This window comes from Labeo rohita, chromosome 7, assembly GCF_022985175.1.
Source record: "Labeo rohita strain BAU-BD-2019 chromosome 7, IGBB_LRoh.1.0, whole genome shotgun sequence".
In the NCBI taxonomy this organism is placed as follows: Eukaryota; Metazoa; Chordata; class Actinopteri; order Cypriniformes; family Cyprinidae; genus Labeo; species Labeo rohita.
In genome coordinates, this window is record NC_066875.1 from 10,129,993 (window position 1) to 10,202,081 (window position 72,089).

General features: G+C 35.6%; 5 protein-coding genes and 1 long non-coding RNA gene across 7 annotated transcripts in view; 2 read left to right on the plus strand and 4 right to left on the minus strand.

Annotated features, from left to right (window-relative positions):
* The window catches only part of LOC127168606 (uncharacterized), a 3,725-nt gene extending 1,877 nt beyond the window's left edge, over window positions 1–1,848 (plus strand). The window contains exons 3-4 of the long non-coding RNA XR_007828124.1: window positions 1–41; window positions 1,670–1,848. The exon at window positions 1–41 is cut by the window's left edge and continues 375 nt beyond it. This is a non-coding gene — a long non-coding RNA (uncharacterized LOC127168606). The remainder of the gene's footprint in view (window positions 42–1,669) is intronic.
* Window positions 1,849–12,416: 10,568 nt separating this feature from the next.
* Window positions 12,417–21,873, minus strand: dhodh (dihydroorotate dehydrogenase). The gene is made up of 9 exons (XM_051116126.1): window positions 21,780–21,873; window positions 20,972–21,184; window positions 20,184–20,383; window positions 17,028–17,110; window positions 16,601–16,788; window positions 14,112–14,225; window positions 13,860–14,013; window positions 13,579–13,738; window positions 12,417–12,727 (listed from the first exon to the last, which is right to left on the minus strand). Exons 1-9 carry the CDS (start codon window positions 21,795–21,797, stop codon window positions 12,607–12,609), a joined length of 1,251 nt encoding a protein of 416 aa, XP_050972083.1. The 5' UTR covers window positions 21,798–21,873; the 3' UTR covers window positions 12,417–12,606.
* A 767-nt stretch (window positions 21,874–22,640) lies between these two features.
* pkd1l3 (polycystic kidney disease 1-like 3) lies at window positions 22,641–35,880 on the plus strand. The gene is made up of 21 exons (XM_051116125.1): window positions 22,641–22,999; window positions 23,986–24,135; window positions 24,294–24,406; window positions 24,681–24,743; window positions 25,143–25,280; window positions 25,390–25,493; window positions 25,574–25,691; window positions 26,051–26,179; window positions 26,626–26,845; window positions 26,940–27,121; window positions 27,209–27,439; window positions 28,324–28,425; window positions 28,547–28,725; window positions 29,845–29,979; window positions 31,381–31,583; window positions 31,964–32,154; window positions 32,263–32,398; window positions 33,235–33,430; window positions 33,715–33,931; window positions 35,142–35,226; window positions 35,337–35,880. The coding sequence occupies exons 1-21, from the start codon at window positions 22,675–22,677 to the stop codon at window positions 35,381–35,383; spliced, it is 3,264 nt and encodes a 1,087-aa protein (XP_050972082.1). The 5' UTR covers window positions 22,641–22,674; the 3' UTR covers window positions 35,384–35,880.
* Window positions 35,881–38,109: 2,229 nt separating this feature from the next.
* ist1 (IST1 factor associated with ESCRT-III) lies at window positions 38,110–45,388 on the minus strand. The gene is made up of 10 exons (XM_051115482.1): window positions 45,262–45,388; window positions 44,367–44,463; window positions 44,091–44,271; window positions 43,922–44,009; window positions 43,746–43,829; window positions 42,015–42,125; window positions 41,749–41,934; window positions 41,563–41,673; window positions 39,682–39,730; window positions 38,110–39,601 (listed from the first exon to the last, which is right to left on the minus strand). The coding sequence occupies exons 2-10, from the start codon at window positions 44,452–44,454 to the stop codon at window positions 39,435–39,437; spliced, it is 1,065 nt and encodes a 354-aa protein (XP_050971439.1). The 5' UTR covers window positions 44,455–44,463; window positions 45,262–45,388; the 3' UTR covers window positions 38,110–39,434.
* Window positions 45,389–49,710: 4,322 nt separating this feature from the next.
* slc22a31 (solute carrier family 22 member 31) lies at window positions 49,711–66,646 on the minus strand (the record flags this gene model as incomplete). The annotated part of the gene is made up of 9 exons (XM_051115490.1): window positions 49,711–51,074; window positions 53,327–53,438; window positions 53,570–53,784; window positions 55,338–55,446; window positions 57,323–57,468; window positions 57,851–58,019; window positions 62,103–62,257; window positions 63,729–63,832; window positions 66,122–66,646. Coding segments are annotated over 9 exons (1,968 nt in total), but the record flags the coding sequence as incomplete, so codon positions are not given.
* A 1,878-nt stretch (window positions 66,647–68,524) lies between these two features.
* Window positions 68,525–72,089, minus strand: part of ankrd11 (ankyrin repeat domain 11) — a 131,006-nt gene continuing 127,441 nt past the window's right edge. For both annotated transcript variants that reach the window (XM_051115516.1, XM_051115517.1), the window contains exon 13: window positions 68,525–72,089. This exon is cut by the window's right edge and continues 425 nt beyond it. The gene's annotated coding sequence lies outside the window, so the exon portion shown is untranslated.

Sequence of the window (72,089 nt, forward strand, 5' to 3'; positions counted from 1 at the left end):
CCATTGGCAGCTCAGTCAGACAGCCGCGAGAGCGCTCCGAGGTAACGCGTTTTCTACCACTCTTGCTACAAGGAAGAATATTATTTTATGATCACTAATATATTCTTATTGGTCTAGTTTTTAATTTATCCACGTTTTATGGAGTTTTATTAAGAATAAAGTGTTTAAATGGCCGTAATTTCAACTGGCAGCTTATTGTCGCTTCCATTGGCAGCTCAGTCTGACAGCCGCGAAGAGCGCTCCGAGGTAACGCGTTTTCTACCACTCTTGCTACAAGGAAGTATGTTATTTTATGATCACTAATATATTCTTATCGGTCTAGTCTTTTAATTTATCCACGTTTTATGGAGTTTTATTAAGAATAAAGTGTTTAAATGGCCGTGATTTCAACTGGCAGCTTATTGTCGCTTCCACTGGCAGCTCAGTCAGCCGCGAGAGCGCTCCGATGTAACGCGTTTTCTACCACTCTTGCTACAAGGAAGTATATTATTTTATGATCATTAATATATTCTTATGGGTCTAGTCTTTTAATTTGTCGACCTTTTATGGAGTTTTATTATGAATAAAGTGTTTAAATGGCCGTGATGTCAACTGGCAGCTTATTGTCGCTTCCAATGGCAGTTCAGTCATTCAGCCGCGAGAGCGCTCCGCGGTTAACGCGTTTTCTACCACTCGTGCTACAAGGAAATATATTATTTCATGATCATAAATATTTTCTTATAGGTCTAGTCTTTTAATTTATCCACATTTTATGGAGTTTTATTATGAATAAAATGTTTAAATGGCCGTGATTTCAACTGGCAGCTTATTGTCGCTTCCATTGGCAGCTCAGTCAGACAGCCGCGAGAGCGCTCCGAGGTAACGCGTTTTCTACCACTCTTGCTACAAGGAAGAATATTATTTTATGATCACTAATATATTCTTATGGGTCTAGTCTTTTAATTTATCCACGTTTTATTAAGAATAAAGTGTTTAAATGGCCGTGATTTCAACTGGCAGCTTATTGTCGCTTCCATTGGCAGCTCAGTCAGACAGCCGCGAGAGCGCTCCGAGGTAACGCGTTTTCTATCACTCTTGTTACAAGAAAATATATTATTTCATGATCATTCATATATTCTTATAGGTCTAGTCTTTTAATTTATCCACATTTTATGAAGTTTTATTATGAATAAAGTATTTAAATGGCCGTGGTTTCAACTGGCAGCTTATTGTCGCTTCCACTGGCAGTTCAGTCAGTCAGCCGCGAGAGCGCTCCGCGGTTAACGCGTTTTCTACCACTCGTGCTACAAGGAAATATATTATTTCATGATCATAAATATTTTCTTATAGGTCTAGTCTTTTAATTTATCCACATTTTATGGAGTTTTATTATGAATAAAATGTTTAAATGGCCGTGATTTCAACTGGCAGCTTATTGTCGCTTCCATTGGCAGCTCAGTCAGACAGCCGCGAGAGCGCTCCGAGGTAACGCGTTTTCTACCACTCGTGCTACAAGGAAATATATTATTTCATGATCATAAATATTTTCTTATAGGTCTAGTCTTTTAATTTATCCACATTTTATGGAGTTTTATTATGAATAAAATGTTTAAATGGCCGTGATTTCAACTGGCAGCTTATTGTCGCTTCCATTGGCAGCTCAGTCAGTCAGCCGCGAGAGCGCTCCGAGGTAACGCGTTTTCTACCACTCGTGCTACAAGGAAATATATTATTTCATGATCATAAATATTTTCTTATAGGTCTAGTCTTTTAATTTATCCACATTTTATGAAGTTTTATTATGAATAAAGTATTTAAATGGCCGTGGTTTCAACTGGCAGCTTACTGTCGCTTCCACTACTAGTTCAGTCAGTCAGACAGCCGCGAGAGCGCTCCGAGGTTAACGCGTTTTCCTTGCAGCGAGAGTGACAGAGAACGCGTGATACTCACAGATCTAAAGCGGTTGAGACTGCCAGCCACCAGCCCGCCACTGGCAGGTCAGAATCAGACTGGCAGCTGCCACCAGCCACTGACAGACAGACTGGCAGCTGCCACCAGCCACTGACAGGCAGACTGGCAGCTGCCACCAGCCACTGACAGGTCACATGACCTGTCAGTGGCGGCTCCTGCCAGCCAGTTGAAGATCGAACCCCTACTGCAATAATCATGTATTTAGTGCTTCTAATACTTCTTTGGCATCAATAAACTGCCTTCTTTTACTCATATTGACTTTATTTGTGAAACTGATAACCACTAATTCAGTGAGTAAAAGGCGCTGTCTAGCAATGTACACGGTAAAAACATAACCGGCAAGATTATGACAGTGCGAAAATACAAGCATTATATAGTGGGTAAATTTGACCCGCGATGGTGCTTTTAGGTATAAATGCTCCGTTTTTCGATCTGGTATTATCTAAACACTTTTTAACACCAGGGGATTTTAAATTACACAATTTTAGTAAAAGTCAATGACTGGGAGGGTTGAGTGTTTTATGGAAATTAAGGTATGTACATTTGAATAACAGGTAGGGTATTGACCCCGTGGCGGTTCTAGTGTTAAGACAGATGCCAACGTTGCTAATTTTCTCCTGGACAGGTAATGTTTGTTGGTATAGGCTAAAAGCCCCGTGCTTCCGTACACAGTGGATTTTCCACGGTCGCCCGGGCTAAATGCGTTCATAAAAAGCTTTATATCGCACCACTAGCACGGTATGAAAACAATCTATGTTCCGACTGAAATGTGGTATTACAGTACATCTTTACGAAATATTTGGCTAATCGCCTTTAGTAAATTTTTGCGACACATAATTACTTCGCAAAACATCTCTCGTGAAGCATAAACATAAGTAACAGAAAAAAAAAAAAAAAAAAACTTATTGTGTAGGACTCGTCACTTGCCATTGGAAGCTCCTTGTAGCAGCCTACGTTCCTGCGGAATCCTGCAGCTTAGCTGGCAACCTCGAGTCAGGGGGGAGGGGGAGGGGATACGCCGTTCTACAGTATTTTGAAAGTGATTGCAGTACCAGTTTTGGCCACAATCCTACATACGGTTCCTTTAACAATAGGAGTGAAACATCTTTGTGTATCAGTGTGATTTGCAATGATCTTTTAGGATCGCTAAAATTGTGCAGTCTGTAGTAAGCTTTCATTGTTTATAGTGCAGAGCTTTTTTATATTCCACATTATAGTATTTACTGCTGGTGTTAATGAATATTTAAACTGTGTTTCTCTTTCTAGGATTAGTTTACATTTTTTCAATTAATATTATAAACCACTGCAAAACATTTATTATATGCAATAAGAAGCTACTCATTTCATGCCTTAATAGACTGCATGGTTTCATAAAAAGGTGCTTTACATACAACTTTATCAGAACTAAATATTTGATATTAATAATGACCTGCAGTGTTATACATTTCATAGGCCTATGGTCTTGATGTGGGTGTGTGCCATGGTTATTTAAGCGTTGTAAATCTAGCTCAGGTAAATTTTAGCATGCCATAGTCAACTTTATTTACATAAAACATAATTTACTAACAACAAAATTGCAGCCAGTGAAAATGATGAGTGGCTAGTAACTTCGGAAGATCATTAGCCAGTGGTTGGTGAAACAAACAAAAAAGCGTACAGTCATCTTTAGAATTTTGGCTTTGAGCTTCCATTTTTGAAGTAGCTCTGTATATTTCTATGGCATTGCTGTCAAAGAGTAATTAGCTGGTGAAGTGGATTTGCTTATTGTAGAACAAACTGAGTTGCTGGAGGGCCACAACCCAAGTTTCTAGTAATCCTGGAGGTCTTGGTGAGGTTGCTGAGGTATGTTTAGTTAGGGTTGGAGCTAAACTCTGTAGGGCTGTGGCTGGTTATTAGCTCTTCAGGAACGAGAAGGGTCTGGCTGCAGACATGCGCCTGCACTCTCAGACACCTGCACTTTTAGACAACTGCACTTCTGGAAGTGACGTCACTTGCAGTCGATTTTAATTTTACTTTATTTTATTTATTTATTATTTTTTTAATTGAATCTCTCAACATTTTACAACAGTAGCCAGGTGGTGAAGACAAGAAAAAATAAACGGAATTGCAGTGCCACTCGCAATCGCCACCTGCACTCTCAGCTACCTGCGACGTCACTTGCAATCCACACAAATGGTGTGTGTTGCCAATGGAGACAAGACACTGTGGTTGTTAAACGATTAAAACTAATTTAATAGCATAACGTACAGGGTCCTGCAAGTCATCTGTAGGAGATAAAAACAAGACCCACAAATCCGTGGCCACAGAATAGCAGAATATGAACGCAATGCGCAAAGTCTCTCGTTAAGCTTTCTCCTCCCGTAGAAAACCATTAACACTTGATATGGCTTAATGTATTAAGATACATTAAGTGCCATTAAACGATCAAATTTGTAATATAGTTTATTAATTTAATGTACTTCAGGGCAATCATATGGTCATGAAAGCGCAAACTTTCACTTTTATACTTGCCCAGCAAACGCTTAATGTGGCAAAACGGACTAAGATGATAAAGACCAAATTTAGTATAAACCTTACTGTTGTAAAATGATATACCAGCAGATATGAATGCGCCATAAGAAAGGGATTATGTGATATTAAAAGGACCAACTCTGTATAGGCAAGCAGACGTGCCCAGAACACAGTGCGTTAAATAGACGTTTTCCTCCCATAGAAAATCAATATAAACAAAAGACAATGATATAAAAGAGCTGTAGAGATTACTCTTTATGGGAAAACGCGAAAGTACACGGCGTTGCATTTATTCTGGGCTCACCTGCTTGTGTGTAGTTGTTTTAATAATGAATAGGAGCATATTGAGTTTAGTCTTTATCATCTTAATCTGTTATGCCACATTATGCCACGTTTTGCGAAGGAAAACACTATATAGCCTACATATACATGATATTAATAAACTGTATATCGAATTTGATCTTTTAATTGCATCTTAATACATTGAGCCATTTTAGTGTTAATTGTTTTCTACAGGAGAAAGACGCTTAACGAGAGACTTCATATTCTCTCGTTCATATTCTGCTTCGTATTCATATTAGTTCATATTCTGCTGTTCTGTGGCCACGGATTGCGGGTCTTGTTTTTATCTCCTACAGATGACTTGCAGGACACTTTATGTTATGCTAAATTAGTTTTAATCGTTTAACCAACACAGCGTCTTGTCTCCACTGGCAACATGCACGATTTTTGTGGATTGCAAGTGACGTGGCAGGTAGCTGAGAGTGCAGGTGGCGGTTGCGAGTGACATTGTAATTTAGTTTCTTTTTTCTTGTCTTCACCACCTGGCTACTGTTGTAAAATGTTGAGAGATTCGATAAAAAAAAATATATATATATATATAAAATAAAGTAAAAAATAAAATAGACTGCAAATTATGTCACTTGTGGAAGTGCAGGCGTCTGAGAGTGCAGGCATCTGAGAGTGCAGGTGCATGTCTGCAGCCAGACCCTATTGTCAGGAACAGGGTTGGAGATGTCTGGTCTATATGTTGAGTTGGAAAGAGATTGACAGATCTGAGCACTACACAACAATGTTTTGATGGTGCCTGGGAGGCTCAATGTTTACACTTGTAGAGGAGATAAGCCCATGAATAGCATACCTATAGTAGTCAATGAACAGTAAACAGGGTTTATATATTGACATAGTTCCCCAAGTTCACCATTAATCTGCAGCTTTATGTGCATTCATTTTGGAATGGAGCAGAATATGGACAAGTGAAGTATACTTTGGCCTTTGGATAGGTAGCTAAATGGTCAAATAGACACCAAAATAGGTCAACATGCCAGTCTTGGCAAGTAATCAAATAAACACAGCCAGTTATCCAACATAAAAGTGAAGACTATGCAGTGTTTTATTTTTACATTTGATGACTTTATTTAGTTTATTTAGTAGATGACCATTAGCTGATATCTATTGGATAGAATTACATTGTCCTATTGTTTTTGTGTTTATTATAATACTATATGTATACTTGTTACACATATATATACACATTAGTAGCCTATTTAGTTACTGCTGTGGTATTGAAATTGGTATAGAGAATTGTGAAACTTAACTGGTAAAAAAATTGTCATAATCTTATTTACAGCAAAATATACTTGAGAAATTTTTTTCATAACATCACTATATAAATTTTGGTCGTATCACCCATTTCTAATCATATTGAGCCTGATCTTGAGCCTGGAGCAAATTCCCCTTTTTTAATTGCCCCAAAATATGGTTTTCCTCTTAGATCTAGGGCATATTGGTTTTCGTTCTTGCTTTTTGAAGGTTCTTCCTCCCAAATTTCCCTGAAGAATTTAAACACGTTATGTGCATCATTGGAGGCTTTTCAAATGATGAAAAGCCTGGGGAGCCTTGCTGGACCTCTTGAATGGGGATTAAGAAATGTTTAGGCCTCTATCATAATTGTCAACATCCTCATTCTTCTCTGCCACAACATTTACCACAACACAAAAGAAAAACATTAAAGCAGGGCTCTGTAGAATTTCTATTTATGTCCATACTGTGACATTTATTTCCAAGTTAAACATCTTATCAAACAGGAAAAAATAGGGTGGGACTGGTTTTTATTCATCGGTTGCTGACTGAAAAATGCAAGAATTGTGTACTAGAATGGTGGCATGCATTTGTGAATGCGAATGGATTTTTAGGGGTTACTTTGGTCAGTGTAGGTCATATGGGTTGCTTTTAGTGTGTGTGTGTGTGTTTTCTAAAACGTTTGCAATCCCTGTGCTAATTTCAGTCTGTGGACATGAGTTGATGGCCTGGAGAATAATCCATGTGGCAGCTGTAGGAGGAAGAAATGTTCTGCTGTTCTCTCAGAGAACATTCAGTTCCTGTGTACTCATCCCTGATCACACTCTCATAAGAACACACATCTGCTCTTCTAACTGTAAATCGTGAAAAATTAAATGTGTCGTTGAGTAATATTAAATTTCTACAGTGGCCATATCTATAAACAGATGGTGGGTGGGGGACATACTGAATATATAGAATAAATACAGTCTATTCAATGTGTCAAAGCATTGGCATAAAAAATTAACCTGCAGAAAGAGTTTAAAAGTAGCCCAATTCTGTGGGAAAACCACATATTTATCAACACTGCTCACATTTTTTGTAGATGCTATTAATCTTTATCCGCATCATATCACAATGCGTTTTAATGCAATTTATTAATGCAAAACTTCATATCTCATTTTCTTTGCTTTTGATGTTTGGGTCATATTTGACTAGATTCACCTAAATCCAGCTTGATCCACCCTTCACATAACAGCATAGCAGACAAAAAAATCATATCTTAATTTTCCCTGAAAATGATTCTTTGATAAATATAACACACTTTAAATCCTGCCCTCTTAGACTATGTTAAAGAAGTACTAATTCAAGGCCACAGGTGATTTGTACATAATTATTTTGACATAATATATCTCCATGTAATCTAGGCCAAAAAAGGTAAAGCAAGAGGGAAAACACTATTTTTAAAGCACTTCTGGCTGCATCTCACACTGTCCTTCGCTGTCTCCTTGCCAACAGCAGTCCTTCCAATGAACTGATTTACATATTTGTAGTTGGGAGGGAGTAAACACACACATAAGAGCCTAAACCATGTTCCTGTCGGCTTCACAGAACTTCAGGGCCACCATGTGACCTTAGTGACAAGAGTAAACAGCACTTCTGCATTCACAGCAGACAGAATGTCAGGTGACTCAGTTATTGTTAAATGATTCTCTCTCTCGCTCTTTCTAGACATTAAAAAAAATAGATTTTAAAAAGAAAACATCCTTTCCTGTGTGAATGAACTTACCACTATTTATATGCTAGGATGTTTATTTGGGGTAGATATGCTGCTTTAAAACCCTATTCCTAATCAGACAGTAAGTACATTTTGTTAATTAATATTACTCAGTACTGTATTTAATTGCACTGTAATAAGGGCACCATATAATAAAATGTAACCACTTCTTCTTTCATGCAATTTTTGGCATCCAACTAGTCTCACATTAATTATTGTACATCCATAACAGAGGTGTAAAATCATTCAGCATCTTCTATGACTTTTTGAGTGATCTGGTTGGTAAACATTTTGTGAAAAAATCCTATTACAAAGGTTTAAAAGGATAAAATCTGCATATCAGAATGTCATACAAAATTGGAATTAAAAAAAAAATCTCAGCATCAGAACATTGTAGCAACGTGGTACTGAGCTCTTTTGACTTAGGCAATTTTACCTATCACCATGGTAATTGCCTAGCCCAATCAACAATCATCAAGGGCCACCTAGCAAGGAACATCAACCAGTTATATCTTTGCACCACAGCATTGTAGAAATATGGAGTCTGGCTTTACTGATCTGGAAAAGTGTACTGATACCAACCTATAACACCTAGCAAATGCCTAGCAACCATTTAGAACACGTAGCAAATGTCTAGCAACCACTGCGTGGCAGCGGCTCAACGACTCAGGCAACCACATAGTGGCTATCCATAGCAACCAATACTCACAATTTCCTCTTGGGAAATTCAACCTGGGAAGGTGCTAGGGTGGGGGGATGGCAGAACTAGGACATGAACCATGCTAGAGGAGGTTTGAGTAAATAACGACTTAAATTTACATGTGCTCATGGCACAATATAACAAATGGCTCCAGAAGACAAAATATAGCGCACTAGTCATATGGGCCACTTTGTTGTGGTCTTATGCTTTATCTTCCATGTTAATCTCTCATGTAAGATCATGTGTATGCCAGAGGGAAATGGGAATTGCTGTCATGCCCTTAAGGTTGTACCTTTCAGGATCAACAGCTGCCATCTGAGACAGGAACTGTGCTCTGTATCCCCAATAAAGTTGTTGGTTGTCAATGTGACATTTAAATATGGCACAATTAATCATTGAAAATGCAATAAAAATACATTAAAGCTAATAAACATTTAATGCCCCTCTGACCTGCATGTAAATTCTCTAATATGGCATTTTCCTACTACTGAATATCATAAAAAAGTAATATGGAGTGCAACAGAATGAAGAATTTATTCATTATACTGTGCATCATGGTGGGCATACATTTGCATTTCACCCTGTTTCAGTTCATGCATCTATATAGCTTTAAAGAAAGAATGAAATTGACATGGACTTTGTTTAAAAGCCTCAATAAATCATAAGATGGGGAGTTGTCTGAAACCTCAGGCTTCCATCTTCTCCTTGACCCCCTCAGACCTGTTTGTGGACTCTGGGCTTTGTGTCATACAGTCTAGCGGGTCCAGGTCCATGTGCATCACACATTTCACCCATGAGAGAGCAGGCCTGCCCAGTGCCTCCGGCAAAGTACAGGCCCCAATGAATAACTCAGACCTAGGTAACAGGTCTGGTCACTCTCTTTTATATCTCTGAAGTTTAGTTGCACTTATCAAATAACCTGACAGCATAGGCCATGGAAGAATGATGAGGTCATGTGTTATAGGCTATATTTTATCACAGTGGATCTATAAATACAAATGTTAACAAGTGAATACCTTATATTTAAGGTAGTGGCTTTTTTGGACCACTTGGTTAATTTTATATATGCTGTCTTGTGAAGCTCAATAGTTCAACTCTGTTTACACAACTGTGCTTCAGCTTCAGATCTGACTACAGTGGTTTCTTAATGTTTATGATCTGGTACTGAGCTGGGAAGACCTTTGTGTCTCAATACAGTATGTGAAAAAAAGTATGCCAAAAAAGAAGAATATTCTAGAGTACACAGAATATATTCTATATACTATTATACATAGTATATTCTAAAGAAGTATATTCTAAAAACAGTCTGATGGTGACAAATGACTTACTACCTTCTGCCAAAATGGAAATTCAATGGAAACTTTACCATCCCATAAAACCACGAGAAAGGAGTTGTGAATGACAGTAAAGCAACGCAAGTGAAACCATAGATCATGTGACAAAGCCAACATGGCACACGTAGTACATCATACTACACACATTCATACTATAGTAAACATACTGTACTTTTTAAATAGTCGCAAATGGCGTTTTTCATCAATTTTTTTTTTTTTAAATCCACTTATAAATGGTATCTTTCCTGAAAATGTTTCTAATGTACCCGCTGAGCTTTGAGAGATGATGACAGAAATGAGGGTGGAGGTACTGTGTGTCCTCCAATCCGACCAAAAAAAAAAAAAAAAAAAAAAAAAAAACACGTCTGACACATACACGATTACTAAGAGGTGCTGATATAACATACTAAGTGGGAACAATAGTTGCAGTGAATAGGATCATCAAAAATAACTCTTTTTTAATATATATATATATATATATATTTAGCATTTTCACACTTCTCTTGCTTTCAGTAGCTGAAGATGTTTTGTTTACAAGCTTTGCATATTTATTTGTGTATGTGTGTGTGAGTGAGTGAGAGAGAGAGTGAGCAACATGAGGGTGAGTAAATGTGGACAAAACTATAAATTTTGGTAAAGCTATTGCTCTAAATACTCTAAATAATTTAGTGCACTATTTGTGAACACTACCAGTGTCCTGTTTTCTTTTTTTTTTTTGTATGTCTGATTAATACTGAGGAGGGAGGCAGCAATAAACATTATAGCAATGCAACAGTATTGAGAGTAATTTTGAGGAAAGTTTCTAGTTTAACTTCCTTTACTTGATTCACTAATTTGTGAGAGGTTTTCGTGCTAAACCGAGAGAAGATAATAAAATCAAGTCAAATTAAGGAAGGTTATAGCCAGAACACTTGACGTGGTTTAAACGTTTTTAAATCCCCCTTAAATTTTGTTACAAACAAGGATTAGCTAGGTTGATTTGGAAATGTTAACACAACAGAGAGACCACACCTATCCAACCAAGGATCATAAAATGGTTTTGGTTGCCTCATGGAAACAATGTCTTTGTTTCCATGAGGTAAAGGTTATGGTGATTTGTTTAGCTGGAGATGTAGTAGCAGTGTGTATTTGCAAGGTGTAACATTTAGGCACAGCCAATTTTATGGTCTTGTTTCCATAAAGCTTTGGCTCCAGCCTCTTTAAGATTTAGTACTTTACAATTTAAAGTACTAAAGACATGTATCTTACAGTTTCATTTTATTAGACTGAGATATATTTGCATTGTTTTTTTTTTTTTTTTTTTTTTGATGTAATATAACATCCTATGAAAAAAAATAAATAAAAACAATTACTCCTTTAATAAGCCAATAAAGGGTTGCACCTCCATTAGCAGCAATAACTGCAGCCAATTGCCCACAATGGTTTCAAGAACATTTTTGTCCCACTCCTGACCCACTGCATTCTTTCGCATAGTGACATTTGTACTTTCATTTCATTGTAGACTTTCAGACTGCTCATTTCAGGCCTGCCACAGGATTTAAGTCTGGAAGCTTACATTTGTGTTACACTAGCCATTATCTTGAATAACCCAACTGCACTTTAGCTTCAGTGCATGGACAGATGTCATGAAGAAATTTGATACAGCTCCCTCTGTGCATTTCAAATCCTTCAGGTCATGCTGCAGCAAAATGTTGTCAGAAGAATCCTGATGTCTTTTACAGAGTACAACTTTTTAAGTACACTGCTTTAAAAACTAAGATTTTATATATACGTGTGTGTGTGTGTGTGTATACATAGTTGAAGTACACCTTGCCGATTCTGCAAAATGTTAATTATTTTACCAGATTAAGAGGGATCGTACAAAATGCATGTTATTCTTGATTTAGTACTGACCTGAATAAGATATTTCACATAAAAGACATTTACATATAGTCCACAAGAGAAAATAATAGTTGAATTTATAAAAATGACCCTGTTCAAAAGTTTACATACACTTGATTCTTAAAACTCTGTTGTTACCTGAATAATCCACAGCAGTGTTTTTTTGATTAGTGAAAGTTGTTCATGAGTCCTTTGTTTGTCCTGAACAATTAAACTGTTCGTTGTTCTTTGGAAAAATCCATTAGGTCCCACAAATTCTTTGGTTTTCCAGAATTCCAGTGTATTTTAACCTTTTCCGACAATGACTGTATGATTTTGAGATCCATCTTTTCACACTGAGGACAACTGAGGGACTCATATGCAACTATTACAGAAGGTTCACTGCTCACTGCTCACCATTCAATGCTCACTGATGCTTTAGAAGAAAAAACAATGTATTAAGAACTGAATTTAAAGATCAGGGTAAATAAAACTTTTTTTGTTCTGGGAAACATGCAAGTATATTCTGTAGCTTCTGAAGGGCAGTACTACATGAAAAAATGTGATATTTAGGCAAAATAATAAGAATGTACACATCATTCCGTTCAAAAGTTTTCACCCCCACCCCCCTGCTCTTAATGCATTGTTTCCTTCCAAATCGTTTTGGAAATCATGTACATGAAAAGTTCAGAAATGTAATGAAATCAAATGCATTACCACTGTGATTGGTTAACATTTTATAAACAAATCTTAAGTGTACCAAGAACTCATTTACAACACCAATAAGGCATGAGTCATGTCACCATAGCACAACATATTTTTCTAGAAGAGGTTCCAGTCTTGTAAATGAATGACTCCAAAATGATGCTTAAAAGAAAATGTAGAATGATACCATTAATGCCCAACAGTAAATGTTATGCATTATGAGGGGCCAAACTCGATGACAACACATCACATTTGGAGTGTTTAACAAGTTTTTCTGTTGCTCTATGATCAGCACCTACTGCCTCTGCGACAGATGTAAAACCTTGTGCCCTAAAAAAAGGAAACAAAACAGGAACAAATGTTTAATACTAGGGATGTCACAATTCTCAATATAATATCGAACCACTCAGTACGACATCCACAGTTCAATACGCATTTGTGAATTGCGTTTTTTCGGTTTTGCATTTAAATAACTTCCTTGTTTTATCTCTCTCGGAATTTGCTGTATGTGTGCCTGCGATTTCACGTGCTGAAATGAGGAAACGCTTCCCCCTTATATTTGAAAAAGCAACACACACAGAGCATCTTCCATTCTAATGACATGCAATGATAAGCCTTTCTAAACCTGTTGTCCAACAAAAGAGTTATAAAAAACATTACAACTTGTTTTTAATTCACAACATCAGTCGAGGGTTTGAAATAACTTCCATATGTGATCTGATGTGGATTCTCATCACAGAATGAGGCAGACAATAAATTCTATACTCGTATTATACGTATGTGGATTAGCAATAAATACACGAGATTGCTTGAAGAACACAGATAAACCATATGTTATTGCAGACGAGTGTTTATTGTCCTTACATTTCATCATTCAAAATGCTTAACGTTACATCTTGTTTTTATTCGGATACAGCAATAGCGATGCCTTTATCCATATTAGAGAAGCTGGAACGTAATGTCATCAGTGATACTTCTTTGACACATATGTGGATTTTCTGCACGAGGCCGCCCTAAACACACCGAAGTGGCAAAATATCAAAACTGAACCGCAAACCGTGGTTAAAAACTGAGGTACGTATTGAACCATGGACTGAGTGTATTGTTGCATGCCGATTTAATACCTTTATGTTTCTTAATACCTAGAAAAAAAATGGAAAACAAAGCATTGGTATACTTGCTTTAAAAGATCATCCAGTTCTCTTTTGATTTTTTTGACTACAGGCGGACCCTGGTATACTAGAGCCGTGTAAAGCTGCACCAGAGAAGCTCCTGCACGAATTTTATCTAGGGCATCCTGTCCGCTGGCCACTCCACCAACTCCAACAATGGGTATCTTCCCTACAAACTCACACAAAAGCTTATTTTCTTATTAACCAAATTCACTTTACACATTTCAATCTATCAGTCCAAATACCAAATACAAATGTAATGCTTAAAGACAAAAAACATTTAAGGGTACCTTGCGTCAATGTGTACATCTCTCGCACTGTTTGAGTGGACAGCTCTTTCAGAGGTTGACCACTGAGACCCCCTATTTCATGCTTTTTAGGGTCTTTTAGAGAGTCCGGCCTGGAAACAGTAGTATTGGAAACCATTAAACCATCAACACCAACCTGAAAAAGGCACAAAAAAAAAAAAGGTCATTTCCTGTAGCTTTCCTATCTTTAAAATGAATCGCCACAAATTTTTCACATAATCTGTTTAACCTGACCTTTATGATGACCTCAGCAATGTCTTGCTTGTCCTGTGTAGAAAGATCTGGAGCAATCTTCACCAGCACAGGTGGTCGGTTCTCACTCCGCAAAGAATCCCGCTCTTTAATCACCTGAATTTCCACACCAAGACCAAATTATATGATTAAAAGTTGGCCACTGAAAACATTGGGGTTTTTTTTCTTTGTACTTTAGTCAATTAAATAAAGGTTAAAAAGAATGAACAGATAACATATTCTTGATTTTATGGCATTTCAAGAAACATCCCAACTTTCCTGGAATTGGGGTTGTACAATAGCAGATTATTTCATATATAATATATGAACTAGGGCTGTCAGTCGATTAAAATTTTATTTTAAGATTAAGATTTGAATCTAATTTATTACATGATGTTTCAATTAATTAATTGCAAATTAATCGCACATCAAATTTGGCTGAGAAATTACTCCCAAAAGTCATTGTTGTGTAAAGTATCAAACAGACATTACAAAAAGTAGCTTCAGCAAGAAATAATTTGTTTAATAAAGCTTATTTTATTTGATTCAAAACAGAATTTATTACATAAACATATAAACAATGTAAACTATGGAAAAGAAGATAGCTTAAGAAATATCTCAGTGTTTTTTGTTCACACGATGCAAGTCACTGGTAACCAAAACAGCTTTGTTACCAACAGTCTTCAAAATACCTTCTATGTTCCACAAAAGAAAGGTTTGAAACGACATGAAGGTGAGCAAATGATGACAGAATTACATTTCTTTGCTGAACTATCCATTTAATGTTCTTATTTTTATTATTATTATTATTTATTATTTATTTTTTGTTGTTTAAATGAAATGATACTCTAGATAAGAAACTAAATCTGCCAGCAGGTGATGGCAGGTAAATGTCTTTGATTCGTTCAAACGGCTGATTGATTCAGGAATGAAGTAAATGGCTCTCTGAATCATTGGTTTAAATGGTTCATTCAAAACGCAGATTCATTCAGAAACTAAACACCGCTGTGTTGCTTGGCTTCAAAGGTAGTATGTTCTCTGCAAAACTGAGCAAAAACACATAATATTGTGTTTAAAATATAACACAATATCAACTTCTTATTTACTGAACTGTTGTATAAAAATCACATTTAAGCTTGTCATAGATTGGGACAAAAGCAACACTTGTGTCATACTGTTCTTGCTGCCTGTGTGATATCCTGTGATTTGTGATATACAGAAATCTGAAACAAAACACATATGGGGCATTTTTTGCACCAGTATCTTGAATTTTAGTTCACAACTGCATTTGTGGAGTTGTTGTCCTGCGTAATATTTGTAAAGTCAATTATATGAAATATAAGATGACGTACAGGTCTGGAGGCGGGGCCAGCGCGTTAACTGCGTTAAAATATTTTATGCGTTATGCGTTAACTAATTAACGGAGAAGTCCACGTCCAAAAAGATTCACATATAATGTACTCACCCCCTTGTCATCCAAGATGTTTATGTTTTTCTTTCTTTAGTCAAAGAAATTATGTTTTTTGAGAAAAAAAATTTCTGCATTTTTCTCCATATACTATGATATGGTGCCCCGATTTTTAACTTATAAATGGCAGTTTAAATGCGACTACAAACGATCCCAAATGCGGTTGTAAACAATCCCAGCCGAGAAAGAAGTGTCTTTGCGATTGTTTAAAGCCGCATTTTTTTTGGAAGTGTATTTTGGAAGTTCAAAATCGGGGCGCCATATCAGTCCATTATATGGAGAAAAACGCTGAAATGTTTACCTCAAAAAACATAATTTCTTTACGACTGAAGAAAGAAAGACATGAACATCATGGATGACAAGGGGGTGAGTACATTATTTGTAAATTGTTGTTCTGGAAGCGGAGTTCTCCTTTAAGTTAGCACGTTAAACTGACAGCCCTAGTATGAACAGAAAGAGAGTTTTGTAGTTGTTACATGTATGTAAACATTATACTAGGTTATACTATATATTATACTATAGAAGAAAGATGGACAAAATGGCAGAAAGTAAATGTAGTTTGGTGTGATGCTACTTTTCACTTGTAGAAGAGTATGCAGCAAGATGCAATGATATATGATACATGGTATTTTAGTTTATTTTATTCATATTGATGTTAAAATATATTACTTTACTATTATTTAATCACAACATTTCTGTAAATTACAAGATTATTTTTACACCTATTGGTACAGAGATTTTCTTTTTTAAATTATGCCCATATTTGCTTTTGTGCTACATTTGTTATTAATGGCTAGTATGTGTCATGTAAATGTGATTTGTCCTTAAACGGAATGTTTTTTTTTTTTTATTGAACATTATTTTAATAAATCACATAGCCATTTAGCAAAAATAATCAGTATTGGTAAGGTATCCTGAAAATTGTATCAAAAAGCATCAGCACTGTACCTGTATTGGGGGAAAAAAGTTGTGTCATTGCCCATCCCAGTTAAAATATGCATTCAGAACTGGAAGGATGAACTACCTTGGCCAGAAGGTGGTGCAGTTCTTCCTTGCCCTGTAGGTCTCTAAGGCCAGGAGTGTTGGGGCTGCTAACATTTACAACTAGGTAGTCGGCGAGAGGGCCCAGCGTCCGCACTCCCTCCACATAATCTGACACCGCATCTGTAGAAAGCTTGTTCTTCCCCAGATTGATGCCAAGAGGTTTACCTGCTGATATTGGAAATTTATACTGTTAAAGGGCAGCAGGACTTCTCCTGGAACAGCTGAACAGATATATTCAAAATAAGTATGAAAAAGCACAGAATGTCTTTATTTACAAAGCATTGAGGGAAATTATGTTATGTAAAGTTCAAAGTCTTGAGAAAAATAAAACAACATATGGAAACTTATCCACAGTTCCCCACATAAACCTGTTGCCTTAATAGTAAAACGTTTTGTCTATTATTTACCTTTTGTTAGTTTGGACTGTACATGCTTTCTGGCTTTCAACCTTTCATGCACTGCAGAAAGGCCACAGCTGTTGAACCCATATCTGGAATAGACAATCCACAATTAAGCATGAATTATTAGTGAAATACTTACACTGTACAAAAGTATTTGACATTTACAAAAGTAGTACCACGGTACTACCACAGTTTGTGGACACACTGGCAGATGGTATTCATTTCAGTATCATGTAAATACCATACTTCCGTATGATAATCATGACAAAACCATGGCATTTCCATCTGACCACTTTACTGTACCATGGTACGACTACAGCAAATTAACAAAACAGAAGAAAGAAAGACTTTTACATTTTCTGAAGAGTCACTAAGGTTTTCTGGATGGTTGCCAAAGTGTGACTAGTTTTCTAGGCAGTTTCTATGGGTCTTTTTACCACTGATTACAAAAATAACACAAATGAAGCTATCATTCACGTCCATAGCATAAACAGTAGTAAGGCTACAGTTTAATACGTAGGTTGGGGTTTGTTCAAATCACAAGAATTTTGAAAGAGAAAGTCCAAACTTCAACTTTCAAATGGCAAGCAGCATTTGGCATTCAAAACCTGTAACATGGACAAACGCCATTCATTTACTCCATCCAGAGGGACTCCACCCTTGTTTGAATGCCTGTGAAGAATCTGAACACAACACTGGCTGATAATATTGGTGTAATATCAATTATATTTTTATTTTAATAATATTTACATCAGCAAATTCTACAGACCAAAGACATTCAGTTCGTTATTCACTTACAAAATAGAAAACCATGTCGAGCCATAAATTCAGATTAGGTTCAAGCATATTCATGGAAAAAAAAAACAATATGCTTATTCAAATATTTTCCATTTGGAACAAAATTCACTTTTACAGAGTATTAACGAAAAAGCACATGTATAACATGCATCAGTGTGTAATAGAGTTTCATAAATGTTTAAAAACAGAGAGCAGAAGTTAAAAACATAAACCTGTATTTAGTGGACTGACATAACAGCTATACTAAACCTATACTGAAGCAAAATGCATGACTAAATGCTAAACTGGAAGCTCCCTTCAGGAGAAGCTGGCTTGTCTGCACTTCATTTGCATATTCTCCATGGAGAAAATAAACACTGTTTGTGTGACTGAGAGATGCTAATACCATCTAATTCAAAATTATGCAATCTTTCACCAACTGGTCTGTACATCTTGACAATTTAAGCTGCAATAATAAATATATAACTAATAAAAACAATGAAAAATGTCAATAATACCTGAAAAAGTAAATTAGCCAATTTTGCATGAATGGCCACCGAAATTAGTTCACCCCTTAATTAAATTCAAGAAACGTGTAATATTTTATTACTTAGTATGTCCTTAGTATGCCATTTTGGATGCTGTTAGATCCAAACTGATTCACTTGGTCTCATGAGACCAGAGTAATATGGGTTTTGAAAAAGACTAAATGAGATTATTGTGCTTTTGCTAAGGCAGGTAGTTCCATTATGGACAACAACCATGTTTTTCCTTTCTGAACAGTCACTCTTTTTTATACCTTTTGCCAGCTCTGAAAGACTTGTTTGATATTTTTCCTGCTCTTTTTCAAGCTAAATCACTCTTCTTGAAATGAAAGCTTACAATGAAGACCTCATTATTTCAGGGAACTTATCACAAGTCCATTGTTTTTTAATTTCTGTGTTACTTTTGTTCACAGAAATAAGTCTCCTGACAGTTCTCTCTCAACTGGTTCCATTGCTGATGGCATTAAAGGAGAAGTTCACTTCCAGAACAACAATTTACAAATAATTTACTCACCCCCTTGTCATCAAAGATGTTCATGTCTTTCTGTCTTTAGTCATGAAGAAATTATGTTTTTTGAGGAAAACATTTCAGGATTTTTCTCCATATAATGGACTTCATTGGTGCACTGATTTTGAACTTCCAAAATGTAGTTTAAATGCAGCTTCAAAGGGCTCTAAACAGGGTCTTATCTAGCAAAACAATCTGTCGTTTTTTTTCAGAAAATATTTTTTTTATACTTTAAGCACAAAAGCTTGTGTAGCACAGGCTCTGGCATGCGCGTCCACAACGCTACCTACTAATGAATCACGTCGAAAGGTCATGTGGAACGCAGGCGGAACTACAGACCCAGTGTTTACAAAGCAAACGCGCAAAGACTAAGGAAGTGCAAGTAAGTCAAACGCTGTTTACAAACAAAAAGGTATAATGATATCGGACGATTCTGAAGCTGTAGGAGAAAATGAGATGGAGTTTTTCACCATGCTCTACCTTTTTGAGCCGGAGAACACAGACGATGAACTTAGATGTGATTTGTAGCATCGTGGACGTTTCAAACACTCTCGTTGTGTTTATATGTGAGCGCTCGGTGAGGAGCGTGAAGCGCTTATCATTGTAGCCAATCAAAGTCTTGTCTGTTGAGCGTGTGAACACTATGGCCAATCAGTGATGTTTAAAAATCGGCTCAACAGCAATCAAATGTGAGCAGGAAATTGACGTTTTTAAAAATTTCAGTACCGAAAGTACTGAACCCGATACCAACTCTACAAGGGGGTGGGTAAATTATTTGTAAATTGTTGTTCTGGAAGTGGACTTCTTCTTTAAATCTGAGAATGATTCAGTGGGTTACACAGCTGTCAAGAAATTACTTATCTCTTGGTTGAAAATTGCCTTTAAACTGCACCATATTTTTTTCTGTTTACATAAAGAAATAATATTATACAAAACATAAAATGAAAATAAAATTGTGTTAGTTTTATGATGTAACTTTCCGGAGGGTGTACTTATTTTTGAAACAACATTTTATCACTTTTATAAGAAAATCTTATTTTCCTGAATAATTCTGAAATGCTTTTTTTGGTAATTGATCAAGCAGACTTATTTGAATATTATATTTCCAAATAATCCTAATGTGTCTTTTAAGTAAAGAATAATTGATCAATTAAGAGGGTGTGTACTCATTTATGAACTATTCTGAGGTGGCTGAAGACAACCCAAAGATACCCAAGACAAAGGTTGGAAAACTCTGCTTTAAATTATAAAGGGCAAAAACGGATATCAAAATTCTGTTCTGAGAGCCTGGAGACATATTACAGTAGGTTTGTCTTTGAAATGTAGCCATACCTGTTAATGACGGCTTGGTCTGACTCCAGTCTAAACACACGTGGCTTTGGGTTTCCATCCTGTGCCTTTGGGGTTACAGTTCCCACCTCCACGAAGCCAAAGCCCAATCTATAGAGGCCATCCACTGCCTCACCATGCTTGTCAAAGCCTGCTGCTAACCCAACTGGGTTCTGGAACTTTCGACCCATCACATGCACTTCCTGATGGAAATAAATGTGAAAAACTTTACTTCAACTTTCTCTTAAAAAAACAAACAAACAAACAAAGAAAAACACTGAAAACAATGCTCTGACCAACCAATATTGGCAAACCAAATACAGGTTTTTCAATTAATTATGTCAATATCAAGAGTGGCCAATATAAGCTCATACAAGCAGGCCAAGTATGTGGACAACCACACTGCAATTGAAGCACAAAAATATATCTTAATGCTTACTGGCAAATCTTACAGTCTTAAAATCTTCCAGCACACAGTTACATTCTAAAGAACACAAATGGCCAGCACAAAAGAGACTTGGAGGTTAATTTAAAAAGGAAAAAAAAATTCTATGACTGTACAAAAGAGGAAAAAAATATTGAGGTTGATGGTCAAAAAAAAAAAAGAAAGGTGTTTAATGCCAAGGTGAGAAAACAAAGTATTGTGTTACAAATGTACATTCAAATTTAAAAATTAAAATAAAAAAAAAACGTTGCTAGATGTTATGATGTTAATAACTGTGGAAACGTGTCATCACAGTCTGTGAAAAGGATTCATGTAAGAGTGAATCAATCATTTTTAACAGGCTGACCAGTGAGGCTGGGTCTTTGTAGTTGTTGCGGGGCACAAGTCCAAGACCAATCAACCGGACAGCCATGACATGAGCCGTCTCTGCTCCCACAAACCTCTGCAGCACAGGCATGAGAGCATTGGCATAGAAACGCTCATCTCCAGAGGCTGTGAGGTATCCCAGGAACAGGGTGCTGCCACATCCTATGATCTTTAAGGCATCTTTCGCTTGTTTCTGCAAAGATCAAGAAAGGATACTTAAGTAACAAGATATCACACTTTTTTTGCACAAATGTGCAATAAAACTTAAATCTGAATATGTAGGCTCATCAAAGATTTTGCGTTTTGCATATATTACAGGCTATGTAAGTATCCACTAAAACAAGACTTTAAAACAAATAGTCTTACCACTATATAGCCTACCTTTACAAAAAATAATAGGTCAGCACTATGGATCAGCAGTAAAAAAAAAAATACCATGTAATACCATAGTACTGAAAGGTCACCATTTTCATATTTTGTGATATTTCGCTTGTAAACGTCCAAAATAAGGTATTATCCTGGTATTTTTGTTCGTGTAATGCATTTAAAAATAACATAGCAATCTAATAAACCTGAGACTTTTCTCTGATTTCAGGGGATTACAGAGGGTTTACTTGCGTTTTATATTGACAAACTGTGAAAATCAGGATCTGAATCAATACACGTGAGACGCAAAACAGCAAAAAAGTAATACTGAATTATCTGTAAATGCATGCTCTGCTTAAGCTGGTGACACCTTAAAAAATCACAAAACTTTGTCTAAGAACAGCGATACATCGCTCATTCACCTTTAGTCGTCCCGCCATGAGTGCTGTATGACACCATCCAAACAACGTGCATGCAGCGCTTCGCTGTTCACTTCCTGAACGAAATCTCGCGAGAATGAAGTAGGAGAGATAATTTGAGAGATAATTTGAGATATTATAGCACATATATAGCACAGCTAAATGTGTGAAATTAATTGACTTATTATTGATGTAACATTCAATATTGTTAATTGTGACAATCTTAAACACAGATAATGTTGCACTTGGCAAAACAGAGACGTGTAATATGCTTGATATTTTAATATTTTAACATAATCTTTTATTGCTTCATATATTTAGTACTAAAGTCTTATTACATTTAAAAACATAGTATGAATACGTTTTAATGTTTTAAGACCTGACAAGACTTTTTTTTTTAATGTACAATGGCCTTCTTCGAAGTACCTTGGAGTAGCACGTAAGTATCATGATTGTCACTTTGTTCTGTATTATTCAAAATTCCATGTAATACAATCAGTTGCACCATGGTATTGCCAAGTACTTTATGCAGTGAGTGCTTATCCTTATTTTTCTATTATACAGTGTTAAGTAATGAGTAATACAGAAAATGACAATTAAGTCTTTTCCAGTATCACTGCACAGGATTGTAAGTCTTAAAATCAAAATGTCTTAATTTCACAAGTCTGTGATCATGGATAACAATGTATTAGAGGCTTTTGGAATGAAGAGTCTTGGTTTAAAATCAGACTTTGCATGTATTTGAGTGCCTGCTCCCATTTCCCTAATGAAGTTAGTTCACATTCACTGTTTTCACAAAGTGAGATTTCAGATTTGCCTAAGATGTACGTAGGCTCTCTGTTTTTCAGTCCACACAGACTTTCCGAGACTGAAGGTTGCTTTTCAGCGATTATCAGTCATGGCTTTCTCAAAGAAAGCACTTGTTTATTGCTGGATTTCAATTGTTTTGATACCGCTTACAACTTGTAAGGATGAACCAGAAGAAAGTGGACAGAAGAAATATGAGTATGGAAGGAGAATTTTGGAAATTCATGGGGGAATAGTGTATGAGTTTGTTCAGGAATCCATGCCATGGGCTGAAGCCCAAAAGAGCTGTGAAAATCAAGGAGGACATCTTCTGAGGGACTTGGATGTTGAAATTAAGGAGCTCCTACTAACCCAGTCCACAGAAACTGGACCGTGGTGGGTCAGTCGGGAGTTGATGTACAAAAATTCCATCAGCGGTGAGTAAAGTTCAGAGTTTTCCACCTGTAAACTCTCAGTACTTCTATGCCCTTCCTATGTAACAAGAAAAGTCAAACCTGTGCCTGAAAATAGAAAGTGCTGATAGGTGGCATAAGTTAAATATAACAAGCTATTTCTTGTCTCACAAGAACTTTTGATTTGTTTAACACTTTATTTTAAGGACCAATTCTCACTATTAACTAGCAGCTTATTAGCATGCATATTGGATGTTTATTAGTACTTACAAAGCACACATATATATATAATGCCTTATTCAGCTTGACCATATTTTAGATCCCACACCTAAACTGAACAACTGCCTGATAACCAGCAAATTAGGAGTTTACTGAGGAAAAAGTCATAGTTGATAGTTAAGAGTGAGAATTGGTCCCCAAACTAAAGTGTGACCAAGTTTTGAATTCCAATGATTTACTAGGGTTTGTATGAAGAAATTAATTTGGTTAGGCAGAGCAAACTGATGTTACATTCATAAAAAAAAAAACTTTCAGTGAACAGTTCTTAAAAAGAACCATTTTGAAGAACATTTTAAAAATCTAAAGAACCTTTATCCACTATAAAGAACCTTTTCTACATTTGAAATGTTCCATGGATGTTCAAGGCTCTTCATGGAACCATTGATGCCAATAAAGAACCTTTGTTTTTAAGAGTGTAGTGCAATATTTTAGCTGGTATCATACTGTTTTGCCTAAAAATAAAGGTCCAGTTGGAACCAATTAGGGTTTTACAGTCTGATGCCACACAAGAACCCAGAAATCAGTGTGTTTATTTGAACAACCTTTTATTATGATGTAATCTCATATATTTAATCTTCAATGAACCATATAGTAATACTTAAAACTTAAGATCCCTATACAAATGATCACTGCTGATCAAAAATAGCTTTCACCTTAAGAGTATATAATGAAATAAAGTAAATTAAATATCATTCATACAGATTTTTGTACATGTTTGGGTGTGTTTACAGGATTTGAACCTGTCTCATATTCCCCTGGCAAAAATGCTGGCAGTGATGTCAATAAAGATCACTTGGCTTGCACCTATATGGTCAAAGATCCATTTCAGCTGGTGACCACACCCAACTGCAGTATGAGCTTTAGCTCCCTCTGCACACGAGGTACAGAAACAAATCACCTCTCCTCAACACAAACATAACATAAAACAACATTGTTGATGATGTGAATCAGAATACCTGGACAGTACGTAAAAGAGTTCGATTACTATGTTTTCTCTTTTAAATATGGAACAGAATGTAATGTAGTTATGCCGTTACAGATTTAAATAAACATCTGACATCAAGCAAAGCAAACAAAAGGAGCCGCAGAAGTCTTACTGACACTTTAACATCACTGACAACCAATATAGGAAATACTGCTGCGCTTTTGGAGGTTGGTGACGTTATTCAATTGTAAAAGAATTTGGGCCTATGTTTTATTTCAGTAAGGTGGGCTCTTCAGATCCAGATCTATTATATGAAAGCAAATAAATGAGAAAAGGAGAGGTAGAGCTAAGGATAAGGGTATGAAAAAGCTTAAAGAAAAGACCACTTGGTATATCTTGCTTAAAATGGCTCATTACATACTATTATGAACATCTTTTATTTGAACTGGTTGAGCTTGTGAACTTGTGAGATAATTTGAACTGTTCTTGTTAATGTTGCAGAATGCCAAAAACATATTGAAGGATTTGGAGACAACAACAGAAGAACTAACAAAGGACAACAAGGTGATTCATACATTATATTTACATCATATTTTTGTCGGTCCAACATATCAGATTTGTATCGCCCTGTAAGATTTTCAGTAATAGTATAGAAATATTTTTCATTAAATATTACATTACAATTATTTAAATACTTACAAAAAGTAAAAATATCCTCATTTGTGCACATCAGCAAGTCTGCTAGGCATTAATACAAGCATTGGCCCAATAGGGCAAAGAACAGTTCATTTAGCTGGCCTAAAACGCTCTTCCATTGGTCTTGGGCCAACATACCATCTTTATTGTTGATCCCTGCATAAGATCAGTGATAATGTTCTCATTGCTTCATAATCTTTAAACCATAATGTTCCATTTATTTTTGTATTGATGTAAATTATTTTCTTTCACTTCTTACTCGGATAGATCAAATATCTGCAAAACCTATATGATCACCTCCTGAAGGGCACTACAGTGGATCCAGTCCAACTTGATGAAATTATGAACAGCACTGCAGCCATGCTTTTGTACTCACAAGAGTGTGAACCTGACAACATGGATGATGTAAGTCAGGTTATCAGTGGATTAAACGGTTTTGAGGCTGGACAGATGAATGCTTTACTTTGCTATAGATTTTCATCTGTGCATTTCTTTCTTTTTTCTTATCAAACAGCTTGAGGACCTCATCACTCTTGCTGGCCTAATTTACGGGAAGGCTCTAGCTACTAATGGTGACATTGTCAAGGAACTTCCAACAGGCACCATTTATGTCACCAGGTCATAATTAGTTGAATGATTACTGGCCTATGTTATCATATGCAATGGTTTATATTTGATGTACAGCTGTGTCTCCATAGGCAAGATTCAAGTACCCTGGGTGGAAAAGCGGTTGGCTCAGTCGATGGAGGATTTTGCCAACTTCCGTCTCTTTCTGCAATGAGTAGTCAGCTGCCCACTGGGAATGTCAATGTTCAGGTTTGCTAACATGGCATTCACTAATGTATCAAAGTTTTTAAAACCAAGGCATAAAATACAGTCAATCTAGAAACTAAATTAATTCCATTTACTTCCTTAATATAGTACATATTTCTGCTCTTATTATGCTTGTTTCATAAGTGCACATTATTCCAAAAGAGACCAAAAAAGTCTCTGTTCTTCATAATAATTAATCCTGTCACTTGCTGTGCCTCTAAAATTCTCCTTCTTTTTTTTTTCTTTTTTTTTTTTTGCTGACCTGGTCAAGTGTTATTTTTAACCACTCCCCACTTTAACCATTTACAATCATTTTACAGTCATAATCATGATTTGAAGATGATAAAAACTTTATTTCACAGCTCTTCCAATTTAAAGAGAATCCACTGGAATCAAGGTCCAACGAAAGCATCACTGGAACAACTTGCAGCTTTTCTTTGCAGAATGGAAGCAATCCACTCAAATTTTCAAATCTTCCAGAGAATATTGAGGTGAAAACAAATAACTGAACTCATTTTGTTACATATTAGTTTGAGGACCATATTGAGCTTACTTCATCAATTTCAAATATGTGACCTTGGACCACAAAACCAGTCTTAAGTAGCACAAGTATATTTGTACCAGTGGCCAAAAATACCTTCATGGGTCAAAATTATTATTATATCAGATCATTAGGATATTAAGTAAAGATCATGTTCCATGAAGATATTTTGTAAATGTCTTACGGTAATATATCACAACGTAATTTTTGATTAGTACTATGCATTGTTAAGAACTTCATTTGGACAACTTTAAAGGCAATTTTCTCAATATTTTGATTTTCTTGGATTTCAGATTTTCAAATAGTTGTGTCTTGGTCAAATATTGTTCTATCATAACAAACCAATTAAATTTCTTTGTAAGCAATAAGCAGCTACTGATGCTTCTCTCTGTACAGATATATCTGCCTCGGCCTGAAGCTGATGAGCCTGAAGTTGTAGATATAGCCTGGAAACCAGGGTTTACCATCAACTCAAAATTCAACATCTCAGACGTAAATGTGACTGTGGTTGTTACAGCAACACCAAGTCAAAACGTAACTCTAGGTTTTACTTTGTACCCACCAGAGGAGGCAAACGCCACCCATTTAAATCAAAGCACTAATGTAACCTACAAAGGTAAAGTTTGAAACATAAATGAATAAAATGAATAGTTCACAAGTTACTATTATTAAGAGATAAAGACCTTTCCCCTGCATTATTTGTGCAACAGACAATTATCGCTGGCTGATCACCCCTGAAATGAGAAGGGGAATTGAGGGGGGCTGGAAGGTGGCAGTACAACCAATTGATCATTCCTCAAGTGTATCGGTGACCTTTAAAGTCTCAGTTTTTGTAACCAAGTGCCTGTTTTGGGACACCGAACTTGATGCCTGGAGTAGAGAGGGCTGCATGGTAAGCCTCTGTAATGGTTTCTCATTTAATATGTACATGTAATATACAGTCTTTTCATGATGTTTATGATATTATATCTATCCAAAGGTTGGTCAAAATACAATGCCGAACCTAACTCACTGTTTGTGCAACCACACAACGTTCTTTGGGAGCTCCTTCTTTGTGATGCCCAACAGAGTTGATTTATCCCAGACGGCAGCTTTGTTTGCCACAGTTAAAGAGAACTATATAGTGGTGGTTTTACTCAGCTGCTTCTTTGCCCTCTACCTGGTGGTTGTAATGTGGGCCTGGTATGCAGACCGCAAAGCACTCAGAACGGTACAGTATACTCACTTTAACTTTTTACTTAACACACTCATGTGGCTTGTTGAGGACAGAGGTGCTATGACCGAACATTATCATCAATAATTGATGATAAAACAGCTGACAAAATTTCAGTTACATTCAAGGAGTGGAGTGATGAAGCCATTTTTGGAGATTAGGGGCCAGATTTACAAAAAAAAAAAAAAAAAAAAAAAAACCCTAAGAGCAATTATTTTATTTGTATGTTTCTTTTGAAAAATAAATAAATAAATAAATACAAAAAAACTTATCTTAAGAAAAAAGATAAAATCATTACACATTTTTTTTAAATACTAATATTTCCTAACTTATGCTAGAAAATAAATAAAATGACAGTTCAGAAAAATACAGCTCTAAATCCAGACACAGAACATATTTTCTTTCCTAATTGAGCTAACAAGTAAAATCACATTCCCTTTTTATTTAAAACAGCTACTGAAGTGCATTTCCAAGTAAAATGTAATGGTCGTTTGATGTTGTGTAGAGATGTCTTTCCAGTCACCACAACACACCGCTTTAAGTTAAACCAGTATGCTTTACCTATGTCGTGATCATCTTTGAAGATGATGTAGACTTAATTTGACTAGATTGTAAAATCAGCTGCAGGTAAAAAGTTTTAGGGTATTGGTTTCAGTTTAATGTGGTGTGTCCTATAGCACTACATTATCAGTCATTTTCAAAAGCTAGGAGAAAAACATCACCTTTAAATAAATGCAAATGGTTTTTTACTTTCACCAGAGTATGATTTTATCAAAACACATTGGCACATAACAGAATTTCAATGCTAAACTGATTTTATTGTATCCACCAAGATCCTTGATACATATTCCTGTAATGTGGTAAAATATCTGTGTCCACAGCGTAAGATGACTCTGTTGGAGGACAGTCATCCATGTGCCCTGTACAATTACCTTGTGAATGTGCAAACAGGCCACAGAAGAGGGGCTGGCACCACTGCGAAGGTGATACACTCTGTGTTTATGTGCTTGTCCTCACTTTCTGAACTTAAGGAACTTTCAGCTTTTCAGTGATACTCATTGATATGTTAAGAAGGTTCTTAATTCAAGTGTTTTTTTTTCTCAGGTAATGGTGACCCTCCAGTTCACAGATGGGCAAAGTGAACCTTTCAATTTGTCTGACCCTGAGAAGCCAGTGTTTGAGAGGGGAGGGGTGGATGTGTTCATACTCAGTATGCCTTTCTCTCTTGGAGAACTGCAGAGCATTGACATATCGCATGACAACTCAGGTGGAAGCCCTGACTGGTAAGTGTCTGCATGTCCCGGCTTTTGCATGCTTTTTCGTATTTTTGCATAGCAAGGCAGAAACAGAGTACACTTTAAAATGAGGTGAGTATTTTGTGCTGTTTACTATTCCTTTTGTATTTCATTTAATCTTAACAATTCACACACAAACATACACATAAATAAAATATAATAAAATATACACTAAAAAAAATCTATGAACACATTAAAATCTAAAAGAGTATGATTTTTACAGAAAATTTTGGCCAGACCCTACTAAAAAAGTAATAGATTTAAAATGCATTTATTTTATACTATGTATAGTTAAAATCTATCAACATAATTACTGACATATACTGACTTACTGATTTAAAAATTGTAGTTAAACTTTATTTGGAGTACTACTTGTGCACAATGCACATTTCTTAATATTAAGTCTAAAGTATGTTTTAACGTCACTTTTGATTAGGATTGTATGATCTTTAAATGATATTTCAAGTGTACCTAAAGTATACTTGCAATAGCTCCATTTTAGCACCATCAAATATACTTAAGTATGTCTTTAGTTGGACTAGTTTTGCACAATTAAAGTGCATTAAGTACAAAATTTGTTGTTCCAATATACCAGTTTAATATACTAAAAGAACAATTGCAGGGTATTTTTAAGTACATAGTATGTAAATGTATTTGTATGAAATAAATGTATTTTAAATACATTTTAATATATTTATTCTATTTTTTAAAGATACAATCATACTTTGAATTACAGGCCAAACCATCAGAGTTTGTGGCATGTGATTGCTCCTAAAAACTATCCTTATCCCTTATCTGATAATGTCATTGAAGGAGGTCCAAAAGCTAATTTCACTTTCAAAATTCGTCCTTAATCTATGGCAGAAGTGTCCAATCCTGCTCCCGTAGAGCCACAATCTGTCAGTCTTTAGATTTAGATGCACCAACTTAGTTTTTGAAAATGGCTAGACACATGCTGGCAAGTTTGTTGAGGAAGGTTGAATAGCATTGTAACTTCAGGAACAGGACTGGACACCCCTGATCTTTGAAGTGATGGGTGAAAGCAATATGCCTATGAATGAATTACTGTAGTTTGCATGTGTTTCACATCACGAAATGTTCCATCAGGTACTTAGACAGAATCACGGTACAGGATTTACAGACACAGGAGGTCACACACTTTCTGTGCTCCACCTGGCTGAGAAGTGAAATGTGCAAGAGGACTTTCAACTCAGCCAACATGAATGAAATTGCAAGCTTTGGGTAAAAACTTTAACTTATATTCTTATAGAAACTATATCTAATTATTATTATACCTTTCAACTTATTCTATATTAGACTATTTTCCAGATTTTAGATTTGAAAGGTCATCAAAATTATGAAATAACATTAATTATGAAATAACATTAACATTATCCCCACCTGTAAGTCGCTTTGGATAAAAGCGTCTGCTAAATGAATAAATGTAAATGTAAATGTAATGGAAGGATGGGAAATAGCAGCAAGCAGCGATTAATAAATCAGATGAATTTTAGATTTTAGATTTTAACTTCTTTAGAGTAACCACTCCTTGATTATTCCTTGGTATACTCTGGACATTAAGTCCAGGCTTCATTTAGAAATATTTTCATTGTTGAAAAAATTAATTGGCCCCATTTTGTTCTGAAATGTAATTTTCTCATAATTAACTTCTTTTTAATTAAACTGTTGTATAAAAGTAATATCACACTTGCAATTGTGCTGTTGTACTGAATACTATAGTATATTATTACAGCACTATATTATATGAAGAGTTCAGATGCAAAAGCCTCTAAATCCATCTGACATATTTCTTTAAAATTATTATTTCTTTCTGGCTACTTTGTATAGGTTTCTATGTAAGTACTGGTATTTCTGATTGGGCTGAGGCTGGAATTAAGCGAGTTTGAAGTAAATATATTTGATGGACATAAACTGTGTGTCAGGAGCATTCACTCAGTATCATTATCCCATTTTTGACCGAAATGGCTCTTAGCTGGTTTTGCATCTGAACTCTTCATATATACCCTAGTAAAAAAGTAATAGATTTAAACAGCATTTATTTTATACTAAGTATAGTTCAAGTCTATTAACATAATTACTGACATATCGCTCGAGACTTATAATATAAAAATTGTAATTAAACTATATTTGGAGTACTACTTGTGCACAATGCACATTTCTTAATATTAAGCCTTAAATATGTTTTAACGTCACTATTGATTAGGATTGTATGATCTTTAAATGATATCGAAAGTGTACAATAAATGATTTAAAGTGTACCTGAAGTATACTTGCAAAAAGTTCCACAATAGTTAGCACAATCAAATATACTTAAGTATATCTTAAGTTGGATTTCTGCACAATTAAAGTGGAAAATTAGTTGTTCCAATTTAGCAGACTTTAAATATACCAGTTTAGTATAATAAAAGGACAGTTGCAGGGTATTTTATTAAGTACATAGTATGTAAATGTATCTGTAGTATACTTAGCATGAAATAAACATATTTTAAATACATTTTTTTGTATATTTATTTTTTTTTACTAGGGTAGCCTTAAAGTCTTTAGATTGTTAATGTACATTTTAAAGTATTTTCAAATAATAATTCTGGATACATGTACCTTCCCTACCAACCCTTCTCCCAGTAATATCTTCCAGACCCGAACATCTTCTGGCTTCCGGGATGAGCACATCTGGGTGTCAGTCGTCGACCCCCCACGGCGCAGTCCTTTTACACGTGTTCAGAGGGTGTCGTGCTGCATGTCTCTGCTGCTCTGCACTATGGCCATTAACATCATGTTCTGGAACCTTCCTATTGACGAAGAGTCTCCTGTCCTTTTAAAGATAGGTCAGAAAACCTCCCTGCGGCATTTCTCATTTTCTAAAATTATGTAATGCACAAATGTGATGCCACACCACTTGGGTATTTTTATGCAATGCATGTTTGAGAGAGTCATGCTTTGAGGGAGCATGAGTTGCTCATTAATTTATGTTCACTACACATGAACATCATAAATATTGTAAAATATAATGCATAATAATATTAATTAGTTAAAGCGAGAGTTAAAGCCTGACATCGTTCTACTTCTGTTCAGAATGTGGATAACCACAGAGTTACTGGTGGCCATTGACTTCCATAGTGACAGAATTTTCATTTTCGGGTGAACTATCCCTTTAATAATAGTTATTTTCGTAAATTTACACAAAATATTTTCTTGCATGTTCCAGGCTCTTTTGAACTGACATGGCAGGAGTTCATGGTAGCCATAGAGAGCGGCCTTTTTATGTTCCCCATCAACATCCTGATCATTACTATCTTCAGACACATCAAACCACGCATTCTCCCTAACAAAGACCAGGCTGCCACCTCCAAGAAAACACCAGCAGCTGCTGCTGTGTCTATGAACACTATCATAAAGGTTCTTGCAGAAGTTGTTCTGAAGCATAATAACTGTTCTCTCCAATAACACATAATTGTGAGTGCAGTGTTATATTATTATAAGTGTGTGTTCTGTTCCTACCCTTAGGAAACCATAGGACTGTTAAACCATCTGAGCAAAAGTCCGAAAAACATGCTGTCTGCAAAAGAGATACGGCCGGAGACCAGTGGTGATCTTTTCTGGGCCTTGAGTAAAGTGAATGACGTCCTTCAGATTATGCAAGGTTCATTGATCAGCATTACACACATTTCATTTCGTTGTGTTCTTAAAGGATTAGTTCACTTCCAGAATGAAGTTCATCCAGAATGTTCATGTCTTTCTTTCTTCAGTCGCAAAGAAATTAAGTTCCAGGATTTTCCTCCATATAGTGGACTTCTATGGTGGCCAACAGGTTGAAGGCCCAAATTGCAGTTTCAGTTCAGCTTTAAAGGGCTCTACTCAATCCCAGCCAAGGAATAAGGGTCTTATTTAACGAAAAAAAAATATGAATTTATATTCTTTTTAACCACAAATGCTTGTCTTGCACTAGCTCGTCCTCACTCATTATGTGATCACACACACAAGACTTAGGCGGAAGTAGCAACCGAGTGTCTATGTGATTGTGCAATGAGTGAAGACGCGCATATGCATCGCAGAGCTAGTGCAAGGCTAGTGTTTGTGGTTAAAAAGTATATCAATTAGTACTTTCTTAAGAAAATGGCCAATCGTTTCACTAGGTAAGACCCTTATTCCTCAGCTGGGATCGTGTAGAGCGTTTTGAAGCAGCAATGAAAATGCAGTTTGGACCTGCATCTTGTTGGCCACCATTTCTCCACTTTATGGAGAAAAATCCTGGAAAGTTTTCCTCAGAAGCCTTAATTTCTTTTCAACTGAAGAAAGAAAGACATGAACATCCTGGATGACACGGGGGTGAGTAAACTATCAGGAAATATTTATTCTGCAAGCGAACTAATCCTGTCTCCATAGTTAGCATTATGTCAATGTCATTTGCTCATGATGCATTTTACTCAAATCGTTATTCAGAGACTCATCATATCTCTGTTCTGTGTTTCAACTCAGTGGAAAATGTTGGTGATCCTCACTGGTCGTACTGCAGCCGCTTTGTGTTCTATTCTCTGAGCCACATTTCTAACCTACTGGAGCATGTGGGAGAAAAGGGCTATTTCCTTAATGAGGAGCTTCAGCAGGCACGGGGGACGGTCAGTGTTCTGCTGAAGAAGGCTGAAATGGCTTCTCTCCAGCACGTTTCCCAAAGGTCAGGACTGTCACCTCTGCAGCTCCTTGTACACATATCAAAAATGATTCACTTTTACACTAAACTCAGAACCCGTTAGGATCTCTGTGATGATTCTCATGTTATTTTAACCTTTTTGATCGATTACTATTCCATAATTCACTATCGGTACTGTTTAATTGTTTTTAACATTTAAGCTGGTTCTTTGAAAAATACAGTAATAAGTAGATGTGCTTGTTAGCTGAAATGCGAGAATTCTGTTTCTTCTATTAAAACAGATTTTATTGTTGTTGTTGTTGTTCCAGCCAACCATTTGTGCAAGTACAGAAGAAGAAACAGGGTTGGTGGTTGCCTTGGTGGTTTCTGTTTATTGGCTGGGTCCTGCTTTTTGCCATGAGTGGTATTTCCACCTTCTTCACCCTGCTTTATGGCTTCCAGTACGGAAGGGAGTCTTCCATCCAGTGGGTCATCACTCTTACATTATCTCTTGTCCAAAGCATCTTCATCTTGCAGCCCCTTAAGGTAGGAACCAGTGGGATCGTCTTCTCAAGAGAAAAATCTGAGAAGCAGGTGTAGCTCACCCAAAAATGACAAATGTCTGTCATTCTATTTTGCCAAAGGTTGAAGTGTCATGTTTGGCATCAAGCATTAAGCATTTATGATCAACTAAAGGATACTTTAATGTAATTTCTGTTGAAACCTGTATGTTATGTATATGCAGTTGAGGTCAAAAGTTTACATACACCTTGCAGAATCTGCAAAAAGGTAATTATTTTACCAAAAAAGGAGAGATCATATAAAATGCATGTTATTTTTTATTTAGCACTGACCTGAATAAGACATTTTACATAAATGATGTTTAAATATAGTCCACAAGAGAAAATAATAGTTGAATGTATAATAATGACCCCATTCAGAAGTTTACATACGCTTGATTCTTAATACTGTGTTGTTACCTGAATGATCTACAGTTGTTTTTTTTCCTTGAGTCCATTGTTTGTCCTGAACAGTTAAACTGCCTGCTGTTCTTCAGAAAAATCCTTCAGGTCCAACAAATTCTTTGGTGTTTCAGCATTTTTGTTTATTTAAACCCTCTTCAGCAATGACTGTATTATTTTGAGATCCATCTTTTCACACTGAGGACAACTGAGGGACTCATATGCAACTATTACAGAAGGTTCAAACACTCACTGATGCTCCAGAAGGAAACACAACGCATTAGGATCTGGAGGGGTGAAAGCTTTTTGCATAGAAGATCAGGGTAAATTTAAATTATTTTGTCTTTTGGGAAACATGTAAGTATCTTCTCTAGCTTCTGAAGGGCAGTACTAAATGAAAAAAGAAAAGATATTTAGACAAAATAAGAAGAATGTACACATCTTCATTCTGTTCAAAAATTGACACCCCCTGGCTCTTCATGCATCGTTTTTTTCCTTCTGGAGCATCAGTGAGCGTTTGAACCTTCTGTAATAGTTGCATATGACTTTTAGTAAAACTTTAAATTTGACATTACATGAAAGTGTATCTCTCTTTGCATACACTTAAATGAATAATGTGTTTTATTACATAAGTACTAAGTTATGAGTATGAGTGAATACATTTTTTATTTTTGGGTGAATTATCCTCTTTTGCAACAGTCTCAGTTTGCCCTCTATTTAATCTCACTGATGTCTAGGAGAAACAATTGTGATTTTCATGTGTGATTTCTCCTCCTAACTCTTCTGTGTGACAGGTAATATTTGTGGCTATCTTCTTTGCCATGATCCTGAGGCCAGTAGCTGTGGAGAACAATGAGGAAGTCGAACTGCTCCTGCAGGGTGAGAACATGCACATCAAAAAAACAAAACAACTTTGTCCCTGTCAGCATCAGAACAGTATTACCAGACACAAAAGCTGTTCTTATTAATGCTTTATTGCCATTTTACAGAGCAAAAGGAAAAATGTGAGGAATACGCTGGGAGGTCAATATCCTGATTACATCTCACCTCAGACTCAAATTGTAAAGGAAGACGCTTGATTGGAGAAGTCATCAAACTCACCCAGTTTTATTCTAGATTTTGGTGTCGGGAACAGAGGATGCCATTTTTATGTCTATAATCCATTTGTGTAGGCAGACTTTATTTTACATGTTAATATTTTAGTAACTAATGCTATGTGTACAGAACTTTGTATCAAAAAGTGGTTTACTCTATACTGTTACAATAACAATGGTGTATAGTTTAGCACACTCCAGTTATTTACTTTTTGTTTTTCTGATCAAATTAGAAAACAAAAGTGGGTTTTCTAATAGGCAATAATGTCACTTAACAGCCATTTCAACTGTCATATTGAGATTCAAACTACTTTATTTTAAAAATTACTGTCTGACAATACACATTTACATTTTAGTGGGCAGTGTCATTCTATACATTTTTGGTTAATTTACTACAAGAGCAAATTTTGGTAACTGTTCAGTAAATAGTACCACTGTGTGTCTGCTGTAATTTTTGAGCTTTGCTTCATGTCATCTCAGTATGTGGGGTAGTAGCTCAATGTTTAAGTTATATTTAGTAACACTGAATATTCACTATTATGTCTCAATCCATGTAATGTATAAATCTCTATAAAATGTATTTTAGTATACCTTCAATAAATAACTTATTTTCCAGCGCATTTAAGTATCAGTCAAAATATATTTGACATTCAATGCAATTATGATCAACAAAATAGTGCAATTTTGAAATATACATTACTGTAGAATATTTTTTTGATGGTTTTGAGTCTCTTACGCTTAACAAAGCTGCATTTTTCTTGTTGAAACAATTATATTGTGATATGTTATTACAGTATAAAACAACTTACATTTTAAAAAATAATTTATTCCTGTGTTGGCAAAACTTAACTTTAATTAGGCATTACTTAATATAAAAAACATGATGCATTTTTTTAAAATGTTTTTTAAAAATGTAAAAAATAAATATATAAATACATTTTAGTAAATAAAATGTAATCACTCCTTATTAAATTAAAATATTAATTTCTTTAAAAAAAAAAATCTTACCCCAATTTTTTTGTAGTGTATCACAGCAAATATAAAGCAAAAGCTGATAGATAGATGTCATTTACTCATTTTAACATGGATTTTCTATCTGTAAAATCATTATCTATAGGTGTTTATACTATAGTGTCAGTTGCTGACAAAAAACTACAAATTATAAATCAGCTAGTAAATGTTTAGTTCGTACTGGCAATGCAAGACTTTTTTTGCGAATAAAACAGTAGTTATAGCAGACGATGCTTCCCCCACTTTTACTTCAGCACATACTATTATTAGGAAGGTGTGTCATTGCCTCACTTGTACGTCCACTCATCCCAGCTGCAACCATCAATGTGCCCTTTCACTGTGCCCTGCTTCAGGCCACATTTGTTAGCAGTCACATGCAGACGCTCTCTCACTACACCTGGCCTCTGAAATGTCCTCTGGGTCTGTGTGTTTATACTTCACAGAGATGAGATCCTGAAGGAACGCTCACAGCCAGTGGGTTTGTGTCCTGTGTTCCTGTCTCTGTACACCTCATCTTCCCCTCCAAACCAGAACAGGAGAGCTGGTGCTGTCCAGACTGCTCACTGTCTAGCGTTGGAATGGATAATTCTGGCTTGATATGGGCATGTTGCACACCCAGCTGTTTTTTAAAAAGTTTATGCGCCAAAATGACCCACGTCTCTCAAAGTCCCTCAGATGAGAGTGTTTGGTAAGGCTTGTGTTAAGTAATAAAACATATATTATACACACACACACACACACAAGTACTTGCAAAAGAGTGTTTTCACAGCGCATCATCAATCAGCCATATTGGCGTAAACAATGCCACTGAACTAAATGGAACTTGCATATTTTGCTGATTATTGCTGCTGAAAATGATCAATCACTGTCATGTTTTGGGCTGTAGTAATCGGTCAGACTGGAAAAAACATTTGGAGCACTATTGTTGACTGCCAGAAATTATAACAAATCAAGGAGAAGAGTGCACAAAACTGAGGAACAAAAGGCATTTGGTTGGCATTTGGTTGGCAAAACTGAACCAGGATTTACAAGGTAAGAATCTTGACAACATTCGTGTTTGTTCTTATCATTTCCATCATAAGTTATTAACATAATATCATTATTTTATTTACTTGGTGGTTTTATAATGATTCAAATTTGGCTGGGGGGTTAATAAGACATTTTCTGTGGTGTGACAAAGAACACATTTAATATTGACTTTAATCTAAATACTTTAGAGCTTTGTCAACAGTAGGTAGACCCAAAAGTTTATTGAGAAAAGTCAATACAGTTTGCATGTGATGCCTCACATGAAACTATGTTTAGAAGTTTTGAAGAGTATGCCAGTTTCACTGAGGATTAAGTCATTAATTTTAAACTTTTAAGTTTAAGCTATGTGCATTTAGTCATCATGCAATTTGCAGAAAATTGTACTTACACATTCGTACACGTGTAAGTACACAAAAATGTGCAGTTTGCTTAAACTGAAAGGGATGTTTTTCAGAGATCTTGTTTTGAGTGGAAAAAATCTAATTTGAGAGCAGAATAAAGTGATTGAGGAAAAAACTGAATTATTATTAGTTGTATTTCTTCACCCTCTAGTGGTTACAACGTGTAAAAGCTGATCGTCACATCCCAAGTACAGCCAAACCTTTATAAAAAGTGCTGTATTCATTAATGGAAAAATTTGTTACAGCAGTTTAATATAATTCATGTTGTGCTAAGAAAACAATCTTAAGCTTCAATCAGTGAATCACTATTTGGGTGAGAAGTAGAAGGGTTATGAGCAAATATACTTTATTACATGGCATCAGATATGTTTTCAATGCAAGCTAAAATAAGTATCAAACATACCTAAACACTGCCAGATTTGTATTTGGATGATTTAAGAAAAGAAAACACAAATTAGTGTTATAAAGTCAAGTGGAAAGCATCCAAAACAAAGCTTTCAAAACATAAGACATTGACACTCACAGTCAATTCTTATAACAAACAAGTCAATGATATATGGTAAAAAAAAAACCACCAAAGAGAACAATTAGCATGTAAATACTTATTCAAATGTGGAGTTCATGGTACAAGCTGTCAGGAAAGTCATATTTCCCAGACCAAGGTGTGGAACAGCAAGGCCACAGCTTGAGATGTGGAAACTAAGGCAAATTCAGTGCAGAAACACACGGACAGGACTAGAAAGAGGAGTGTTATTAACTAGACAAAATACAAAGCCTTTCCTTAGAGTCAAATTAAGATGGCTGACAGGAGTTAACAGAAAACATAGAAAAGAAATGTGTCACTTGAGGACACAGAGATGACTCAATACATGTGAGGCTGAAATAAAGGAATCTCTCAGGCCACCAGAAACAAGCAACCTTTGGTGCTCATTTGAGAACACCAGAGCATCCGGTCTAATTCTGTCAATGACAAAAAGCTGAGTCACTTTGTATAAACATTGTGATCCACTAACAACCTATGACATCATACAATTGTTTGCAGGTTCATAGTCATTGAAGAGTGCATTGCACAACTCTGGGTGTAAATAATGGCAACAGGTTCTACCTGCTTTTTCCTAGAGGCGTCGTACAGTTTTCTGATTTGCTGCTGGGGAAAAACTTTTTGAACATGACAGAATTATAATCTAATCTATAATATAAATACTCAATAGATTTCTCCGGTGGTCATACAAAGCGCAGAGATTACACTACAGATGATTAACTAGTTTTAGCTGTCAGCAAGGCCCTCTAAGCAAAGTGCTTGTTAAAAGGGTAGGCGATTTGTCAACAGTCCACATGTTATGGAAAAGTCTAAAATGAGCGTATAAATTTCTGCCACAGCCATAAACAAGTGTCTATACAGCATCCGATCCTTCATCGTGTTAATTAACAAATATTATATTACACCTCCACCAGAAGACCTGTGAATATGTGAATATGGACAGGGTACATTGAATTACTCTTGTGTGGCAGCTGAGACAGATGTTTTGACTCCCAGATGCGCTCTCTGTAATTAGGTCTTCTTCTTGAGTTCTTCAAAGCGTCGTGACAGGTCGTCAAAGTCAATGTCGTCTGATGTGTTGGCGTTCGCGCCGAAGGAGGAGGCTGGGAGTGTGTCGGGAACAGATGGAAGTTCGGGAAGGGTAGAGTTGTCGTAGATCTGAGAAGACGGGGCTGGGCCTGGAGAGAAAACAGAGCTTTTAGAAAGAAAAATCTCACTACGGTAGCGCTAAAAAATTTTATTAGGACAGAGCACATACCTGGGACGACCTGGGAAGGATTAGAGGGTTTGACAGACAACTCATCGATCTTGACACATGAAAAACACATGAAAACATGTTGACAACTGCTCATACATATATAGCAACTCCTGCAAATAATCAACACTGCTATATTGATACTGTGAAGGATTAGAATTATGAGCCGTGCACTGTGAGTTAGAACAAACCACCCTGGTGAGTGAATGTAGTGAATATTTTGACAACTTGGGTCTCATTTATAAAGGTGTGCACAGAATGAATGAATCCGAAATGTTCAAGTACAACAATTTTTAAAATGATCCTACAAACAATTTCGGGAAAGCAAAAGCAGCTGCTAATTTGCACATATAACATAATGTTAATGCATATGTAATAAACAAATTTGGAATAAACAATGCTGAATTATTTTAATTACGATTTATACTATATATATATATATATATATATATATAGCAGCCAAAATATCCTAATAACCAGCTGCTGTGATGTCTGTTAATCAAAGAGCAAAATTAAAAACAAAAAATAAAATAAAACACGGAAGTCAATAACTTCTGTAGTTTTAAGCTTTGTCTTTTATTTAATTTAGATTTTAGTGTTTGATAACTTTATTAAATTTGGCTATATTTTCTTGCTAAAGGTCACAGGTAGCTATACGACAGTTATTATAATAGGTTTATGTGAAGATTGTTTTAAGTTCACTTAAATTACAAGTCTAAAATGTTAGATTGAAAGCTCTCAATTATACTGCAATGTTCAATGGCTGTAGTCAATTGTTAAATATTAGAGAAAAAATTCATAGAGACGTTGTTATCAGTGATACTTGTCTTCAGCCATAAAAAAAAGATGGCAATAAACAAATCAATTGAAATTGAAAAAAATAAAAAAAATACTTCCTTTATATTGTTTCTACTTTAATTTGAAGATTAAATGTAAAAGTATTGCAATATAAAAGCATAATTAAAAATTGTACTGTTAAGTGGGATTAATCACAATTCATTTCAGAAAAAATGTGCGATTAATTCGTTATTTTTTTTAATCGATCGTACCACTAATACATATATACATATATATATATATATATATATATATATATATATATATATATATATATATATATATGTATTAGTGGTACAATATACATGCTCTTCAGCTGGCGTATGCTTAAAAACATTTCAAAATCATTTTTTCCTTTATAAACCACAACTTTTTCCTCACTTTTGTAGGATGAAGTCCATGAAATTTAGCATTAAATCTGATCGTATTGTGCATTTTATAAATGAGGCCCGTGTTGTCAATATGGTTTGTCACATTAGAGGATTTGTGGGGGAAAATGATTCAAGGTGAATGTCAAAAAAGCTAAATCAAAAGAAAAAATACTGTATTTTTGTATACAGACAATGAAACATCTTAGGTGCAAATATTTTCATGACAATTACATTTTCTTGCCTCATTTTTAATAATAATATTAACAACCTTACTGGTCCAAACAAAATGTTTCATTTTCTTTATGCAAAATATTTTTTCCTTTTCATTTTGCCAGACATGTTCTTGACAAACCATGCGAGATTCACCTTTTTAATATATGTTTTTGTGTATACTTTCCATATGACTCACATATTACTTAAATACTTAAATGCATTTCCCCCAAAAATCCCAAAAAGCCATACACTTGGTGCAAGAGAAATCAGAATGTAGTGGGTTTTGATCCTTTGCAGCCCGTAGCACATGCCTGTAAAGTCTCCCCATGTGAGTTCATAGACTGACAACGGAGCGGGACTAACACAGCATGTGAACTGGAATAAACTACTCTTCCCTGCATGGTGAACAGGTCGTCTTCATCTGTCTGGAAGGATGGGAGGAGTGGTGATCACTTGAACTTACAGATTCATAGGTGGGTGGGCAGCTGGGCAGTTGTGGGGGCTGCCCTCCTCTCACTGGAGGCTGGAAGTTGCTAAAGCCATCATAGGTGCCAACAGGACCATTAAAGGGCTCCTGCAGGGGGGAAATTATTTTAAAAGAATTCCATTAGATTTTAGGGAAAATTAGTTAGTCAGAGGTTGGTCTTACAGCTCCTTTGGGTGTTGGGTAGTTGAAAGCTGCAGGCATGGGCATTGGCATGGGCATGGGCATGGGCATAGGCATGCCAACAGCGGGAGCAGTAAACCCTCCTCCACCGCCTCCGCCACCTCCTGGCTTCTTGAAGTCGCTGTCCACATCAATCAGATCGGCCTCTTCACCCGGACACACCTCTGGCTGTGAATGATAAAAATGAAGAAAGCTTAAAACGTGTTTGAAGAGATGATGTTGGAGAGGAAGAGGAAATTAATTCCTACCCGAACCATGGCATCAGGTTCATAGGGAACGTTGTAGTTTTTGGCGATCTCAATGAGGTAACGCTCCACCAAAATCTTGGGAGGGGCCTCCACACTCAGTTTGTGCATAAGCTGCATAAATAAGGTGCGATATGAATTTACAACAGCTTAAAAGCAGATTTTTAGAATCAACTCCTTATGCATTTATGATATTTTGAATTTGTCTTGGCTCGATCAATGTAAAGGTCTATTCACACCAAGGAAGATAACTATAACAGTAACTATAACATTTTAAATAACAATTGTTCGAATTCAAATTTTATATGAATAGGGAAGTCCACACTAAAACTGTAACGATAATGGCACAGAGGAATGGCATCGCTGGAATACCCTTCAGAATGATTTTTTTCTAGCTTATGAAAGCTAACAATATTGACAGCCTTTCAGAATCCACCTGTGCATTTAAAGCGGCAGACAACACACACACACACACACACACACAAAGAACGTTATCATCTATTGGTATGTATGGCAATATTGTTATAGATATCTTTCTAGTTATCGTTCTTGGTGTGAATGACTCTTTAAGACTAGAGAATTTTTCCATCAACCAGGTAAAAGTCATAACTCTGACTATTTAAAACTGAACAGATGCTAAAACACTGGGCATGGTTAGAGATGAAAACTGGCCATAATATACTAAATGAGGATCACACATTACCAGACTTGTTACAAACACGAACTCAAACACAAATCACTGTCTTGTTGCTATGAAAACAAAATTCTGATTTGCTGCTCAAAAAAACATTATTATTATTATTATTATTATTATTATGTTGAAAACAGCTAAGTAGAATTTTTTCAGGTTTATGCATAGAAAGTTCAGACGAACCACATTCATCTGAAACTAAAATCTTTTGTAACATTTTAAATGTCTTTATCATCCTTTTTGATCAATTTAAAGCAACCTCGCTAAATAAAAGTATTAATTTCTATAATTTCTTTCTATAGTATAGTGTATAACGTTACAAAAGCTTTTTATTTCAGATAAATGCTGATCTTTGGATCTTTTGGATTTTTGGATTCATCAAAAAATGAGCAGTACAAAAAATGTTTCTTGAACAGCAAATCAGCATATTAGAATGATTTCAGAAGGATCACATGACACTGAAGACTGTAGCAATGATGCTGAAAATTTAGATTTGATCACAGGAAATAAATTACATTTTAAAATATATATAAAATACAAAGCAGTTATTTTAAATAGTAAAAATATTTCATAATATTACTGCTTTTGTTGTATTTTGGATCAAATAAATGCAGGCCTGGTGAGCAGAAGAGAATTCTTTAAAATCTTTAAAAATTTTACTGTTCAAAAACTTTTGACTGGTAGTGTAAGCTGAAACTAAAAAAAAAAAAAAAATGTGCCCATCATACACTACACATTTACCTTCGACTGCTCAAAATCTGCAGACTGGCTATGATTTTCAGCAACTATATTGACTCCTCCAAAAAGTGAATTAGTGCAGACAAAAAAAGTCATAGTTTCATTCCAGCAGTATGATTTGAGGTAGATCAGGTGTGCTGTTCCATGCCAAAAATCTAATACTTTTAGTTTTGAATCGCTTAAAGGAGCTTTAAAAATGGCCTAATCCAAGAAAGAGCAATAGTTTTTATAATGTTTGCCCAATTAATCAGTACTACTAATTCATTATGTGCCCACCACTTCTAAACAAACATGTTTCATCTTACCCTGTCATTAACTGTTCCAATCTGGTTTGTCCTGCACAGCTTTCCATACTCTTTGCTGTATTTGGCACACAGCTGATCTGAAACCTGTGAAAGAAAGAAAAAAAAAAAGACATGAATGATCCATACTAGAACTACAACCCAGAAACAGATTAAAGACAAACATATATGATACCCACAATCTTCAGTTCTGCCACTTCTGATTGCAGTCGAGGAGCAGCCCAGATGAGTGTGGACACTGCTTCTTGTAGGCCAGGGTCCAGTTCTCTGAAAAGAGGATAGAAAAATTAAAGAACATGAAAAAAAATAACAACACACATTTAACATAATAAATAAAATGTTACTCACTTCATGGACTGTATTAAGCCAAAACGGGTGAGCAGCAAATCACAGTATAACTCCAGGATCTCCATGGCCTCCACTAAATAATCCTCCCTGATGATGTGCTCCACTCTGATTCTCGCACGCTCATCTTTGCCTGCCGACAAGTAGTCTGCGATTTCCTTGCGAGCCTTCTGGGCTAATTCAGCTATTTCAGATTAAACAAATTCAATTCTGTTAAATCAACTAAACAGAACATCCACAACTTTAAAATATGTGCAACTTGTAGACAACCAAACTTACTTTTTTTCTTCTCAAGAAGTTTGAGGCGGTTTATGACCAGCCTGAGATTGACACGAAGTCTCTCGGATTTAAACCCTCCACCAAGCATGATGGAGATCTGTGGAGAAATGTCAAGAGGCAAACATCAGGGGGAGAAAAGTCTCAAATTGAAAGCCATAACATAGTCCCAGGTATTTCACATGTTATTAAAGCTAAAGCTTAAACACATTATAGAGATCTGCATTCGAGATATGCCTCCTGTTTGGTGAGTGACGTCACTGCCATATTATGACAACAGCACAAGTCAGCTTTTGGCAACCTACTTTAGTTACATCTAACACCCAGGAACCCAAGAGACAGTGTAAATAATAACAGTCCCCTATGTTAAAAAAAAAATTAAATAAATAAGTGGTAACACCATGGCATCTGATCAAATTACTGCGGTTCTGTACATATACTGTTGTAATGAATAATTTATTTATCACGGTATTTACATAGCTCTCAAAAGCACTTTTTGTTGGTTATACTCTTGCCTGTTTAGAAACAGTGGATCATTTGTTAATTCGATTCTCCTACATATGCTCTCTATTAGTATGAGTCACAACAGTTAGCCAAAACAAGAGTAAAAATAAAACAAAAACAGAGAAATAGTGTAGCTGACAAGCAGTTACTTGTTACTGCTTATATGGATTGATTCGATGCATCTCTACTAAACGTACAAATTATATTTAAAGTCAGTTTCGACTTGTCAGAAATCTGACTGTTCAAACCAGGAAGAGACTAGGTTAGCGGCTAGAGGAGCTAATCCACGAAAGTAAACAAAACCTTCAAGAACCCACAGATATTTACCAATCAGCAAAACATCGAGGATATCTCCTAAATACAGTACAGAACATATAATAAATATCATATTTACATGTCAGTTCCTCTTCAGACGCTGGCAACGAGTCGGTATCGATTAGAATGGTTGGGCGACTGCTCAGTTAGCATTTACTTCCGCCTTGGACGTGACTTCATTCATGACGCCACACGTCACATGGTCGCCAGTGGAAAACAGCTTATGAGGGGAAACCCCCGTCACTAGGGTGGACAAATCACATGTCTGGAATGATGTCATATTTATGATATCACATGACGAGATAGTCTAGATAGTCAAGTTGGCAAGAAATACCTGAGCTCACTTGTCACTACCTTAAAATAGGGCAAATAATTTGTCAGAATAGACTGAGACTGTTGTACTGAAAACAATAGTAAAACAATACTGTACATTTTTAAAGTGTGAGTGCATTGTATATGTGTTTATGATGAAAAATTAAAGGGATAGTTCTCACAAAAATGAAAATTCTATCACTCACCCTCATGTCTTTTAAGACCTATGTTCATCTTCGAAACACAAATCAGGATATTTTTGATGAAATCCAAGAGCTTTCTGACTCTGCATAGAAATTTCTTTCTTTTTGTTTTCTTTGCACACATGAAGTGTTCTTGTAGCTTCATAAAATTACGGTTGAAACACTTGGTGTCACATGGACTATTTTACTAAGGTCCTTTCTACCTTTCTGGGCCTTTAACATGTCAGAAAGCTCTTGGATTTCATCAAAAATATCTTAATTCATGTTCCAAAGATGAACAAAGATCTTACAGGTTTGGAACAACATGATGGTGAGTGATTAATGACAGAATTTTCATTTTGGGGTGAACTATCTCTTTAAGGGAACACTTAAATCACACACTGGATCTTGATGAATGAAATGTTCAAGTTGAAATTCTTTACTTACATACAATGTGTGATTCCTCGAAAATGCCAGTCTATGACATCAGTGTATTCGCCATATAGAAACTGAATGATGTTGCAGACAGCCCTAACATTCCCTACGGCATCTCCAGACTGCCATCCTGGAGGAGCTGGACTACCTGTGCAACCTGATAGATATATATCAGTATATACACTGACCAAAATTATAAACGCAACACTTGTGGCCAGCCTAAGGCACACCTGTGCAATAATCATGCTGTCTAATTAGCATCTTGATATGCCACACCTGTGAGGTGGATGGATTATCTCGGCAAAGGAGAAGTGCTCGCTAACACAGATTTAGACAGATTTGTGAACAATATTTGAGAGAAATAGGCCTTTTGTGTACATAGAAAAAGTCTTAGATCTTTGAGTTCAGCTCATGAAAAGTGGGGGCAAAAACAAAAGTGTTGCGTTTATAGTTTTGGTCAGTGTATATATCATAAAAATGTATTTGAAAAAAAATACATTGAAACCAGAATTTTTTAGAACAAGAATTATTAGAATGATCAGAAATCATTCTAATATGCTAATTTGGTGCTCAGGAATGTTGAAAAGTATTTTTGCTGTCTGGGGTAAGATTTTTTAAGGAAAAATAAAAACTTTTATTTAGCAAGGACAAGCCAAATTCTTCAGATAGAATGTATTCAATAAAATATTCAAATAGAAAAAAAAATTCTTTTACATTGTAATAATATCTCTCAATATTACTTTTACAATATTACTTTTGGTTACACTAATATAGCTCGGTGAGCATAAGAAACTTAGTTCAAAAACATAATAAATCTTAATGTTGTTTTGTAATGTACACTGTCGTTCAAAAGTATGGGATCAGTAAGATTTTTGATGTTTTTTTAAAGAAGCCTTTACTGCTCATCAAGGCTGCGTTTATTTAATTAAAAATACAGAAAAAAACAGTAATATTGTGAAATATTGTTGCCATTTAAAATAGTGCTTTTCTATTTTAATATACTTTAAATAGAATTTATTACTGTGATGATAAGCTGAATTTTTAGCATCATTACTTCAGTCTTCAGTGTCACATGATCCATCAGAAATCATTCTAATATGCTGATTATCATCAGTGCTGGAAACGGGTTTTTGGAAACTGATCATTTTTCAGGATTCTTTGATGAATAAAACATCAAAAAGAACAGCACTTACTTAAAATAGTAATCTTTTGTAACAATATACGCTACTGTTCAAAGAATGCAGTCAGTAATGTTTTTCTTTCTTCGTTCCTTTGAAAGAAATTAATACTTTTATTCAGCAAGGATGTGTTAAATTGATAAAAAGTGATAGCAAAGACTTATATTGTTAGAAAAGATTTCTATTTTGAATAAATGCTGTTCTTTTTAACTTTTCATTCATCAAAGAATCCTGAAAAAGATATCAGGTTTGAGGTTCCAAGAAAAAATAATCACAGGAATAATATTTCATAATATAACGTTATTCTGTTTTGTTTTGTTTTTTCCTTTTTTTTTTTATTTATTTTTTTTTTTTTGAGCAAATGAGGGTTCTTTAAAAACATTAAAAAGCTTACTGATCCCAAAATTATTAATTGCAGGGTATATATATATATATATTTTAATGTTTATAATGCTGTGACAATACTCATGACAATACCTCTTCTGCTCCACCCCCTCAGTGAAGTTTTCCTTCCCTCTTTATCTGTATCATTGTAAAGAAGATTCTGATCATTTGTAATATGATTGGCTAATTGAAAATATAAACATTTCAGGCCTTATCTGACAACTTGCTTAAACATGACACTTGATCTATTAAATGAGAGGAGAGGTATAATCATGGACATCTCTCACTGCTGCCATCGTTTGGAGAAAGATTAAAAGACACTTTAACATAATAAAAACAAATGTAAAAAAAAAAAAAAAAACGGAAAGAAACATCTTAATATGATCTTATAGATCCTAATGCTATCTACAAATTGTATCTCATTACTATGGAAACCACTTTTTTTCTCGCAATTTCTAGTTTATGTCACGCAAGTCTGACTTTTTTTTTCTCAGAATTGTGTCATAAACTCGCAGTTATTACTTTTTTTTTTCTCAGAACTGTGGGTATAAACGCACAATTTCGAGTTATAGAATTGCTAGATATAAACTCAGAAATGCGGGATATAAACACAATTGCGAGAAATAAAGTCAGAATTGTGAGACATAAACTCGCAATTCTGACTTTTTTTCTCAGAATACAAACTCGCAGTTGCGACTTATAAAGTCCAGTCCTGAGGAGAAAAAAAAGACTGATATGTTCACAGAATTGCGACTTTATATCTCACAATTCTGACTTCATTTCTCAGAATTGCGAGTTTGTATCACGGAATTCTGACTTTATAACTCGCAATTATGAGATTATATCTCTTGCTGAGAAAAAAAAGTCAGAATTGCGAGTTTGTATCACCCAATTCTGAAGAAAAAAAAGTCAGAATTGTGAGATAAGTATTATTCAATGGCGGAAACGGGCTTCCATAGTTTTTAATGTTTTGATTTTAAAAGTTTTTTCTCTTTAATTTTACTTTTTTATGATTTTCATCAGCTCATGAACCCCCTATAATTCCTTCACAAACCTTTCTCAAAAATAGTTTGAGAAACCCCGACATAAAGTAACATATTTTGATAAGGAATATATATATATATATATATATATATATATATATATATATATATATATATATATATACGTGTTTATAACTGATAAGCCATTGATAAATCAAAAGTAATCTAAAAGTAGTCAGAATACTATGGAAGCCAGTTTCCTCCACTATGAAAAAAAAAAAACCCGACATATCATCTCACAATTCGGTCTTTTTTTCTTCTCAGAATTGCGTGATATAAACTACCAATTCTGACTTTTTTTCTCAGAACTGCGTGATATACAGTAGTCAACATTTGAAGTGGATCAAAAAAGTTCATCAAAGTTGTCCTAAGACAAGAACTGGTATTGTTTTGGTTTTAGGACAACTTTAATGAAAGGTTTTGATCCACTTCAAATGTTGACTACTGTACACTCACGTGATATGCGTGATATAAGGAGTAATATGTCTTTTGCATCTTATAAAGTCAGAATTGTGAGATATAAACTCGCAATTCTGAGAAAAAAGTCAGATTAGCGTGAGGTAAACTCGCAATTGCGGGAAAAAAGGTCAGAATTGTGAGATAAAAAAGTCGCAATTTACCTTTTTTTCAGTGGCTGAAACGGGCCTCCACACAAAACAAATCTAAACACAAAAAAAAAAAAAAAAAAAAAAAAAAAGGTGAAACATTTTTATTTTATTTTTACAGGCATATTAATGTGATTATTAAGTGATATTAGAGAGCTGTGAACATCATTAAATTAATGGTGAAATTATTTAAATATTAACATGGGGGTACTGTAAGTATTTAATATTTGACATCTAATGGGGTTCGGCTGAACCATTGCATAATGCACACATGTACTATGGAGGTTGCACCGAATGAATTCCCACATCTTTGCCAAAGAGAAATGTGGCAGTAAACACTTTATGCAAGCATAAACTGCACGTGATGTAAAGCACTCACAACCACACTGTCAGACTGCATTTTTATTATTAAACAGCAAACACAAAGTACACAAAGCCCTCTGGCACACCCAGTGTACAAATTTGCTCACTTGTTTTTATTCAAATATTAGCTTCAGGATCCAAATTATAAGGAGTACTACTTTAGCTTGGCACAGTAAACAGTTTATTTCCATTTCAAACATGTAAAAGAATAGGAAAGCAAAAAACAATGACAAAAACGGCTCCCTTGTTTTGCCAGGTTTGGTTCAGTTGTAGCTTTGCTTCACACATGAAAAAACAAAAACAACAACAACAACAACAAAAAAACACAACTTTACATTTAGACAAAACCACAGAAAGTTAGGAATGTGATGCGACAAAACTCCACACAAAGTGGAAATGAGATGAGCTACCATTCCACACAAACAATTCACATTCCAACAATTTAAAGAGTAGACTTTTCCCTAGTGATTCTGACGTCATCGAGTGCAATACATTCCACTCTGAGGAAATAAACCTATGATACTGAGTGGACGTTTTAGCACCCCTCAGTGAATCACCAGTCAGTGAGGTTAAGTATTTTTATGCGAATAACTGGTACCTCTGATTTAGTCACAAGACTACACTAATGAGAGGCATGAGATGCACCCGCTAAGTGGACAGGCGATGGCTCTCAGGTGACTATTAGTCGGTATGGTACTAATTCTTAAACTTCACTCGAACAAAAAGGAGAGACATGATGTTTAAGCATGTAAACTATGGACAGAGTCTCCCAGCAACATCTGCGCATGGAGTTTGGATTCCCAACCAATACAAAACACATACAAAGTCACAAAAAACTGAACACCATTCATCAACCTAATACTCAACATACTCAAGTTTAAGCACCAAGACGACGTCTTCCCTGGGTAAAGACGCAGTGACCAAATTGGGCATGCTATGAGACGAGGTCCTGAAATGCTAGGACGAGTCCTCGTGGGCGTCTGGAGCAGTGCCATTACTGGACAGTAGAGGCGCTTGTGGTGAAATGGAGATCTTGTATGGCAGAGTGTCTTTGGTGAGCATCTTTTTGGTGGCTGTGACGAGGCGGGAGTAATTATCCCGGTTGTACTCGGAGCTGTGCGGCTGCGTGCGCAGCAAGGGCGGGTTGTCCCGGTTCATGCGTGAGAGGAAGAGAGGAGGACGCCGTTGCCGCTCTCCATCTTTGAGCGAGTCTGGCAGCGGTTTGTGTTTGCTCTCCGGCAGCAGCATGATGCACAGGACAGAGAGAACGGCGAAGGAGGCGAAGATCACGTGATGCAGGAAATAGCCGCCGTTATTCTGCAGCTCCATTAGAGAGGAAGCAGCCATTCCCACGCAGCCTGCGGCCATGATCAGACCCAGTGTACCACCACTGAGGGGGAGACACAGTTAACAACACTTAAACAACAATCCGTGTACTATGTATTAAAGATCAACTGATGGAATAATTATGATTTTTAAAATGACATGTCTCTTGTGCTCATCAAGGCTGGATTTAGTTTATCAAAAATATAGTAGATTAGTAATATATTTAAACGCGTTACAATTTTACAACTGTTTTCTGTATTTCTGCACCATTTTAACACCATTGATTTAATATATTTTGAAATGTAATTTACTCCTGTGATCGGAAATTATGCTCAATTATAATGTTAATTACTTAACTATTAATTAATAGAAATGTTTATGATTATCACATGTTAAAAACGTTTTGCTGCTTAATATTTTTGTGGAAATGTGGTACTTTTTTCAGGATTCTTTGATGAACAGAAAGTTAAAAAAAAAAGTTTATTTGAAAAAGAATCCTTTTGTAACAAAATAAATGTCTTTATAATACAAAAAATCTAAATCTAAATATATAATCTAAAAACATAAATATAAAATACACTACCAGTCAAAAGTTTTTGAACAGAAAGATTTTTTATGTTTTTTAAAGAAGTCTCTTCTGCTCACCAAGCCTGCATTAATTTGATCCAAAATACAGCAAAGGCAGTAATATTGTGAAATATAAAGCAAGGATGCTTTATATTGATCAAAAGTTATAATATAGGCATTTATAATATAAGATTTCTATTTTAGACAAATGCTGTTCTTCTGAACTTTCTATTCATCAAGAAACCTGCAAAATATTTTACTTAGCTGTTTTCAACATAATGATAATAAATGTTTTTGAGCAGCAAATCAGAATATTAGAATGTTTTCTGAAAGATCATGTGACTGGAGTAATGATGCTAAAAAATCAGCTTTAAAAATCACAGGAGTAAATTACATTTAAAAATATACTCTAATAGAAAACTGATATTTTAAATAGTAAAAAATATTTCTAATTTTTAACTGTTTTTGCTGTAATTTGAATCAGATAAATGCACGCTTGATGAGCAGAAGAGACTTCTTTAAAAAAACATTAAAAATCTTACTGACTGGTAGTGTATAATTTAATGTAAATATAATATATAGGATTACTGTTACTTTTGATTAATTAAATGTGCTTTGCAGAATACAACCATTCATTTTTTCCCTTATTATTTGGTACCCAAACCTTTGAATGGTAGTATCTCATGTTTTCCACAGAAACCGCATTGTTAATAATAATATTTTTTTTCTTGACCAACAAATCAGCATACTATTAAATAATTTCTGAAGGATCATGTGACACTGAAGACTGCTGTAACACTAAATTAATAAATTAAAATTTTTAAATATTTTAAAATAGAAAACAGTTATTTTAAATTGTAATGGCATTTTACAATATGACTGTTTTAACTGCATTCTTAATCAATAAGTGTAGCCTTAGTGAACGTAATATTTTCAAAAACATTAAAAAAAAAAAATCTTACTTGCAAACTTTTGACTGGAAGGAGGTCTTATATTGTTTTCCTTACTTTTAAAGCTATTATTTCATAGCTTTAAAATGGAATTGAAAACTGCTAAAAGAATCTACTTTTTGTAACTCTTTGTAGTCGTTTTGTCCGATCTGTTGTTGTAAAATACTCATATATACCCCTGTGACCTCATTTCATTAGTATTACTGCACCACTGTGTCTGTGTGTTGGCCGTTTCAGTGGCTAACCAGGAAAGTCTGAGTGTAGTTTGAGCAAACTCTGGTTTTTCGAGTTCAGGAAGTTGGATGGGTTTTTATTTGGTGATTATCATCATGGTAACTTGCACTAAACTTGCCCTGGAGCCCTGGAGTCTTATTCTGGGTAAGCAAGCCAAAATTTAGTTATACACAATATATCCTTCATGCATTAGACTTAAGAAATTATATTTTGACAATTAACATTCACCTTTAATTTTAAATGAATATATAAATGCATGTTTTAGAATATATAAAGCTTTGAAATGGCTAAACTTGTTAACATGCTGCTAAACATTTTCTTTTAAGCACTTTTTGAACATATGTAAATTACTCAGTAAATAACTTAAGTTAATTCTCTTGCATTAACTGTGAGTTGATAGAATGTTTATAGCGAGTGTTGTGAGTACAATCTCAACTTAATTGTATTTGTTTAGTTTCGTCAACTCCTAACCTACTCTGAGACGCAAGAGTTTGTTCAGCTAGCTTAGTGTAACAGGCTGCAGATGTATGCAGTAACCATTTTACAGAGTGGAGACTGAGTTTACCGGACAACAGTTGGCATGACTTCACTGCCAAAGAACACACTGAGCATGGCCAAAGCCTGAGACGAGAGGAGACCCACGACAGACAGAACCAGAACAAGCCCTCCATGCAGATCTGAAAGAAGACGGCAGACACAGAGTCAGTAGAACAAAAACTAACCAAAATCAAAGACAGAATGAAGATTCAACGGCGTTCACTTTTGGAACTGCACTTGGTCATTGCGTCAAGCTTGAAAAGGATCTTACATTGCGTGAGGGCCAGCAGAAGCAGTGAAGACAGACCCGTGACAATGGCCGACAGCAGCAGCATCCCCCTGCGGCCAAAGCGGTCCACGGACACACACAGGAAAATACAGGCCAGAGCTCCAGTGAACACGCGCAGAAAATAGCTGAAGTAGAAATGTGGCGAGTAGATATGCAGGTTTCGCGTGAAGCAGTACTGGATTCCTGTGCCGATGAAGCTGAGAGACAACAAGGAGAACATTTTTACTTCAAAATCAAAAATAAATGATAATTTTTGCATTTTATTTTTTTGTGGATTTAATTTTTTTCCATTTACATTTTTCTAGACTCTGTTTTAATGGTTACATTTTGAAATATTAAAATATTAATAAAAAATGAATAAAAAAACATGTCTAATTAATTGAAATCATAAAGATAATTTAATAACAATTTATTAAAGGTTTAACAAAATGTACATTTTATAATACTTTTTTCCCCCTCAAATTCAGTTTTATTTATTTATTATTATTTTTATTTTTTTTTACCAAATTCAGTTTTCCATTAATTTTGTGGATAACATTTTAGTGGTTTCATGAAATGTAATTTAATAATCAAAAGCATCTCTAATTAATTGATTTCATTTATATATATATATATATATATATATATACATATACATATACATATATATATATATATATATATATATATTTTTTTTTTTTTTTTTCCTACCCAGCCCTAGCCTATTTTGTTTTTGAACACTGCGCTGTTGTCCTGTAGGTTCATGATTAAAAATGAAAAGGTGAACAAAAATAAAAGCAATCAAACGTGTTATTGTAATTAAAATATGTGAATGGTAAAATGACGGGTAATAATATAATATGACAGAATTTTTACGACCCTGTTCGTCAAAATGACAGACAACGTTAAAGTGTAAAGCAACCTCTGATTTTATATGTATATACATATATATATATATATATATATATATATAAATTATGTCATATGTATAAAATGGATTTATTTATTTGTTTTTTATTTGTTTTCAGAAATACATTTTTCTGGCAAATAATTTTTCAGGTAAATATTCCTTAGAAAAATTATGTTTTAAGAATATTTTTATTATTAGTAGTAGTAGCAGTAGTACTATCATTACATTAAGTAATATATTTCTGTCACAGTTTCTTAAAGTTAAACATCATTTTGACAGTGTGACAGTTGCTATGAAGACCTTTAAGCTTCTGTTTCTATTTGGTATGATGATGTATGTAGTAAACAAAACTGTGCATCTGCACCATTCATTCACACAGAGACATGCAGGATTCATATTTAAAAAGTATTTTCGCTGCTTAATAATCACAGACATGCATTAAGTGTACTGACCTAGTTTTGAATTATTCTTTCAAAGTTTAGCAAATTCTGTGACATTCCGTAAATTCCATTTTTATTACTTAATTTCGCAATTATGTTCACGTTCTATAGGTCCCTCATTAACTGACAATGATCAATACATTTGTTTCAGTATTTATTAATATTTGTAAACGTAATTGCAGTGTAAAAAACAACTATTCACTGTTAATTCATAGCTCTGGTCCATTATGTAATATTTATAAATAAAACATTTGATTTTAATAATGTATTAGTAAATGCTGAAATTTGTAAATGTGTTTGAATGATGTTTGAGTGAAGAATGTTGGGTCTAGATTTCCACAGTGGTTTTTAATATTACATCCTTAAATGTGTAATAGAAGTTTGTGATTGGCTTGCAGCCATATTTTCTAGCATAACTTACAGAGTGAAGCCCAAGATGAGGCAGTTCTTCCAGATGACTCTGGTGTGACGCAACTCTACAACATGATGATACTCTGGCTGGATATCTTCAGGGAATACCTCATCCATTTCTACAGAAAAAGACGGAGGGAGTATGAAGTAGAGGGTTAAAGAGTGGGTAGATTTCTGACAGGCTTTGCCAAGAACACCTGACCAGCACATTCCAAGGAAAATTCTCTGGGAGGGATGGGCTCAATTCCTTCACCCTAAATGGCTCTATTCACTATCCATGATGGGTCCTTGATTTGCTGTAATGTAATTCAGCTAGTGAGGTAGGACATCATCATCGCATGGAAAAAAAAAAATAAATCACAAGAAACAACAGCAGTCTTGTCACGGGACCAGTGCTACCCTCACATGCTAGATGCTCCATTTCATTTGATCCTGTGAAAAGTATAATCACAGCATGACAGCCCTGCTGACTGATTAGATAGCGTACCATTATATCGTCTCTCAAATGCCACCCTTAGGCAATGGGTTGTCAAAACTACATTCTGGTGATGAAGTTACATAGTCTGTCGGGTAGTGATTTTCCATGAAGTCCGCACACTAATTATTTTTGCATCATGATATTTTTGTAGTTTAGTGTTAGAAATCAAAATGTGTAAATGAAGTTTTGTATAAACATTACTGTGTTGAAAGTCAGGCAATCAAAAGTTCTACACACACTTGCGGTCTTCACTAGTGTTCGGCGATATGCCAAATCGTCCTATCGTCAGCCTATGAGATCGTCGATACACGATATTATCGTGTTAATTTATTTAATTATTTACTCACCTAGTTTTATTGCCGGAAAATGAACCGGCACCAGTATAAGGCTAAAAGCAGCCTAATGTTTTCAATATGACTTAATTTGTGTTTAACATGATAACAATTTAATAGAAACATTGTAAGTTACTAATGCTTACATTTCCTTACTTATTCAAAAAGCAGCCAACAGTTACAGAAAACCAGCACAGAACATTTACATTATCAAAGAATTATTATCACTGACTAGCCTAGCCTAGTGCGAGTTTACGCACTTTAAAAAACACTCCCGGTACCATAAGTGAATACAATAGTTACATCACTGTATGATGAATACATTTCTTACCCCTTATTTACACTGCACATGTCTGCGATGTAAAGAGGGGCCGTTTCCCCCCAAACGAGTTACTATGCCCCCCCTTTTCCATCTTCTCCCCTCCTTGCTGAACGGGCCCGATTTCGAAAGTGAAAGTAAAACCGGAAAAACAGCGCACATAAGAAAGCGATTGCACGCTTTCGCAAGTGTCAGCAACTGCACGCAACTACAGATTGCATGCTTCCCACCCGAAAAACCCCCTCCCGCTTACCGTGATTTGTGCCTTTGCGTTTCAGTGCTTGTGTTTATACCAGCCACCTCGCGGCAAGTTTCTGAAGAAGTGGCTGTCTGTACTGCATCGCCAAAGTTAGGCGCCTACAGTAGTCAGCATTTGAAGTGGATCAAAAATTTTCATCAAAGTTGTCCTAAAACCAAAACAGTACCCATTCTTGTCCTAGGACAACTTTGATGAACTTTTTTTGATCCACTTCCAATGTTGACTACTGTAGTCTTTTTTTGACGGCTTATAATAATAAACGTCTTGCTATCGTCAAAGGCATCAGCAACAGGCGATATTGTCTATCGGCACAACCCTAGTCTTCACACCCACTTGAACACTTCGGCCAAATACAGGAAATAATCAAGCAGACAGGTAGTCAAGACCACAAAGACCGCAAGCATGGGTATTAGGACACGCCCACTGAATCTTGGGCTAACCGTATACAGTATACAAGAGAATATTTAAATGATATTTCTATTTAAAACCCAAACAACATTAGATTATAATTTTGTTTTTTAAATACGTTTTGCAAATAATTAAAATGATCACTTATTAAAGTACTTTTCAAATCAGAAGGTGATGTTTGTAAGGCTGAGATACTTACCTGACAGCAGTGTTTCAGCCGGGTAGAGCTCATCACTAACACACATGCCATTTCGTGCGGAAAAAGACTGGAGACACTTCTTAGCTTGAGGAATCTGAGATGTGGCCATGAGCCAACGAGGAGATTCTGGGAACACTGAAGCACAGCTGTTGCCACATTCACAACACAAACAAACACACAGACACACAGACACACACACACACACACACATACATGTTATTAGAAGTGGCTGGTCTTCAATTATTCATCTTATTATTCATCGTCTTAATGACGGAAATCTTATTGGTCTGATACTATAATAGCTGTTGGTGTGAAAAAACATTAACAATACACTAAATGTTCTGTAAAGGCTTACTCATGTTAACATCTTACATGTCATGAGGGCAGGGTCAGGAATAAACATTTTCCATTGAATTGATTTTCTACTTTTGTAATAATCACCTTATTATTATAAAAACCATATATTGTCTTTAATATCAAATACTTAAAATGGCCCAATTACTTTTTTAAAGCATTTACATGACTCACCACCAGTAGGAAAGCAGTAGCAGCAGGGGCAGTGTGGCAACAGCCTGAAGTACAGGCCAATCATGGCAAAGCACGGCAAGCCCCGGCAACAACAGCTCTGCAAATACGGCAAAGAAGCCACTGACCATGGACACCATAAGTCTGTGAGGCGGGTCACACCATTCCAGTCCTGAACCAAGTGGAAAGACACAAAGAGGAATAAAGTGAGACAAAATTGTGAAAGTTAATGAATGAATTTCATTTGAATTAGGTCAGACGTTTTGAGAGGTATGTCAAGGAAAGTGTTAAAATGATAGTTCACCCAAAAACGAAAAATTATCCCATGATTTAATTCATCCTAGGTGTATATAACCTTCTTCTTTCAGACTAATACAATCTTTAGTTATATTTAAAAATGTCCTGGCTTTTCCAAGCTTTATTATGGCAGTGAAAGGGTGTTGAGATTTTATTTTGCTCCATTTTTTAATAACTCCAATTGTATTCGTTTGAAAGAAGAAAGTTATATAAATCTAGGCTGGCTAAAGGGTGAGTAAATCATAGGACAATTTTCATTTTTGGGTGAACTATCCTTTTAAACAGAATTGTGAGAGTGAGAGTGACCTTAATTCTAGAAAAACGTCAGTCTCCTACATAACAGGAAGTCCTTGTGTCCTCTATCCGATTATTGTTCCTAAACTCTTGCAGCACAATAGAGCACTAATAAAACTCTTCACGCTTTCAAAATTGTCCATCTTGGTTCAACTTCCAAAAATAAAATATTTTACTTTATATTCAAACACACACTACCATCCAAAGTTAGGATACATTTGACTGAATTTATCTTTCTTACGATCTTAAATCTCTACACAAATATCAATGGGATGCTAGTAGAATAATAAAGTTTTTTTTATTTTAATGTTGTTGAAAGAAGTCTCTTACACTCACCAAGGCTGCATTTGTTTAAACAAAAATACAGTGAAAAAGCCATATTGTGAAATATATTATTACAATTTAAAATAACCATTTAAAAATGTCATTTATTCTTTGGCAAAGTTGAATTTTCAGCACCATTACTTCAGTCTTCAGTGTCACATGATCCTTCAGAAATCATTCTAATATGCTAAAATGGTGCTCAAGTATTATCATTTACTATTGATAATTGTTCTTATTATTATCAATGTTGAAAACTGTTTCTGCTGCTTAATGTTTTTGTGGAAATCAGGACACATTTTTTAGGATTCTTGATGAACAGAAAGTTTGATAAACAGTATTGTAACATTATGTCACTTTTGGTCAATTTAACATATCCTTAAAGGAGAAGTTCACTTCCAGAACAAAAATTTACAAAATGTACTAACCCCATTGTAAAGAAATTGTTTTTTTTTGAAGAAAACATTTCAGGAATTATCTCCATATAGTGGACTTCAATGGTGCCCATGAGTTTGAATGGCCAAAATGCAGTTTAAATGCAGCTCTAAACGATCCCAGCTGAGGAAGAATAATCTTATCTAGCGAAACAATCTGTCATTTTCTTAAAAAAAAAAATAATTACATACTTTTTAACCTCAAATGATTGTCTTGTCTAGCTCTGCCATATGCATGCATACTCTGTGTAATGTGGGTCAATACAGTTCGGATATGTTGAAAAACTCTCATCTCATTTTCATCTTCAAAATCATCCTACATCGCTGCAGAAGTACCGACCCAGTGTTTACAAAGTGAACATGCAAAGAAGGTCAAACGCCCTTTACAAAAAAGTGTAAAACAGTGATGTAGGACAATTTTAAAGTTGGAGGAGAAAATGAGATGGGAGTTTTTCCGACACTGTTCCAAGACTTTAGAAATGGCTGCTGAAAATTCAGCTTTGTATCTCAGGAATATAGTAAATATAAAATATATTAAATAGAAAAAAGTTCTTTTAAACCGTAATAATATTTCACAATATTACTGTTTTTAACTGTATTTGTGATCAAATAAATGCAGACTTGGTGAGCATTTTGGCCAGTAGTGTACACATTTCGTCATTAAAACTAAATAAAGTGAGGGAAAAGCATCAACAAGTGGCCAGTATACATGGAAACTCTTTCAACACGGTTATTCCAAAATGTGGACAACAGAAATATAAAGAATGCGTAATAATAAAGAATGAGTAGGCTGCCTTGACATTCCACTGGTAGTGTATATAAGCAGAAAATGGTAAATACTTGGAAAGATAGATTGTGTACATGCCTGTGTTTACATCCAGCTTCCTCCAATTCCTAATTACACCCAGTACCACCCATAACTTTTCCCCTGGAGTACACTAAAGGAGCTTGCGTGTTGGAAAGAGGGCTCTGACTAATCGTCAACACGCACATAAACCTTCATCTAACAATCGCAGGAAGTTCGCGACAAGAATGCGCTTCACAGTGGAAAGAACAGAAAGTAGATCTTGTCCGTTTTTCAGAACACTTCATGTTTATCCTCTCACTTGTGCTATCACTAATGAGACAAAAACAAAGAGAAAAGAAACAGACAAAACGCCCTGTGGACTTTCCTCAACTGATTACACAGAAAGTGAAGCAACAGAAACAGATCTGAGGTTTTGAACAGCTCGTTCGTGAGATATAAACGGAATGCTGTGCACTGCTGTTGCCTGTCAATTGCTTCACCCCCCTCTGCAAATGGAGAAACCCCATGGAACATTCCAGAAAGCCTCCTGTTGCTATTCGAAACCAACATCAAGCAATAACAAAGACACTCCTTATCAAAAGTGCTCTTTTGAGCAATACTGAGGGGTGAATCACACAAAAAAGTTCAGGAGCATGATTATATTTCCTAAAAAAATATCTACTAATATACACTGCTGTTCAAAACTTTGGAATCAGTAAGATTTTTAATGCTTTTTAAAGCAGCCTCTTCTTTCAGTTCCATTTATTCAACTAAAAATACAGAAAAAAGTAATACTGTGAAACATTATTGCAATGTAAAATAATAGTTTTCTATTTTAATATACTTTGAAAAAATATTTTTTATTTCTGTGTTGCAAAGCTGAATTTTCATCAGCCATTACTCCAGTATTCGGTGTCACACGCTCTTTCAGAAATCATTCTAATATGCTAATTTATTATAAATTTTGGAAATATTAATTAATTAATTACTTTTTTGGAACCTGTGATACTTTTTTCCAAGATTCTTTGATGAATAAAAAGTTAAAAAGAACAGCATTTAATCAAAATCAGAAATCTTTTCTAACAATAAGTCTTTACTGTCACTTTTTATAAATTTAACACATCCTTGCTGAATAAAAGTATTATTTTGCTAAAACAAAGAAAGAAAGAAAAAAAATGTACTGACCCCAAACTTTGAACGCTAGTTTATACTGTTACAAAAGGTTTCTATTTTGAGTAAATGCTGTTCTTTTTAATGTTTTATTCATCAGAGAATTCTGAAAAAAGTTTCACAGTTTCCAAAAAAATATTAAGCAGCTCAACGGTTTCCAACATTGATAATAAATCAGCATATTAGAATGATTTCTGAAGAATTATGTGACACTGAAGACTGAAGTAATGATGCTGACAATTCAGCTTTGACCACAGGAATAAATTTGTAAATAAATTTGAAATACATTTGAATACATTTAATGTATATTAAAATAGAAAACCACTCTTTTAAATTGCAATAAATAAACAAATAAACACAGCCCTGATGAGCAGAAAAGACTTAACACACATTAAAAATTGTACCGATCCCAAACTTTTGAATGGCAGTGTATTTCTACTATCCACAGTAGAATAACTCTTTTATTGAAAGAGTATTCTGAACACCTGTTGGCTGCTTTTCCTTCACTTTATTGAGGTTAATAATGAAATTAGCATGTTTGGACATTTTATATTTGGCTACTGTTATTTCAAAATGTTCAAGACATTAAGAAACATAAATTCAGTCAAATGTATCCGAACTTTGGGTTTGTGTATGTTTGTAAATAATGTACTAGCAATTTTTTTCAAACATATGTGAACTCAGATCTATTTTTCTGTGTTGAAGACTGTATGAAATCACTGGCTTTATTCCAAACTTACTGTAGTTCCAAAAATCGTATGGCTTCCAGGTTCAATAACTTGGACAGATAAAATCTTCTGCCTAGCCAAATCTATTCAGTATTGAGCTGAAGTGTTTCTAGCAAAACATGTACCTTACAAAGCCACTTTTGTATAGCAGACATCTTTTGTGTCTTATCACAACCTTATCAGTTGCATACTTAAAAAGAGGTCAAATGATGGAGAGTACTTGCGTGCAATATAAGATGACAAAAACACTCCAGCCAATGTTGAGCCTTGGCAGAGTCGAAGAAACGGAAACGCAGAAGGACTATTTGAAAGACAAGCCATGATTCCCAGCAGACCAGAGAGAACCACTGACAGCAGCAAAGCACACCTACGGCCCAACCTGAGACAACACACAAACACACAGAACATCACACTCAAGCAAGAACAGTGCATAACACTGCTTTAAAATGATCGAGACAGCAATATGGACAAATTCTGTTTGTCAAACGTTATTGGTAAGTCGCAGTTATTCTCCTAGAACATCTGTGAACTTCGAACGAACTGCTTTGCTAATATTAAAGTCAATGCATAAACCTTCTGAAAGATTTAGCATCATTCATTTGCAGAAGTAACTCGGTTTGATATTTTGCATCTACTGCAATGAGGCTTGAGCATTTTAAGTACAAACACTTCAATCGCATATAGAAAAATATTTGTATAATAAGAGTAATTAAAGCTGCAAGCAGCATTGAAAGGGCCCTAGCACCCGGGCTCGCCACCACTCGGTGGCTTTAGGAAAACAGTGAACGGTGGGCAATATGCATTTAATTTGGTAAATATAGAAGGAATATGTCAACGTCATTTATATGTGCCAAACCTCCTGGTGGTGGTGCTATGGCTATAAATGGATATTGGCATGTTGATGTCTTCAGGCCAGCACTTTTATCAAACATATGAAGTTCGGTGCAGATTGAGCATGGTAAGTTTGAGTTTGCAAAGCATGATGTATCCTGTTGCCAACAGGTGGCGCTATGATTATAACTGAATATTACTCTTTACATGTCTTCAGGCCAGTACTCTTACCAAACGTGAAGTTTGGTGCAGATTGGTAACTGCATGTTTAAGTTAGTGTAAAACAAGACATTTCCTGTTGCCAGCAGGTGGCGCTATGGCTATAACTGAATATGGCCATGGACATGTGTTCAGGACAGGACTCTTATTAAACATGTGAATTTTGGTACAGATCGGACATTGTATGACTGAATTATAACAACTTCCTCTTTCATGGCGAAACATCAAAGTTTGTCAGGCCACCATGTACAAGCCCTTCAACAAAAACTCAGCGAGGACTGATGTTGGGAAGCGCTGCTTTAGATCTTTGCAATTTAACGTCACAAAGTGCTTTAGATTACACTGACCAATTTTTGTGTTGCTCTGTTTAAATCTCCAGGAGGAGTTTGTTTAAAGACAACGCCTAAAATTGCAAAAACAGCACAAAACTTGCAGAGAAAATCCTAAACAACAGGCTTCCTGTTGGGTTTCGGACTTTGTATCGGGGGGCTTTTTTGTAGGTATTGGTGTGTTACATGTGTCTACTAAATTTCGTACATGTATGTGAAACATAGCTCGAGAGGCACTTCGTTGAAATTTTATAGGTGGCGCTATTGAGCCATTTTGCCGCACCCACTTCTGAAACCCATATCAGATGTAAATTTTTACCACTTTTGGAATGTGTGCAAAGTTTCATGAGTTTTTAAGCATGTTAGGTCCTCAAAAATGCGATTCATTTTAAAGAAGAATCTGAGCAATTCCAATAGGGGCCTCGCAACACCGGTGCTCGGGCCCTAATAATAAAATTTAGGAAAACTCACCAGTCACACAGAGTGCCGAGGAGTATATAGCCCAGGGTCCAGCCTGTCATAAAACAAATGTGTTGGAGTGGAATCTTCCAGTAGTCGGCACACACCAAGTCCCACTGTCAGCATGCAGAGGAAAGAGAGACACTTTCAGTAAGACTTTCTTATAAAAATAATTCTGGGGAAAAACTAAACAAAACTACTGTAAACTGGCATGACCTGTTTTTTTTCTCTCTCCAGATGTGTAGAATGGTAAAGATGTTTTTGGAAAATGGTAGCTGGTTTGTTGTTGCTCATTCAAGATTATTTTCTAGCCCATGATGCTCTACCAGGTTAAAGTTAGCTGATCAACTATCTAGACTACCATGGACCAGGTAATGACTATAAACAACCAGCAATAAAACTAAAAACTATGTAAAACGAGTTGTAACCATCAGATGTCGTCTGAATTGGATATTACAGTAGGGTCATCTACAGTAAATGGGTCATTTTACAGAAATGTCCACTTAGACCACATTATTAGATTACCTTTTGACTTAGTGAATACATATAAATGTCAGCTTTAAAAAGTTATATGTAATTATTTAAGGACCACATGTACAATTTTTTGTAACTGGTCTTACCTTCTTTGGCAATATTAAAGGTTTCTATGAAATATTATTTCTCAATTTTTTTCAGCACATGTAGTCAGAATTACAGAAAAATAATGGAAATGCAAGAAATAAAGAGATTATGTTTTATTTATTTAATGTGACAGAAAAAAACCCCCACAGTAACACCAATGACACAATGAATCACCAGTGACATACATAAGACCTGATATACTGATCTTCACTGTTGTTACTCATAAGGAAGTTAACACCAGTGACAGTAACACCAGTGACAATTTTCATGAAAATGCATTTTACAAATGCTTGGCTGCTGCAAGGTATCAAACCACATGTTGTCAATCATGGTATACTCAGTAAATTAAATAGTTTAATCCATTTGTATTCTAGTTTGTTCTTTTTTGTTTACAATTCCCTAACAATAAAGCAGGTCACACCAGTGACTTTAACTAAAAGCTTCATATAAAATCCTGAGATAAATGAGAACATTTCTGTAATGAACACATTATTATATTTTAAATGGTAGAAAAACTTTTTTGATCTCAAAATAAAGCATTTTCTCCCTGTACATGGCTGTGGGGACGAGCAATTTTGTGGTGCTTGGAATTCTATATAATTAATTTACAATCAAATATTGCCACATTAATGGCTCAAGAAGGTGTAATTGTTCAAATAACATACTGTTTCATTTTAAAAAATAAAGAAATTGTAAGTGTTTTTCAAGTGTAATATTTCTGTAATGGCTAGGGACAGAAAAACTGACTTTCCATAGAATGACCCACACAAACTAAAATACGTTTCAGTCTTTCACATCATCATGCATTACTATGCTGATGTTAATCAAATGTATTTAAAAACTGAAATTAATTAAATATTTAAATGCTCTTGCTAACACAAAACACCCATGAAATCTTACTAGGCTGATGATGTGTAAACGCTGTTTCTTTCCTATTATATAATCAACTTCTATTACATTACAGCTAATGTGAAGCCATGCTACTCTAGTTTTACAATCTTTCTCTCCCTTGTTCTACTTTCAGATGGATCTTCCTAAAAACAAATCCATACAGATTTCATGACAGAAATTTTGTTTCCATCATGGGAAAGGAAACATATTGCTACTCAAGGCCACATGAAAAGCTTCAGCTATGTACCTCCTGTGGAACAGGAACCCAACCAGGACTTTCTCACAGCTGTTCCCTGTGTTTTTAGTGATGAGATGGGTTCTCAGCATTTTCTAATTCTTATATAAATGCCACATGCAGTTTTATGATCTCATGACCTCACTGTAATGTATTCTTAACCATCAACACTAAAAGAAAAAAAGCTGTTCTTTCTGGACATGTACAACACATATGGTAGCCCATTATCTGATAGCAGCAGGTTTTACGTAATTTATTACTAGACAATGATTGTCATGCATGATCAAAGCTAATTTAAATGGACCAGCCTGACTAGTTGGCTAAAATATATATCAGCAATTATAATTATTTACATTTAGGAGGGTTGTGTTTTTGGGGAATTTTGTGAGGTTTAGCTAATTTCTGGAGACAAATGTGCCCCTAAAACAGTATTTACACACAAGCACAAAATAATAGTCTTTTATCAGCTTTATTTTTAACTACAAGCTGTGCTTTTTTGCACACTTTCCTATAATTAAAAATCTATCAGATAATAAGCATACCAATTAAACCATAAAACATAGTGTAATAACGAAGAAAATTAACACTAAAACATGAACAAAGTGATTTCAGTCGTGTCATGCTTAAGTGAACTGCAATGCTCTGTTAGCACACTAACCTCGGTCACTAAATTGTTCTGGAGTCCCGCTGGTTTGCTGTACTCCCATCCTCTAGTGCACGGCACCACGTCTCTCGGCACATTCTCCGTGTAGTTGCTTATATTCACCGGGTACTTGTAAAGTTCACAGTGACTGAACCCAGATCCCTTCTGCCATGGGATGGTGAGATTGAGGTACGCTTGCCTGGAGAGGTTTCCGAGAAGAGAAGACGGTGGTAGTAACGCCAGGTCAGGTTTGCAGTGGTAAGACTCGGGAATGAGAGTAAAGAAAACATCGCTGAAAAGATTCAGCGATACCGCAAAGTTTGGAAACCAGCTGAAAAGCGTTATGATCCTGTTGTATCGCCCATATCCACCAATCTGAGAGAAGATTTTAGTTTCAAACTCCATAACTAGAGTCCTTATCGACGGAAACAGCTGTTTCTCACAGACATTGCACCCTGTAGCGCTGGCAAAATGAACTGACGGAGGGTTGTCCACATACACGGACTGATAGCGAAGTAGCACAGGAGCGTTCGATTCATTTTAGCCATTCGGTTCCTTCGGACGAACGAAACGAAGCTGTTCAAAGATTCGATTCACTGATTCTTTATCGCTCATAAGTGTTCTTAGAAAGCCAAGTCACCTTTATTTATATAGCGCTGTGTACAATTGAGATGGTGTAGAAACCCCTACGCAATATTATGTTTTATTTAAAGGAAACGCTGTTTATCACAAAGTTGTGGCAGATATCTTGTTTACAACATTATCAAAATAGTAATATTATTAATTATTAATAATGTTAGGGAATTATTCAAGCCGTTTTACTGTAGATTAAATTTAGGTTTAGAAACGTTTTGACCGAATCAACAAAAAAAGCATCCGTTCAGAGGAGTCACAGGTCCGCGAATCAGAGAGTCTTGTTAAATCCAGCTTGTATTTCAGACGCAACACTTGAAATTGATAACCCTGGGCCATTCAAACCCCCGGTTAAACGGAATCAAGATTATCTTGACTAACGTTTCAAACGACTCATAATTTTCCCAGGTTAACAATTAATTCTGGGTATTCATAATATGAATATATTTCAATATATCGTTATCGTACATATTCTAAAAGCTAATCATGTGCTACTTAAACTGCAAATAAGTTGATTTTGGGCCAAGGTTTTGGCTGCCAGTCAGTAGGGAATAGCAGGGTTGCCAGTTTTCACAACAAAATCTACCCAATTGCTACTCAACACTAGCCCATCGTGTTCTGGCAGGTTAAAAGTTTTTTTAGCGGTATTCTCCTGATCAAATTCACATTCCATGGACAAAATATCACGATACTGGGGTCACGTCAACAGTGTAAAGTAGCCAGTTCTTTGGGAAAACACAGACTTCGCTCCAAGCCGCGGACATGAAAAACATCCCGCTGCAACAGTGTTAAAGTAGCCCAATTCCACGGGAAAACCGCGGACTCGGCAACACTGCGGTGAAGCTATTTCCCAGTGTTGCCAAGTCCGCGGGGGTTCCGTGGAATTGGGCTACTTTAACACTGTTGCAGCGGGCTGTTTTTCATGTCCGCGGCTTGAAGCGACCCAAAAAACATAAAATTTAGCCACTGGAATGCGAATTTTACCAAAGGAAACCCCGCCAAAAAACGTGCATTTTACTTCCCCTGAATAGCACTTGGGGGGTTTGTTGCGAAAACCTGGCAACCCTGCTTCTCCGCCTGATGGCAGTTTTGATTAACAGTCCAGTCATATTTATCGATTAGGGCACAACATCTACTTCACCTTACACGTCAGTATAACAGCAGATGAGACAGTCACTGTCTATTCAAAGCTGTGAATCACAGAGTTACAGTAAAGTTATAGCCTGTTACTTTTAATAGACTATTTTTGCATGCTTGCTCAGTCAGTGCAATTTCTAGTATTGTGTGTTGCTGGAGGGGACATCAATAACTAAAAAAAGGTTTTGACGTGAGAACTGAGTTTGAATTTTTCAGTTTGTTTCAAAATCGTGTCCTCCAAAACTATTACTATCATATTTTAATAGCCGTTTAGTGAACAGACACATTTAGGGATTAATAGGCCTACATGTAATTGTGCACATTGTACTTGTAATGCAGTACGATTCATTCTTTACTCAATTGCATTTAATTTATGAGTTTTCTTTCATTAATTGGCGTTTATCAATTATTCTTTTTCCATTTTTGTATTTCAAATTAATGTCAATAAAAGGCAGGTTCCAAATGTGACAGCATACCTCATGTAGTATGTCTCTGTGGCGTGCTACGTAAAATGTGAAAATATGAAAAATTCTCAAATGTTATGACGTTCAGAATTGGTTGAACAGCCCTTCTAAAAAGTTACATTGGTTCCCTCTTGTGGCAGATGTGTCATATTGCAACTCTCAAAAACAAACCACAGAAGCCAAGTCATTTCAAAAATTTATTTACGAACATAATCTCTGAGGAACAACAGCAGTTCTCGCGCTCTCTGTACATGCAAGTGTAGAAAATAACAATTTTGAATTTTTCCTCCGTTAAGGTTTTTTTTTTTTTTTTTGGAATTTTTTCTTTTTAGTTTCTCGCTTTTTGAATTGCAGGATATCAACACAGCTAAAGGTGAAAGTACTGGATCTTTGACAGCACTGACGATAGCATCAACAAACCCCTCCCTCCCATAGCTGCTCCAACAATATGTACACAATTGAACTACATTGTACAAATAAAAAAAGATACATTGTTACATCACCGGCAGCGAGCGCGACACGTCTCGTTGCTGTTAGAACCTCACATTCTACGCAAGTTTAGACTAGTACAAAGAGGAGGGTGCAAAACGTCCTGGAATATTATTTACAGCTATGTACAACGTCTCGTTTACGCATTACAAGAGAAAAATTTACACAGCGGAGACCTTCAACTCAAACATACCACAGGTGTCAGAAAAGATAATAAATAGGTTATTTCTCGCCATTTATGAAGAGCTCGACATGACTTAGAGGAGTTCAGTTCCATTTCAAGAATCATCTGTCCGATTTGTGGATACTGAGAAAAAACATTTTTAAAACAAGGCTTGAAATTGTGGCTCAACACCTAATCTATCCTAGCTAAAAATGGAATAATCAGTAATCCGTGTACTTAGTAGAGGTAATGTGTTGCAGACAGAGGTCAGTGAGTCAACAGCAAAGAAAAAAATGTAAGATTTCTGTTGTCCAATCGCATGGTCAGTAAGTTCCAATACAGTGAGTATTAAATAAAAGTTCAATGGTTTTATGGCTTATGAGTGCTAGTAAAGCCCAAACGGAAATCAGGATATACCCTTCTATCACATCACAATTTCAAGCCTTTTGTAAATTGAATCACTTGTGGGAACCCAAAAAAAAGCTTTCACCAGGCCAGAGGACAGTGGAAATTCACATATCATCTTGTAAACAGTAAGTATACAGGGGCTTAGTGATGATACATAAACCATTCGAGTAACAAGACACTATTTCAGTTCCATGAGTGAGGACAAAAAAAACAAACAAAAAAAAACACCTAATAACACCAAAAGCAAGGGTTTTTGTTTGAGAAACCACACAACACAAAAGAAAGCAGTAAAAGTGAACACAATCTGAACAGAAAGCTCCTATTACCCACTCAGAACAATCTGTTTGTAGACATTTTGTTTTGCACTGCACAGTACTCACAAAACACCAGGACATGAGTCATCCAAAACAAAATGACCTGTGGAACTAGTGACACCTGTTGCACCCAGACTCAATGCACACATACAGAACTGCGTCATGTGGGATTTTCACAGACTCACGACCACACATGAAAGAAAGAAATGGGGAAAATAAAATTAAATAAAAACACTAGCCCGGATGGTTAAGCAAACATCACACAACCTCACACTGAAGTACAGGCAGGTAATGAGAGGGTAAAATATCAAAACATTTCAAGTTCCACTCCCCCCAAAAAAACAATATCTAATAACCCTCTAAAAAAAAAAAAATTTGCTAGTCCCCTCTGCACTTGCTATTGAATTTAAACATATAAATGTACTGTAAAGTATTCAAATGGACAAAATAAAATCAGAGAAGAACTGGTGCATTAAATAAAAATAAAATACTGTGAGGGGAATTTCACAAGGATGTTAAATATGGAAAAACAGTCTGAGAGCCTGTGTATACATATAGTAAGCCCAAGAACGGAGGTGTGTGTTTTGTTCTGTCATAATGATCTGGAAAAATCCGTATCAGTACGTTTCTAATAACAGAGGGCACGTTTATCTAATGCTACAATGCATTTCCTTCTATTAGCAGATAAGATTTAGAATCTTACTTTTGTAAAAAAAACAACACATTTAAAAATAACATAAAAAGCTGGAATGGAACCTACATTTTTGAACAAGACGATAAAGGGGTGTTATTCTGATTTCCCAAACTCCTTGCTAAGATCTCTAAGAACGGTTGAAGGGTATGTGTGGGGGAATTAAAAGAAACTTGCCATTTCGTGTCTTAAAAATGAACATAACATGGTTGCGGGGCTCGACACGCACACAAAAAAAAGACCTCCCATGATTATAATTGTACAACGTGTAATAAATTCGAATACGTACTACACCATTCATGGCGTGGTTTTCTATTTAGACAGACCCAAATGAAGTAGGCTCCAAATCATGTCCTATCCTACCTATGACTTGTGCAGCTTTAGAAGAAATCAGAGACGTTAACTGTATAAAGGCATTTTCTTGGTTTATACTTTAAAGATATATACTTGTGTAATAAAATGATGAATAATATACCTCTACTATTCTTTAAATAAATCCATAATCACTCTGCTACATCTGAAAACTATGGTCCTGGCCCTGACAGAGTAATCAGGAGAAGTGGTGTTTACTAATGACGGTGGTGGTGGTGACGATCTAGATTTGTTTCGACTAGCCTTGGACAGAAACCTTAAGGACCGTTGCATGGAAGTTTTGGAAATACTGACGACGCGTACACCTTTTGGCGGGGGGGGTGGTGTTTGTTTGGTGGGGAGGATGTTGGGGTCCGGGGGTTGGGGGGGCCGGGGGAAGTGCTGCCCGAAAGTGAACTGTACATACAATGATAACTTTTATTCATTTATTTTTTTACACTTAACTGAGTGATGTTACAGTACATAAGTTATTTACAACTGTGCAGTAATGTGTGGCAAAATAAATTATCTAGAAGGCAGCGAGAATACATTGGTTAATGATTATAAAAACTGTACATCATTTACGGAATACTTTTTTTTTTTTCAGTTTTGTATTTTTTTCCATTAAACTAATGTTGGCTCTGTAGTGTTTCAAGTCACTTCCTCAGAAAGGGAACAATGAAATGCCCGAGTAAAGAAAGACATAAACCAAAAACAAACATAAAAAAAAAAAAAAAAAACTATAATCTTGTAAGTCCTCGTGATTTGTGACAGCAACGTTTGCTCGTTCGTTAGTCTTTTTCCTTATGCAGTTGTTGTTTTTGAAACCAGGCATGTCAGACCTGGCTTAGGGACCATCCAGCATCCTGGACCAAATGCACCGTTGTCACCGTGTGAGGGCACTCTAGGTCTCATGCCCTACAGTTGAACGCAGTCTCTCCTCCCCGAGCTGCATGCAGCTTCCTGCCCTGAACGTGGGGCTGCATGGGGCGCTGTACAGCAGGAAAGCCACTCTCTCCACTGCTGTAGGCATTATAGACTCAGGTTCAAACAGGGAGAGGGTTTGTTAGCACTCCCGTCTTAGCACTCTTGTGTCTTTTTTGTGCCTGCACACTGAGGTGTTGACCGTGTTCGGAGTTCCGTGTCCACCACTGTGCCGTCTGTCCTCTTGTTCTGGAGCACATGGGTGGACGAACCTGTCTCGAGCTCCTTGTTTGTTGTAACTTAGTATGGGATGGGACAGAGAAAAATTCTGTCCCACACGTTCGCCCGAATAACCCAAGACAGGAGGGACAAGGTTCAAAGCAGTTTTGCTTTTTAAATCCCAAACAAA

Excerpts from the sequence above, each read along its gene's own strand:
- dhodh (XM_051116126.1), bottom strand. Across the intron at positions 20,384-20,971 it reads ACAAAGACCCAGCCTCACTG|GAAGTGCATGTGATGGGTCG; the intron begins GTCAGCCTGTTA and ends TATTTCCATCAG. Across the intron at positions 17,111-20,183 it reads GACCAAGCCGTCATTAACAG|ATATGGGTTCAACAGCTGTG; the intron begins GTATGGCTACAT and ends TGTCTATTCCAG.
- pkd1l3 (XM_051116125.1), top strand. The coding sequence starts at position 22,675 with ATGGCTTTCTCAAAGAAAGCACTTGTTTATTGCTGGATTTCAATTGTT. Across the intron at positions 27,440-28,323 it reads ACCGCAAAGCACTCAGAACG|CGTAAGATGACTCTGTTGGA; the intron begins GTACAGTATACT and ends CTGTGTCCACAG. Across the intron at positions 33,932-35,141 it reads TCATCTTGCAGCCCCTTAAG|GTAATATTTGTGGCTATCTT; the intron begins GTAGGAACCAGT and ends TCTGTGTGACAG.
- ist1 (XM_051115482.1), bottom strand. The coding sequence starts at position 44,454 with ATGCTTGGTGGAGGGTTTAAATCCGAGAGACTTCGTGTCAATCTCAGG. Across the intron at positions 42,126-43,745 it reads TTGGAACAGTTAATGACAGG|CTTATGCACAAACTGAGTGT; the intron begins GTAAGATGAAAC and ends TTATTTATGCAG. Across the intron at positions 39,731-41,562 it reads GCCCACCCACCTATGAATCT|ATCGATGAGTTGTCTGTCAA; the intron begins GTAAGTTCAAGT and ends TCATGTGTCAAG.